The 72,089-nt window shown below is 44.5% G+C and overlaps 2 pseudogenes; both read right to left on the reverse strand.

The window, feature by feature from the left end:
- Positions 1 to 27,772: 27,772 nt before the first annotated feature.
- LOC129067893 (ubiquitin carboxyl-terminal hydrolase 28-like) lies at positions 27,773 to 28,613 on the reverse strand (annotated as a pseudogene).
- A 36,366-nt stretch (positions 28,614 to 64,979) lies between these two features.
- Positions 64,980 to 67,372, reverse strand: LOC129067895 (ral guanine nucleotide dissociation stimulator-like; annotated as a pseudogene).
- Positions 67,373 to 72,089: the final 4,717 nt, after the last annotated feature.

Below are 72,089 nucleotides of genomic sequence, written 5' to 3' on the forward strand. Positions count from 1 at the left end.
CCAGAACAGCAGCAGGCACCCAGGGCGAACCTTGCAGGCACAGGGTGTGCCGAGCCTCTCTCCTCCCCGGCCGCTATGCTCCGCGCGCCTCCCGAGGAGTGTCCACGCCCTTCGCCCGCACTGCGCGAACGGCGGCTGTCCGTCCGCCCGTCACCACCCCGAGCCTCACCCGGCCTTCGGGACGTGACCCTTCGTGGGAGGACCGCATCCTTCGCCCCGCGCTGGGGGCCGGAGGGACGGGCGAACCCAGGTCCCCGGGAGCCAGAGACGCCTGCCGGCGGCCACGGCGCATTCCCTTCGGAGCACGGCGGTCCGCCTGGCCGCGCGGACAGCCAGGGCGCCCCGTTCGGACGTGCTCTGGCGGCCGGCGTCGCTCGCGCCCTGTGTTTCCCGGGGCCCCTCAGCCCGCACTCCCCTACTCCGTACCCGGCCGGGGCCAGTCTCTCCATCGAAGGAGGAACACGCACGCGTGCTCTCCGAACGCTTGGCTCCGACGGGCCCACCGCGACCGCACGCGCCTCCTTTGCCCCGGCTCCCTCCAGACACGGACCCGGGAGGGGCCAGAGCCCGCACGTGCCCATCCAAGAGAGAACCCGGGCTCTGCCCCGAATTGGAGTTCCCCCGAGCCAACGCCCGCGAGGAGTCCGAGGAGCCCACGCCCGGCGAGGGAGGGACACGACTCCGCACGAAGCGGGCCTTGCGGGGACCGCTGTCAGGAGCTCCGGTGCTCGCCCCGCAGCCTCGGCACGGGGCTGCCGCCTGTCCTTCGGCCGGAGGGAACCTGCACACGTGTGCGGGAACGGTTCCGCCCGAGGACAGGAGCAGGCGTCATGCAGGACGTCCGCGGACAGGCGCCTGAGTGTATGCTCCGGCGCAGCGCTCGGAGGAAGCGAGGGCCCGTCCGCGAAGCGGGCGAGCCTCGGGCCCCGTGTGGCCCCGGCGCCCAGCAGCAGGACCGTGGAAAGGGGCGGCTTCGCCGGGCTCCTCGCAGCACGGCCTTGCGCCCTGCCTGCCTGAGCCGTCGCGTGGCAGGCTCTCCGGGCCACACTCGCGCACTCCGCCGACGTCGCCATCCCGTCGGAAATACAGGGAGGACCTCCCACCCTCGTTGCCAGGAACGCTCTGTCCCTGGCCGCAGATCTCAGGCCGCTGAGCACGGCACGGACCGGGTCCTCCGGGAGCTGTGACCTCCCCGCCGGAGAAGAGCACGGGACGTGGGCACCTTGCGGCCCTCCGGCGGTCCAATCGCGCCCGGGAAAGCGCCCCCTGGGCACCCTGACAGCCCCGCCAGGCCGCTGCGCGCACCGAGGAAGGCTGACGAAGGCTGGCTCTCAAAGAACTCGTCTGAAGGAGACGCTGGGGCCACGGCACCGGGTCAGCCCAGGGCGGGAGCGGGGTCCCGCCCTGAGGAAGCCCCCCTCACACAGCCGCGGGACACCTCTGCGTGCAGGAGGACAGTCCCGGGTGGGGAACGTGCCTGCGGAGGCGCCCTGCGCTCCCGGAACGGGGCAGCCCCGGTCTCCGGCTCTCCGCACGGCCCGGGCGGACACGTTTGGGGCCGGCGCTCAGGCTCCGTGTCCGGGAGGGAGACGCCGGCGAAGCAGAGCAGGCGGTGCAGCCCCGGTCCCTATCAGGGCGACCTCGTGCCAGGCGGCTTTGGGCAGCAAGGCCGCGCGCGGAAGGCGCTGCGAGGCCGCGCTCACCTCCTCGGCCCACGGAGGCAGCCTGGGCCGGGACGCGAGCGGCCACTCCCACACGTCTTCACGGGGCACGTCCTTCTCCGCCGACCACGTGCCTCCCGCCGACCGAGAGCCGAGGCGCCGGGACCCGCGTTGCCGGGTCGGGTTTCTGAGCGTGGTCGCGCGTGCCCACGGAGGAGTCCGCGCGCCGGCCTGAGACAGCACTACGGCCCGGAGAGGGCCGCGCCAACGTGCGGGAAGACACCGACCGGGTGGCCCTGGGAGGATGTGTTGCACGCGGGCTCGTCTTCCGTGGGCTCCCAGGGAGGCTCGTGCCCGCGCCCGTGCCCCGCACGGGGCGGGCGCCTGTGTTGGGAGAGCCGGGGCGGCCTCCGCGCGTTTGCGGACGCGTTCCCTTTCCAGGAGCCACACCCGGTTTCCGGGAGTGCTTTCCCGGGGAGCCGGCTCCCGGACTGTGCAGCCCGGCGCCGGCCGAGCCCGAGTCCGCGGCCCCGGGGACCCGCCGCCTCACCCCGCAAGGTCCCGTTCCGTCCCAGAACAGCAGCAGGCACCCAGGGCGAACCTTGCAGGCACAGGGTGTGCCGAGCCTCTCTCCTCCCCGGCCGCTATGCTCCGCGCGCCTCCCGAGGAGTGTCCACGCCCTTCGCCCGCACTGCGCGAACGGCGGCTGTCCGTCCGCCCGTCACCACCCCGAGCCTCACCCGGCCTTCGGGACGTGACCCTTCGTGGGAGGACCGCATCCTTCGCCCCGCGCTGGGGGCCGGAGGGACGGGCGAACCCAGGTCCCCGGGAGCCAGAGACGCCTGCCGGCGGCCACGGCGCATTCCCTTCGGAGCACGGCGGTCCGCCTGGCCGCGCGGACAGCCAGGGCGCCCCGTTCGGACGTGCTCTGGCGGCCGGCGTCGCTCGCGCCCTGTGTTTCCCGGGGCCCCTCAGCCCGCACTCCCCTACTCCGTACCCGGCCGGGGCCAGTCTCTCCATCGAAGGAGGAACACGCACGCGTGCTCTCCGAACGCTTGGCTCCGACGGGCCCACCGCGACCGCACGCGCCTCCTTTGCCCCGGCTCCCTCCAGACACGGACCCGGGAGGGGCCAGAGCCCGCACGTGCCCATCCAAGAGAGAACCCGGGCTCTGCCCCGAATTGGAGTTCCCCCGAGCCAACGCCCGCGAGGAGTCCGAGGAGCCCACGCCCGGCGAGGGAGGGACACGACTCCGCACGAAGCGGGCCTTGCGGGGACCGCTGTCAGGAGCTCCGGTGCTCGCCCCGCAGCCTCGGCACGGGGCTGCCGCCTGTCCTTCGGCCGGAGGGAACCTGCACACGTGTGCGGGAACGGTTCCGCCCGAGGACAGGAGCAGGCGTCATGCAGGACGTCCGCGGACAGGCGCCTGAGTGTATGCTCCGGCGCAGCGCTCGGAGGAAGCGAGGGCCCGTCCGCGAAGCGGGCGAGCCTCGGGCCCCGTGTGGCCCCGGCGCCCAGCAGCAGGACCGTGGAAAGGGGCGGCTTCGCCGGGCTCCTCGCAGCACGGCCTTGCGCCCTGCCTGCCTGAGCCGTCGCGTGGCAGGCTCTCCGGGCCACACTCGCGCACTCCGCCGACGTCGCCATCCCGTCGGAAATACAGGGAGGACCTCCCACCCTCGTTGCCAGGAACGCTCTGTCCCTGGCCGCAGATCTCAGGCCGCTGAGCACGGCACGGACCGGGTCCTCCGGGAGCTGTGACCTCCCCGCCGGAGAAGAGCACGGGACGTGGGCACCTTGCGGCCCTCCGGCGGTCCAATCGCGCCCGGGAAAGCGCCCCCTGGGCACCCTGACAGCCCCGCCAGGCCGCTGCGCGCACCGAGGAAGGCTGACGAAGGCTGGCTCTCAAAGAACTCGTCTGAAGGAGACGCTGGGGCCACGGCACCGGGTCAGCCCAGGGCGGGAGCGGGGTCCCGCCCTGAGGAAGCCCCCCTCACACAGCCGCGGGACACCTCTGCGTGCAGGAGGACAGTCCCGGGTGGGGAACGTGCCTGCGGAGGCGCCCTGCGCTCCCGGAACGGGGCAGCCCCGGTCTCCGGCTCTCCGCACGGCCCGGGCGGACACGTTTGGGGCCGGCGCTCAGGCTCCGTGTCCGGGAGGGAGACGCCGGCGAAGCAGAGCAGGCGGTGCAGCCCCGGTCCCTATCAGGGCGACCTCGTGCCAGGCGGCTTTGGGCAGCAAGGCCGCGCGCGGAAGGCGCTGCGAGGCCGCGCTCACCTCCTCGGCCCACGGAGGCAGCCTGGGCCGGGACGCGAGCGGCCACTCCCACACGTCTTCACGGGGCACGTCCTTCTCCGCCGACCACGTGCCTCCCGCCGACCGAGAGCCGAGGCGCCGGGACCCGCGTTGCCGGGTCGGGTTTCTGAGCGTGGTCGCGCGTGCCCACGGAGGAGTCCGCGCGCCGGCCTGAGACAGCACTACGGCCCGGAGAGGGCCGCGCCAACGTGCGGGAAGACACCGACCGGGTGGCCCTGGGAGGATGTGTTGCACGCGGGCTCGTCTTCCGTGGGCTCCCAGGGAGGCTGGTGCCCGCGCCCGTGCCCCGCACGGGGCGGGCGCCTGTGTTGGGAGAGCCGGGGCGGCCTCCGCGCGTTTGCGGACGCGTTCCCTTTCCAGGAGCCACACCCGGTTTCCGGGAGTGCTTTCCGGGGAGCCGGCTCCCGGACTGTGCAGCCCGGCGCCGGCCGAGCCCGAGTCCGCGGCCCCGGGGACCCGCCGCCTCACCCCGCAAGGTCCCGTTCCGTCCCAGAACAGCAGCAGGCACCCAGGGCGAACCTTGCAGGCACAGGGTGTGCCGAGCCTCTCTCCTCCCCGGCCGCTATGCTCCGCGCGCCTCCCGAGGAGTGTCCACGCCCTTCGCCCGCACTGCGCGAACGGCGGCTGTCCGTCCGCCCGTCACCACCCCGAGCCTCACCCGGCCTTCGGGACGTGACCCTTCGTGGGAGGACCGCATCCTTCGCCCCGCGCTGGGGGCCGGAGGGACGGGCGAACCCAGGTCCCCGGGAGCCAGAGACGCCTGCCGGCGGCCACGGCGCATTCCCTTCGGAGCACGGCGGTCCGTCTGGCCGCGCGGACAGCCAGGGCGCCCCGTTCGGACGTGCTCTGGCGGCCGGCGTCGCTCGGCGCCCTGTGTTTCCCGGGGCCCCTCAGCCCGCACTCCCCTACTCCGTACCCGGCCGGGGCCAGTCTCTCCATCGAAGGAGGAACACGCACGCGTGCTCTCCGAACGCTTGGCTCCGACGGGCCCACCGCGACCGCACGCGCCTCCTTTGCCCCGGCTCCCTCCAGACACGGACCCGGGAGGGGCCAGAGCCCGCACGTGCCCATCCAAGAGAGAACCCGGGCTCTGCCCCGAATTGGAGTTCCCCCGAGCCAACGCCCGCGAGGAGTCCGAGGAGCCCACGCCCGGCGAGGAGGGACACGACTCCGCACGAAGCGGGCCTTGCGGGGACCGCTGTCAGGAGCTCCGGTGCTCGCCCCGCAGCCTCGGCACGGGGCTGCCGCCTGTCCTTCGGCCGGAGGGAACCTGCACACGTGTGCGGGAACGGTTCCGCCCGAGGACAGGAGCAGGCGTCATGCAGGACGTCCGCGGACAGGCGCCTGAGTGTATGCTCCGGCGCAGCGCTCGGAGGAAGCGAGGGCCCGTCCGCGAAGCGGGCGAGCCTCGGGCCCCGTGTGGCCCCGGCGCCCAGCAGCAGGACCGTGGAAAGGGGCGGCTTCGCCGGGCTCCTCGCAGCACGGCCTTGCGCCCTGCCTGCCTGAGCCGTCGCGTGGCAGGCTCTCCGGGCCACACTCGCGCACTCCGCCGACGTCGCCATCCCGTCGGAAATACAGGGAGGACCTCCCACCCTCGTTGCCAGGAACGCTCTGTCCCTGGCCGCAGATCTCAGGCCGCTGAGCACGGCACGGACCGGGTCCTCCGGGAGCTGTGACCTCCCCGCCGGAGAAGAGCACGGGACGTGGGCACCTTGCGGCCCTCCGGCGGTCCAATCGCGCCCGGGAAAGCGCCCCCTGGGCACCCTGACAGCCCCGCCAGGCCGCTGCGCGCACCGAGGAAGGCTGACGAAGGCTGGCTCTCAAAGAACTCGTCTGAAGGAGACGCTGGGGCCACGGCACCGGGTCAGCCCAGGGCGGGAGCGGGGTCCCGCCCTGAGGAAGCCCCCCTCACACAGCCGCGGGACACCTCTGCGTGCAGGAGGACAGTCCCGGGTGGGGAACGTGCCTGCGGAGGCGCCCTGCGCTCCCGGAACGGGGCAGCCCCGGTCTCCGGCTCTCCGCACGGCCCGGGCGGACACGTTTGGGGCCGGCGCTCAGGCTCCGTGTCCGGGAGGGAGACGCCGGCGAAGCAGAGCAGGCGGTGCAGCCCCGGTCCCTATCAGGGCGACCTCGTGCCAGGCGGCTCTGGGCAGCAAGGCCGCGCGCGGAAGGCGCTGCGAGGCCGCGCTCACCTCCTCGGCCCACGGAGGCAGCCTGGGCCGGGACGCGAGCGGCCACTCCCACACGTCTTCACGGGGCACGTCCTTCTCCGCCGACCACGTGCCTCCCGCCGACCGAGAGCCGAGGCGCCGGGACCCGCGTTGCCGGGTCGGGTTTCTGAGCGTGGTCGCGCGTGCCCACGGAGGAGTCCGCGCGCCGGCCTGAGACAGCACTACGGCCCGGAGAGGGCCGCGCCAACGTGCGGGAAGACACCGACCGGGTGGCCCTGGGAGGATGTGTTGCACGCGGGCTCGTCTTCCGTGGGCTCCCAGGGAGGCTGGTGCCCGCGCCCGTGCCCCGCACGGGGCGGGCGCCTGTGTTGGGAGAGCCGGGGCGGCCTCCGCGCGTTTGCGGACGCGTTCCCTTTCCAGGAGCCACACCCGGTTTCCGGGAGTGCTTTCCCGGGGAGCCGGCTCCCGGACTGTGCAGCCCGGCGCCGGCCGAGCCCGAGTCCGCGGCCCCGGGGACCCGCCGCCTCACCCCGCAAGGTCCCGTTCCGTCCCAGAACAGCAGCAGGCACCCAGGGCGAACCTTGCAGGCACAGGGTGTGCCGAGCCTCTCTCCTCCCCGGCCGCTATGCTCCGCGCGCCTCCCGAGGAGTGTCCACGCCCTTCGCCCGCACTGCGCGAACGGCGGCTGTCCGTCCGCCCGTCACCACCCCGAGCCTCACCCGGCCTTCGGGACGTGACCCTTCGTGGGAGGACCGCATCCTTCGCCCCGCGCTGGGGGCCGGAGGGACGGGCGAACCCAGGTCCCCGGGAGCCAGAGACGCCTGCCGGCGGCCACGGCGCATTCCCTTCGGAGCACAGCGGTCCGTCTGGCCGCGCGGACAGCCAGGGCGCCCCGTTCGGACGTGCTCTGGCGGCCGGCGTCGCTCGCGCCCTGTGTTTCCCGGGGCCCCTCAGCCCGCACTCCCCTACTCCGTACCCGGCGGGGGCCAGTCTCTCCATCGAAGGAGGAACACGCACGCGTGCTCTCCGAACGCTTGGCTCCGACGGGCCCACCGCGACCGCACGCGCCTCCTTTGCCCCGGCTCCCTCCAGACACGGACCCGGGAGGGGCCAGAGCCCGCACGTGCCCATCCAAGAGAGAACCCGGGCTCTGCCCCGAATTGGAGTTCCCCCGAGCCAACGCCCGCGAGGAGTCCGAGGAGCCCACGCCCGGCGAGGAGGGACACGACTCCGCACGAAGCGGGCCTTGCGGGGACCGCTGTCAGGAGCTCCGGTGCTCGCCCCGCAGCCTCGGCACGGGGCTGCCGCCTGTCCTTCGGCCGGAGGGAACCTGCACACGTGTGCGGGAACGGTTCCGCCCGAGGACAGGAGCAGGCGTCATGCAGGACGTCCGCGGACAGGCGCCTGAGTGTATGCTCCGGCGCAGCGCTCGGAGGAAGCGAGGGCCCGTCCGCGAAGCGGGCGAGCCTCGGGCCCCGTGTGGCCCCGGCGCCCAGCAGCAGGACCGTGGAAAGGGGCGGCTTCGCCGGGCTCCTCGCAGCACGGCCTTGCGCCCTGCCTGCCTGAGCCGTCGCGTGGCAGGCTCTCCGGGCCACACTCGCGCACTCCGCCGACGTCGCCATCCCGTCGGAAATACAGGGAGGACCTCCCACCCTCGTTGCCAGGAACGCTCTGTCCCTGGCCGCAGATCTCAGGCCGCTGAGCACGGCACGGACCGGGTCCTCCGGGAGCTGTGAACTTGCCTTTGGTGATCTTCGTTGCGGCCCTCTGCTGGTCCTATCCCGCCCGAGAAAGCGCACCGTGTGAACACTGCCATCCCCGCTAGACCACTGTGTGCTCTGAGTAATGCTGACGAAGGGATTTTCTCAACGAACGCGTGGAAGAAGACGCTGGCGTCAAGGCAATGTCTTACTTGTTACCTTTTGCAGCAGCTTGGATGAAACTGGGTAACATTGTTCCAATTGAAATAAGCCTGGTCGTCACACAGAAATACCATGTGATCTCATCTGTTTTTGACCCCAATCAGCAAACAAGCATGCAAAATATAACCAGAGACTTTAAAATAAAGAAGAAATGGACCCTGACCAGATGGGCGGGAGGCAGGAGGTAAAGGGAAAAGGGAAGGGTTGTTAAGGAATATGTATAAAAGACCCATGGACATAGCCTAAGGTGGGTAGTATTGATTGTGGAAAGTAGGTGTTGGGGGAAGGAGAAGATGGTGGAGGGAAAGTAGAAACAGGTGTGCTTGAACAACAATTCAAAAAGTTTTTTAAAAGAATAAGAAATGAAAAGACTAGCACATTTCAGATTAATTTTTCTTTTGTTTTAGGCAGATAACTTTGTATTTATTCTACTAAAAATTACCAACCTATGGAAAAATATTGTGAACTATAAGATGACCTTACTATCCACTTTCAACAAATCTGAACATGTGCCTGAGTTGAGAAGCTTTTCCTTCCTTTTCTTTTTATACCAATGGAAATTTTCGGGTAAAAGGAAATTAAGGGAAGTATGTCTGTGGACAGAATTTCACAATTGGTCAAATTCTGTTCCCTGGTGCACCTACCCTCTCCCTCCCCACTGGAGTCAAATCAGTGCTGTGAAACACCAGAGTCCCCCAACAGTTTTGTTCATTCTCTTGTGTGTGTGCAGTTATCAAAAAATGCATCCTATTGTTATCCTTGCTCTAGGGCAGTTGAGACTCAGAGAGTAAATTCGCTCCTGGTTCAAGTGTAAGTGGCAAATCTGGGATTTGAATTCAGGTCTGCGAGACACCAGAGCCTGGGCACTGAAGATCATTTCTAAAAAAATGTTGAGTGACAGGTTATGTCCAGGTGTTGAAGCTAACAAGGAACAAAAGCTCTGGATAAAAGAAGATTTCAAGAGCAGCTGGGGACCTCAGTGCTCCATTATCACAAGCAAAGTGAGAGACTATTTCTCTCCCTGGCTTTCCTAAGAGGAGTTTGTTTGGGAATCCTTTTCTCCTCTTCCACCTTGGCAGGAAGTAAGATTGAGTTGACAACTTTCAGAAGATGCTGGGATCTGAGCAGGGTTGGGCCACCCTTGTGGATGTTTCCAAAACTGATGCTCTCATGTAAATTAAGTCATCACCAAGTGATTAAAATCCATGGAGTTGTGAATCTCAGATACTAGCTACAATGAGGGTATCTTTGAAAGTTGAACATTCAAAAGTGATCACAGGAATAATTTAGTATTTGCAGTGATGATTGAGGTTAAAAGGTAAGAACATACCTTTTGAGAGCTTGAAGCTAAAAACCAGTCTGAGGGTGCCAGCTGCCAGCTCCAATGACACAGAAGTAGTGAGATGAGCCAATCTGACACCGTGTACACTGGGACCCTGTGCCTGCCACCTCCAGCTGCAGCCCACCTCAGTCAGCCCTGCATGATTATCCGGGCACCAAAGATCTATATATAAATTGCATCAGTTGGGGGTGCAGACAAGAGACAGAAACCACACCAGTAATTTGCACAGGGAAACTGTAACATAAAAATATATTAACAAGTAACAAGGGATTCACTGCTAAGAAGGGCTAAACGAACTTTAAAGAACACCACAGGGCTAAAGGGCAGTTCCAAGGAAGGAGCAAACTACTGAGATTCAGACTTCAGGGAGAGCGTAGAACAGCTTTTCTGTGCCACTGCTGCTCTGCAGCCAGAGCCAAGGCTGGTGAGCAGAAATCCTCCCTCAGAGTGTTAGCAAAGCAGTGAAAGGTGAAAGCCCAGGGCGTCATACACACCACAAGCAGCCATGTCATAGACCCAGAGTGGGAACATACTCAAAACCAGGCAGAGAAGCCCTCCCTTCTACTATTGTCCTTCCGGAACTTTCTAGTGACAAATCTAACAAAAGAAAAAAATGTTCATAGAGTCTAGCTCCAGTATCACCAAGCAGGACAAAGAAATGTGGATTTGGAGTTGAGAAGCAATAAATGAACACTTAGTTGAAGCACTGTTTGTAATAACCCCAAACTGGAAGTTACCCACATGCTCATCTATAAAAAAATAAATAAATAAATAAAATCTAATAAAGATACACAAAGGAATGGTACAGTGCAATGAAAAATGAGTGAATCGAGCCACTGACAACCACATTGCTGAATCTTAGAAACATAAAGTTTAGTGGGAAAAGAAACTGCAGAGAAAAAAAGTATAGCAGCAGAGTAAGAAGAGGATATTTCACATACCTCTTCCCAGAACAAAGTGAGAAATGAAACTTAAGATAGAACTAGACAACCTGAAATAAACCGAACTGAAGACTACCGAATAAAGAAGGTTTTAACCAAGGATGGGAGGGTGGGGAAACCCCACAACCAGTAGGAAGGCTGAGGTTATTGAAGGGGCTGGCCCATTCACAAGGGCAGCCGTCACAGACGGCAACGTGGCTGTCGCAGCTTCCCCGAAAGGAAAGAAGCAGGGAACACAAACTGGACTCCCAAATACAGAGCACCAGTGCTGTAATCAGCAGACCGCACAGCACCCAGCAGTGAAAAGCACTGTTTGTCTCTGTTGGGGAGGGAGGAGACCTGCTGGAGATAAAACCACTATATTTTCCTTTCTTAATTCTTAAAGGGGCCAAAGCATAGTTAGGGCACTGCAGACTGCATTCTTGGAAGGAGAGTCTAGTGTGAGAGGCACTGGGGAGCTATGTGGGGGAGCGGCTGCAGGGCTTTCTGTGCTGGGATATACCTGGATTCTGCAGTAGCCATCTTGCTTGAGAAGAGCAAGCCCCTCCCCGGGGAAGAGCAATTACTTTGCCTGTGGAAGACTGCTCATTCCACCCTTTGTCTGCTGTCCTCCTCCCTCCACCCTGCATCTTTTTCTTTTCATTTTCATTTTAAAAGAAATTATACATCCCCATGTTTATAGCAGAGCTATTTATAATAGCCAAGATTGAAAACAACCTAAGTGCCCTTCTGTAGATGAGTAGATAAAAAAATGTGGTACATATACACAATGGAATGCTATGCAGCAGGAAGAAAGTAGGAACACCTACCTTTTGCAATAGCATGGATAGAACTAGAGAATATTATGCTAAGTGAAACAATCCAGTTGGTGAAAGATCAAATACCATATGATCTCACTTATAAGAGTAGTCTAATGCACAAAATAAACCAATGAACTAGGAGAACCAGGGATTTAGAACAACGGAATAGACTGACGGCTGTAAGAAGGGAGTAAGGAGGTGGGGGCTGATTTAAGGAAAGTGAAAGAATTAAAGAACATATATGAAGGACCCATGACATGGACAATGGTGAAGGGACAGATTATGGAAGTGGGGGCATGGGCTGAATAGAGGGTGGAGAAGTGGTAAAATGGGACAACTGTAATAGCATAAACAATATATAAAAAGAAGAAATTGCAAAAGACCGCATATTCATAAAGGTTAACAACAAGTAAAATAAGGGTGTGATAAACTGCCCTGTAGCCTTGAGTAGGATTGCATGTGCAGCTCATGATCATTACTTCACCTTCTGGCTTGATTGTCTGCTTTGTTTAGGGCTAGTATAAAAGGGATAGGAGCTTTGGAAGAGATGGGGAGTTGGGGCGCCGTCTTGGACGTGATCTTGTAGCCTGTGTGATTCCCTCCACATGGGCTCGTGGCCTGTGTGCGGCGTGAATACAGGCTTTGTGCCCTGTGTGATTTCCCCGGACTGGGCTTGTGACTGTGTGACTCTCCCAAATAAAGGCATGTCAAGCATCCCCAAGGCTCCACACATCTTCTTCCATCTACCTGAGCCCCGAGTGGACCTGTCCAGCCTAGAGAGCCTGCAACACAGGATTGATCTAACAATTCCACTTCTGGGTATGTACCCCAAAGAACTGAAAGCAGGGACTCAAACAGACATTTGTACTCATGTCCATAATAACATTATTCACAACAGCCAAAAGGTGAAAACAACACAAACGCCCAGCAACAAATGAATGCGTAAACAATGTGTGGTGTATATACACAATATACTTATTATTCAACCTTGAAAAGGAAGGAAACTCTAACACATACTACAACACTGGTGAACCTTGAAGACATATTGCTAAAGGAGATTAGCCAATCACAGAAAGACAAATCCTGTATGATTCCACTTAAATGAGGAACCTAGGCTAGTCAAATTTATAGAGATAGAAGAATATTAGGTTAGCCAAAAGTTTCATTCATTATTTTCCGTAAGATGCCTCTAGAAGCACTTAGTGGTCTTTACCTTCATTTGAAACAATTTTGTTAGATTGTATTGTGGCAGCTGTCACATCAAAGTGCATTTTAGAAACAGTATGGAATTTCTTCAAAAAACTGAAAATGAAACGGCCTTTTGACCCAGCAATTCTGCTGCTGGGATTATACCCCAAGAATCCTGACACACCAATTCAAAAGAACCTATGCACCTCAATGTTCATAGCAGTGCTATTTATGATAGCCAAGTGCTGGAAACAGCTTAATCAGTAAAGAGTGGATCAGTAAACAAGAGGATCAAAAAATTGTAGTACATTTACATAATGGAGTATTATGCAGAAGAGTATCATGCTAAGTGAAATATACCAGGTGGTAAAAGGCAAATACCATATGATCTTACCTATAAGTGGAACCTAATGAACAAAACAAACAAGTGAGCAAAATAGAACCAGAGATTTGGAAATAAAAAACAAACTGACAGTAACCAGAGTGGTAGGGAGAGAGGGGTACTAGGATAAAGATGGGTAAGGGTCAAGGAATGTGTATAAAGGACCCATGGAAAAAGACTACAGGGGTAAGGGGAGAGGATTGAATATGGGAAGTGGGGGGTGGGGAGGCAAAGGAGAGTAATGGGGCGGGGGATGGGGACAACTATAACTGAGCAACAATAAAAAATAAAATATATAAATTATATGTAAAAACAAACATCAAAATTAGTGAATTTTGTGTAGCCATTTTAATATGGAGGATGGAAAAAATATGCAACATTTTTTGGCATGTTTTATTATTTCTTTTTTAAAGACTTTATTTATATTTAGAGAGAGTGTATGGGAGAAAGAAAGAAAGAGAGGTGGAGAAAAAACACCAATGCTTTAGAGAAACATCAACGGGTTGCCTCTTGGTCCACAACCTAGGCATGTGCCCTGACTGGGAACTGAACCAGTGACCCTTTGGATCACAGGCTGGCACTCAGTCCACTTAGCCACACCAGCCAAGGCTGTTTTATTACTTCAAGAAAAGTAAAAACACAGTTGAAATGCAAATAAAAAATTTGTGCAGTGTATGGAGAAGGTACTGTGACTGATTGAACTTGTCAAAAGTGGTTTGCAAAGCTCAGTGGAGATTTCTCACTGGACCATGCTCCACAGTTGAATAGACCGGTCGAGGTTGATAGTGATCAAATCGAGACATTGAGAACAATCAACATTATACTACGTGAGAGAGAGCCGACATACTCAAAAGATCCAAATCAACAAAGTTATTGATGAAAATGAAAAACGTATCTTTTATTTTATAGAAAAAACTAAACGGACTTTTTGGCTAACACAATAGAATGAAAACAGAATGGCTGGGGAGAATGGAGAGTTAGTGTTTAATGAGCAGGGAGTTTCAGTTTGGAAGGATAAAAAAGTTCTGGAGATGGAGGTGATGATGGTTGCACAGCAATGTGTACATGCTTAATTACACAGAACTATGCACTTGATAATGGTTTAAAAATGGTAAATTTTATGTTATGCATATTTTACTACAATTTTTAAAAAAGAGCCATGTGCACCAACTTGAATGGTCTGTCTTGGTGAGTTCTATGTTACTGGGAAGGTGCACACAGTAAGCATCTTGTCAGGAACAGTCTTGCCAGGGGGTTGCCTTGGCTCTGGCTAAAAGCTCTGCTTGCAGGAACTCAGTGCCATAGTTCAGCTGCAGGCAAGGGCCTAAGAGCAGGCCTCCTCCTATCCAAAGGGCTCAGCCTCCACCCAGGAAAGGCCACGGAGCCTCCCTAATAGATTGCCCTGCACTCCATCACTGACACTCAGGGTTCCAGGGGAGGAGCTGCCTCAGGTAGCTGGAGGTCCACCCATTGGCATAGTCCCCTAGGAGTGAATTTATCTGCTTTGGGATTCAGGACCAAGCCCAGGTCCTCAGAATCACCACTCCACTTATTTTCATCCATTCCTGGCAGGACGGGCCCTCAGGGTCAGTCCCACTGGAGGGTACCTGGTCTCAGCCCCTGACCAGGATTCTGTCCCAGCCCAGTGCTGACCTTCAGGGTCCAGACTGAGCCAGCTGACCACACAGCTGCCTCCAACCCAGTCAATTTTCACTTCTTCCTCATAAAGGTCAGGGATCAACCAGGTGAACTTCAATGTCGTCTTAGTGATAGTATGAAAACTTAGAAATCTAAACTTTGAACTGCAACAGCTATCCATATGGGAAAAGAAAAACTAGAAGCAAACCCTGTCCAAACCTCCTGACAAGTTTAAAAGCTCAGTCCTAAACAAGAACAAACCCCGACATGCCCGCAGGCTACCTTTCTGCCCTAAATTCCCTGGGGAAAAAAGTGCTTTTATAAATAATTGAACTTTTTAAAAAATTATTTACTTATTTTTTATTGTTATTCTATTACAGTTGCCCTAATTTTCCCCACTTTGCCCTCCTCTGCCCGGCCCATCCCCCACTCCCACAATCAATCCCCACACTGTTGTCCATGTTCATAGGTCATTCATACATGTTCTTGGATTAGTCCCTTCCCCTTCTTTCCACCCTAATCCCCCTCCCACTGTCCCCCTCCCCTCTGGTCACTATCAGTCTGTTCCTTGTTTCCATGCCTCTGGTTCTATTTCGCTCCTTTGTTCTATTCATTAGGTTCCTCTTACAGGTGAGATCATGTGGTGTTTGTCTTTCACTGACTGGCTTATTTCACTTAGCATAATATTCTCCAGTTCCATCCATGCTGTCGCAAAAGGTAGGGCTTCCTTCTTTCTTTCTTCAGCGTAGTATTCCCGTGTGTAAATGTAGCACAGTTTTTTTATCCACTCATTTATTGATGGGCACTTGGGCTGTTTCCAGCACTTCGTTATTGTAAATAACGCCGCTATGAACATAGGCGTGCATAAGTTCTTTTGAATTGGTGGTTCAGGATTCTTAGGGTATATTCCTAGCAGTGGAATTGCTGGGTCAAAAGGTAGTTCCATTTTTAATTTTTTGAGGAAATTCCATACTGTTTTCCACAGTGGCCGCACCGTCTGCATTCCCATCGACGTCAGAGAACTTCCTTACCTGTCCTATTCTTCAAGACCCATTGTTGAAGCCACTTCTCTAAGAAGGCACTCCTGACTCCTCAGGCATGGTCAGGGGCCCGTCCTGCTTGTCCTCAAGGGCTTCTGCCTGTCTCAGCTCTCACTGTGGCTTTCTTTCCTACCAATTTCTAGGAACCGACACAGGGCCTGGCATGCAGCAGATCCAGCACGTGCCTATCGAAAAAATGAAGGCATGCATGTAAATGAATCTACTAAAAACACAATTTTTAGCTAAGAGCCTACATTTTGCTTGACTCATCATGACACCTAGTGGTGACTCATCTCTGTTATGGATCCAACAAAATCAGCATAACTCCATTTCCTTCTGTTCCAGCAAAGGCCTTCTGAATGTCAACTATGAGCCAGGGACCATGTGGGAGCAGGGGACACTTGGATGAGTTGATCAGTACCGATCCTTGAGGGGTTTCAGGCTGGAAGCAGGGGCTGCTGCTCACCGGCACAGTCAGTGTTAGCATTAACATCACATATGCCATGGTGGGCAGAAATAAGGGACATGTGGGCTTTAATGGTCATGAAATCAAAGTGAAGGGCGGCCCCTGAGGGAAGTGGAAACTCTATTCATGAGCTACCACAACAGTGTCCTGTCTATTATTCCCTTAAAGGAAACACGGGTTATAATTTTATTTTTGGCTTCAACCAACATTCCTGGAAAGTCAACAGCTAGAGTGGCTCTGGCTTCCTTATTCTTCCCCCTCTGTGCATAAAAGATGCTGGCGAGGCAGGTTCAGAGAGAGGGCCGAGCCCTGCTTGTTAGCCTTAGTTTTATCCAGCCTCTTTTCCCTCTACCCCTCCAACCACGGCTTTATAAAATGAATCCTAATTGGGTAACCCCGTAGGAAGCAAAAATACAGTTGGGCCTATTATACTATTACAGAATAAAACAAAATGATAATACTAAAATACCAGGAAAAAAAGCATAAGTGGATTTTTTTTTTTTTAAATTTGACCTAGGCAACTTCTATGTACAAGGTGTCATAAAGGAAAACATTGAAACATTTAACATTGTAATACTTCCATATGGCAAAAATAAAGAAAATCAAGAAAGAAATCATTTCAAAATAAACTCAGAAAAAATACCAGTAAACACATGACTAAACACCAGTACCTTTAATATGCAAAGAACAGTTACAAATTTCTAAAAAAAGGAATACCTCAATAAAATTGGTAAAGAACAGTTACTTTTTCAAAGTCATATGAATTGCAAATTATATAAAAATAAAACAAAATTGTTTGATCGATAACCAAGATTTATAATACCTAATGCGGTTAAAAGTGTTTGAGGGAGGGTAAACTGGTACATTTCCAGGGGGATATTTAGCAATTGAAATATAACAATAGTAAATGTATATATCCTTTACCTAGGAAACCCACTTCTAGGAATATACATCAAAGAACTAATTGGACAACTGCCTAAGGATGAATATACAACATGTTCATTAAAGCATGATGTATACATATAAACTTGAAATCATTTGGTTTTCAGTAATAATTTTTAGCTATGGGCCAAAATTTAACTTGGCTTATCATGATGGCTTGTGTTATTATTAAATAAATTATGGTGTACTGATCCTATGGAATACAATGAAATTGTCTATTATCATAAAAATAGGTCTTGAGCCTTACAAATGGCAACAAAAAACTTAGAACTATCTCTAAATCAGCAAAAGAATTGTGATTTGAAAGTATATTTATCAAAATGTTAACAGTGTTTTATCTTTGTATGGTTAGATTTAAGATAGTTTAATTTCTTTGCATATCTAAAAAATTTTTATATGGCAAAAATGTATTGTTTTAAAACCAGAAAAACATAAGTTATTTTCATTTTTTTTTAAAAAAAGCCCTGCCTTTCAAATGTGTCCTATCCAGCTCTTACACTGGACTGCTAGGACAGGAGATATATAGAAATATATAAGTATATGGATTAATAGACACGGAGCAGATAGATATATAGAAACATTGTCTTGTGAGAAGAATGGAAAAGCTATATTCTGAGATTCGAAGTGAACTGTATAGCTTATTTTCCTTTGGGTAGGACATGGTCCTACCTACCAAGTAGCCCTGGTAAGAAGGACACTAAGTACAACTTGTAAATACATACACTACAAAAATTCAAACATAAAAGCAGCCATCAGCTGAGGCTTTGGGTTTTCTGTGTCACAGGCTCTGGTAGAGCCTTCCTGCCTAGAACAGACTCTTCCCAAAGCTTGCATTTACAGTAAATGTCATTCAACTTTAATGACATTCATCTCATTGTCACTTTTTCCATAGCTCCTATTTTTAATCAGCACAATGGGAACATTTGTCTCCTGAGTCACTGATGAGCTTTCAGACCAGGGACCTGGCTTTTAAAATGGCAGTAGCCTTAATCCTGTCTCGATTTTTAAAATGGAATAACATTTAATTTAAATTAAAGCCGTGGAACACTAGCACCCTCAGTGGTATGCTTAAACAGCAGCTTAACACTGAATTCAGTAACAGGAGACATCAGTCCTGGTGCCGGAAGGCAGGACATGGAGAACGGGGTTCTGACCCTGGCTTTGTGGCTTTGCAAGTCACTTCAGAGTCCTGCGCCACAATCCCTATGAAAAGTGGCACTGATTCTTAGATTCTTTTCAGTCACGTCCTCCCAATGGGGGTGACGAGAGTCAACCCAGGGCTTGGCTCCTGTGGAAGTGTCCTGGGGTGGCAGTTTTGCCCACTCAAGCAGTGCATGTGGGACTCCCAAAGCAGGTGGGGCTGTTGAGATTCTCCTGTCCCATGAAATACCACTTTTTGATAATAGCCATCTGTAAACAATACTATAAATGGAATCAGTTTAACATGGACCTGGAGCTTCCTATGTCTCAAATTTTGGAAGGTTAAAACAGGAAAATCACCTTTGGACTGGGCCTAAGAAATTGTGTGCCCATAAATACTTGTATATGTTACATTTGCAAATCTAACAAGAATGCACTTATTATGTATTAAAGATATTATGGACAATTGACATCACTATGTTATGTTATCTGAATCAGTAGAAATGTCTTCTTTCTATTTATGGAATTGTTCCTCTTCCCTTTCTCATAAATACCCATTGCTTTGTCTTGTAATCATAAAATTATTTGGGCTTCCTTCTGAATTAATGATTCTCAAAGAGCTATTCTTCTTGATCTCAATAAATGCGAGTTTTCTCTGCCTTTGAAAGGTCTTAATAGGAAAGCACATCTTAACAGATGTAAGGAAAGCTATGTGGTTTTGATTTACATTTCCCTGAGGATGGGTCATGCTGAACAGTTTATCATACGCCTGTGACATTTGTAGGCCCACCTTGGAAAAGTGTTCATTCAGGTATTTTGCTCACTTTAGATTTGATCATTTGTTGTTTTGCTGTTGAGTTGTATGAGTTCCATACAAATTTTAGATATTAACCTTTCTAAGAAAGAAATATAAGGTCTAGTATCTCCAATGAATACAGATACAAAACGGCTACTTTTTGATTTTTTAATTGAGACATAATTGATATGCAACATTATATCAGCTCCAGGTATTAAATTTAATGGTTCAGTATTTGAATATATTGCGAAATGATCACCACAAAAAGACTACTTGCCTTGCATAGGCATACATAGTTAAAAATATTTTCTGGTGAGAACTTATAAAATTTATTGGTAGTTACTCTAAAGCATACAATACAGTATTATGAACTACAGTCATGATACAGCACATTACATCGCCAGGACAAATTTATAACAGAAACTTGAAACTTCGGACCCGAATCAAGCACTTCTCCCACTTAACAAACCAACTCTAGTAACCATGATTCAGCACACAATGTGAGAGTTACCATAGAGTATTTCTCTATCTATGACGAACTGTTTGACTTAGCATACACAGTAAAGGATGGGAACCTGTTTCTCCATCGAAGGAAAAACATGCACACATTTTCCTCGAAGACTAAGCACTAGGAAACAAGCTTATAACAAGCACGCCTTGTTTGGATGGGCGCCCTCACAAAACGGACCACAGAGGGTCCTGAGCCAGCACGTGCCCTTCCAAGCAAAAACCGGCCTTCGGGACGTGACCCTTCGTGGGAGGACCGCATCCTTCGCCCCGCGCTGGGGGCCGGAGGGACGGGCGAACCCAGGTCCCCGGGAGCCAGAGACGCCTGCCGGCGGCCACGGCGCATTCCCTTCGGAGCACAGCGGTCCGTCTGGCCGCGCGGACAGCCAGGGCGCCCCGTTCGGACGTGCTCTGGCGGCCGGCGTCGCTCGCGCCCTGTGTTTCCCGGGGCCCCTCAGCCCGCACTCCCCTACTCCGTACCCGGCCGGGGCCAGTCTCTCCATCGAAGGAGGAACACGCACGCGTGCTCTCCGAACGCTTGGCTCCGACGGGCCCACCGCGACCGCACGCGCCTCCTTTGCCCCGGCTCCCTCCAGACACGGACCCGGGAGGGGCCAGAGCCCGCACGTGCCCATCCAAGAGAGAACCCGGGCTCTGCCCCGAATTGGAGTTCCCCCGAGCCAACGCCCGCGAGGAGTCCGAGGAGCCCACGCCCGGCGAGGAGGGACACGACTCCGCACGAAGCGGGCCTTGCGGGGACCGCTGTCAGGAGCTCCGGTGCTCGCCCCGCAGCCTCGGCACGGGGCTGCCGCCTGTCCTTCGGCCGGAGGGAACCTGCACACGTGTGCGGGAACGGTTCCGCCCGAGGACAGGAGCAGGCGTCATGCAGGACGTCCGCGGACAGGCGCCTGAGTGTATGCTCCGGCGCAGCGCTCGGAGGAAGCGAGGGCCCGTCCGCGAAGCGGGCGAGCCTCGGGCCCCGTGTGGCCCCGGCGCCCAGCAGCAGGACCGTGGAAAGGGGCGGCTTCGCCGGGCTCCTCGCAGCACGGCCTTGCGCCCTGCCTGCCTGAGCCGTCGCGTGGCAGGCTCTCCGGGCCACACTCGCGCACTCCGCCGACGTCGCCATCCCGTCGGAAATACAGGGAGGACCTCCCACCCTCGTTGCCAGGAACGCTTTGTCCCTGGCCGCAGATCTCAGGCCGCTGAGCACGGCACGGACCGGGTCCTCCGGGAGCTGTGACCTCCCCGCCGGAGAAGAGCACGGGACGTGGGCACCTTGCGGCCCTCCGGCGGTCCAATCGCGCCCGGGAAAGCGCCCCCTGGGCACCCTGACAGCCCCGCCAGGCCGCTGCGCGCACCGAGGAAGGCTGACGAAGGCTGGTTCTCAAAGAACTCGTCTGAAGGAGACGCTGGGGCCAAGGCACCGGGTCAGCCCAGGGCGGGAGCGGGTTCCCGCCCTGAGGAAGCCCCCCTCACACAGCCGCGGGACACCTCTGCGTGCAGGAGGACAGTCTGCCAAAATTGCACTTTGATGCCTTATATCTTTCATTTCTTTAATTCTAATCTAATATAAAGTTTTAACCATTATAAACCTCAATCTCTTTTGAAAAATGAAATAAAACAAAAATCTAAAGCAAAGACAGAGTTCCAAATAAAAGGGGGGCTAGAACTAGCCTTAGAATCTTGTCTCACACCAATTGGCCACACTAACTGGTCATACAGACTTCTCTGAGGTCTTAATGCAATTAAGCCACAATGGAAGAGACATTCTCTTGTCCCCAAGTGCACCCACTGGTCTCCAGCATAGTAATAACCTCCACCTCAGCTGGACACTAACTGGCACTAATGGCAGAAATACCCACTGATAGAGACAGAGGATCCCCAGTTCACACAAAAGAGCAATGTTCCCCAAGTTTCCAAAAGATTATAAAGCAAGAAGCAAAAGAAAACCTAAAGCAAAGAATGACTGAACCCAAGTACTGAGGTTTCTTTCCTTTCAAAAAAACAAAATAAAAACCAACCAACCAAACAAAAAAAAACCCCCCCAAACACTTCACACCCTGATTTGGCCTCTACAACTTCACAAACCTTTTTTTTAAGCTCTCTATACACCTTAAAACTTTCTACACACTTTCTGAAACCTCAGAGACCTTCTTATTCACTCAGTAATAACCATAACTCACTTTCAATCATTGTCCTTTAACTGAAGGAAAGGACCACATTCAAACTCAGTATCTGGCAGCTAAAAGGTCCCAAATCTGCAAACACATAACACTGTATAAACTTATTCTACGTTTTCTTTTTGGCCACACTGATATTTAAATTTGTTTACAATTTGAAAATAATATAGAAACTACAAATAAATGAGAGACAACATGCTTCTATTTCTCAGGTTCAAAAGAGGAAGTGATGGAGGAGATAAGCAAGATGGGGGAGGAATGAACGGAAGTCACACTGATCTCCTCCCAGGACCAATCTGGAATAATAACTAAATTGTGGAGAAATCACCTGGAACAAACAACTGAACAATAGTGGGAGAGAAACCTCATAACCTTGGACAGACAGAAGAATCAGCTTCAGCACAACATGACTGCTAAAGAGTGTGGGGGAGACTTGAGAATGCTGGCTGGGCACCCATGGTCAGCAGCACCAAAGAGATATTAGAGCACCCAGTTGGGTCCCCCTGAGAAGAGTGGGGTCTGAACCATAAGCAGGGGTCCCCAGCCTACAGCAACAGAACTCAAAAAATACACAGATAAAAACCAGCTGCAAAAAGTGGCAGGGTTGCTCTCTGCAAGAAACAGGTGATTGGAGATGGAAAAAGCTGTTTAAAGGTTCAATGTATAAATTTTCATTTGCAGCTACTTACCCTGGGCTATGGCAAAAGCAGGGTTCAGAGTGGGCTAGACATCTGAGGACAGACTTGAGATGGGGGCTTTGAGGAGAGAACTAAGAGAGTAGCTGCAGGGATGCCAGTGCTGAGTCATCACCCATATGGCTACAACCATCCTGCTAAGGCAGACCACTCCCCTCTGAGCAGCAGCAGACTGAGGGGAAACAATAGCCCTAAACACAGGAGGATTTTCCCTCCCCTCTTGTGTTTAAGCCTGATTGCTGAGTGCAGAGACACTAGATTAACAACTAAAGGAGACAGATGCATGAAAAAGAAAAAGAAAAAAAGTCTCACACAAAATTAGAAGAGAATCAAAAAAACCCACAATTGAAAGGAAAGGGGGAATCCTCTGAAAGAGTGCTAAACAAAATAGAGGCAAGTAAACTATTGATACTGAGTTCAAAACAATGGTTATAAGGAAGCTCAATTAGCTCAGTAAGAATTACGAAAAACTACAGGGAACCTACAAGGAACTTACTGCAAACTATATTGGCATGAAAAAGGACATAAAAACTGTAAAGAAGAGCCAAGAGAAAATGAAGAATACAATTTCTGAATTGAAACATAGTAGAAGGAATCAACAGCAGGCTAGAAGAAGCAGAGGATTGAATTAGAAACTGGAGGAAAAGGTAGAAAAGAGCTCCCAGAAAGAGCAACACATGAAAATAGACAAAATGAATGAAGGGGGTTAAGGGAAATGCAGGAAAACATGAAACGTAATAATATCCATATAATAAAGATACAAGTAGAAGAAGAGGAACAAGAGGAAGAAAACCAGTTTGAAAAATAATGATAAAAGCCTTCCCTAACTTGAGAGAAGAAATAACACAAGCCCAGGAGGCACAGAGGGTCCCAAATAAAATGGAGCTAAAGAGACTCACTCTAAGATATATCATAATTAATTAAAATGGTAAATATCAAAGACAAAGAGAGAATCTTAAAGGTAGCAAGTGAGAAAGAGGAAGGAACACACAAGGGAGTCCTGAAAAAGCCAGCCGCTGACTTCTCAAAAGAAACACTTCAGGACAGAAGGGAATGGCAAGAAATATTCCAGGTAATGAAAAGCAAGACTGCAACCAAGACTACTTGACACAAAAAGGCTCTCAATTAAAATGGAAGGCAAAATAGTTTCCCAGACAAAAGAAGGCTAAAAGTATACACCACCAAACCAGCATTACAAGATATACTAAAGGGACTGCTTTAAGATGATGAAGAAAAAGTGTGAAAGAGATAGGAACACAGGTAAAAGGGGGAAAATGAATATCAATATTAGCCTTAAATGTGAATGGAATAAGTGCTCCAATCAAAACAGAGAGAGTAGCTGAATGGATAAGAAAACACAACCCACACATATGAGGCCTAGAAGAGAACCACCTTCAGAACAAAAGACCTACACAGACTGAAAGTAAAGGGTTGGAAATAAAAATCCAAGCAAATGGAGAGGAAAAAACCCTATGCCCCATTAATCATATCAGACAAAACAGACTTCAAAACAAAGGCTATTAAAAGAAACTGAGACAGACACTTTATAATATTAAAGGAAGAATCCATCAAGAAGACATAAACATTGTCAACCTATATGCACCCAACATAGGAGCACTCCAATATATAAGGAAAATCTTGGAGGACTTTAAGGAAGAGCTAGACAGCAACAGACCTATAGTAAGGGATTTTAACAACACACTGTCAACAATGGAGAGATCTTCCAAAGAAATATCAATACGGATACTGTAGAACTGAATGACACATGAGATCAAATGGACTTAACTAAAATACATAGAACCTTTCAAAGAAGCAAAATACACTTAGTTTTCAAATGTACGTGGAACATTTTCAAAGACAGGCCACATGAGAAGACACAAAACAAGCCTCTACAAATTCAAGAAAACTGATATCATGACAAGCATTTTCTCAAACTACAAGGGCTTGAAACTAAAACCCAGCCTCAAGAAAAACAACTCCAAAACATTCAAACTCATGAAGACAGAATAGCATGCTATTAAACAATGAATGGGTCAATAATGAGATCCAAGAAGAAAACAAAATGTGTCTAGAAACGAAGTGAACAGAGAACAGTTCAAAACCTATGGGACACAGTGAAGGCAGCTCTGAGAGAGAAGTTCTTCGGGACAAAGGCTTACCTAAAAAAGATAGAACGATTTCAAATTGACAACATAACCCTACAGCAACAAGAACAAGAGAAACAGCATCAAACAAAGCCCAGAACAAGTAGAAGGAAGGAAATAACCAAGTGAATAAGAACAGAATTAATTGAGATAGATGCCTATCAAGAAAAAAGGAGAGATCTAAATAAATTAAATCAGGAATGAATGAGGAGAAATTACAACTTATACCACAGAAATACATAATAAATTACTATGAACTATATGCCAAGACATTGGAAAACCTGCACAAAAATGTACAAATTCTTAGAAAAATAACCTTGCAGAACTGAATGAACAAACAGAAAGCCTAAACTGACTGATAACAGCTGGTGAAATTGAAGGAGTAATTAAAAAAAACAACACTGACACAAAAGCCCTGAATAGGATGATATCACAGGAGCATTCTACAGAACATTAAGGAAAGAGCTAGCTGATCTCTAGCCTTCTCAGGCTATTCCAAAAAATCCAAGAAGAGGGAACACTCCAAAGTTTTTTTTATGAAGCCAGCATCATCCTAATCCCCCAAACAGATAAAGACATAACATAACAACGAAAGAGAACTACAGGTCAATGTTGCTGATGAACATAGACACTAAAATCCTCAACGAAATATTGGCAGAGTTCATCCCGCAATACAATAAAAATATCATCCGCCATGATCAAGTGGGATTCATCCCTGGGATGCAAGGATGGTTCAATATTCACAAATCAATAAACTTGTCACATTAACAAAAGAAATGACAAAACTTATATGATCATATAAATAGATGTGGAAAAAGCACTTGAAAAGATACACCACCCATTTATGAAATAAAAAATACTCAGCAAAGTGGGAGTAAAGAGCACATACCTCAACATAATAAAGGCCATATATGAAAAACCTAGAGCCAACATCATACCCAAGTGGGCAAAAACTAACAGCTTTCTCACTGAGATCAGGAACGAGATAAGGATGTCCACTTTTACCATGTCTATTCTATAGTAGTGGAAATCCTAGCCGCAGTGATTAGACTACAAAAAGAAATAAAAGGCATCCAAATTGGAAAGGCAGAAGTAAAACTTCATTGTTTGCAGAGGACATGATAGTGTACATAGAAAACCCTACAGACTCCACCAAAAAACAAGTTGACCTAATAAGTATATTTGGCAAAACAGCAGGATACAAAGTCAACATTGAGGAATTGAAGGCATTTTTGTACATCAACATTGAAATATTAGAAACAAAAATCAGGGAAAAAAATGCCACTTGCTATAGCAACAAGAAAAATAAAGTACTTAGGAATAAACCTAACCAAGGAGATAAAAGACCTGTACCTAGAAAACTATACAAACTGAAGAAATTGAGAAAGACAATTGGAAGCATATACCTTGTACTTGGATTGGAAGAATTAATATCATCAAAATACTCATACTACCCAACGCAATTCATAGATTCAAAACAATCTCTATTAAAACACCAATGACGTATTTCACAGATATAGAACAAATATTTCAAAAATTTATATGGAACCATAAATTATGCTGAATAGCTTCAGAATTCTGAGAAAGAAGAAGAAAGTAGGAAAAATCACAATAACTGACATCAAGCTATACTACAAGGCCACTGTAATCAAAACACTCTTGTACTGGCCTAAGAACAGGCACAAAGATCAATGGAAGAGAACAGAGAGCCCAGAAATAAACCAATGTCTCTATGGTCAATTAGTATTCAACAAAGTGTTCAGAAACATAAAATAGAGTAAAAATAACCTCTTCAACAAATGGTGTTGGGAGAGCTGGACAGCTACATGCAAAAAAAAAATGAAAAATGACCACCAACTTACACCATACACAAAAGTAAACTCAAGATGAATAAAAGACTTAAGAGAAGTTGTGGCACCATAAAATTCCTAGAGGAGAACATAGGTATCTCTCTGATATCCCATGCAGTAATATTTTCATCAATATGTCCCCTAGAGCAAGGACACAAAAAACAAGTGGACTTCATCAAAATAAAATTTTCTGCACTGCTAAAGAAAACATCAGCAAGATGAAAAGGGAACCAACCATACGGGGAAATGTATTTGTAAGCGATACCTTGGACAAGGGTTTGATCTTCAAAATATACAGAAAACTCATACAACTCCTCTCCAGGAAGACAAACAATCCAACTAAAAAATGGGCCAAAGACCAGAAGAGGCACTTCTCCAAGGAGAACAGGAAGAGGGCCCAGAGACATGTGAAAGGATGCTCAGCATCACTAGCCATCAGAGAGATGCAAATTAAAACCACAGTGGGATACCATTTCATACTGGCCAGAATGGTCATCATAAACAAATCAACAAACAAGTTCTGGCAAGGTTGTTGAGAAAAGGGAACCCTAGTACACTGTGGGTGAGAATGCAGACTGGTGTAGCCACTTTGGGGAACAGTTTGGAATTTCCTCTAAAAGCTACAAATGGAACTGCCTTTTGACCCAGTGATTCCATGGCTGGGATTATACCCTAAGAATCCCAAAACACAAGTTCAAAAGAACCTATGCATCTCAATGTTCATAGCAGCACAATCGACAATATCCAAGTGCTGGAAGCAAACTAAGTGCTCATCAGTAAATGAGTGGATCAAAAAACTGGTACATTTACCCAATGGAATACTACGCATCAGGAAGAAATAAGGAGGAATTACCTTTTGAGACAGCATGGATGGAAATGGAGAGCATGATTCTAAGTGAAATAAGCCAGGTGGTGAAAGACAAATACCATATGATGCCACCTATAAGTGGAACCTGATCAACAAAACAAGTGAACAAAATAGACCAGAGATATGGAAATAAAGAACAAAGTGACAGTAACCAGAGGGGAGTGAGAAGGAGGATAACAGGGGAAAAAGAGGTAATAGGGTGATCACGGAACATGTATAAAGGAGCAATGGACAAAGCAAGTGGAGGAAGAATTGAAGTTGGAAGATGGAGGTGTTTGTGGTGGGAGAATGTGGTGGTGGGGAATTGGAGACAACTGTACTTGACAACAATAAAAAAAGAATTAATTTTCACATATGCCATTGATATTAACTAAATAACTACTATATTGTGTTTGCTTTCCTTGTTGTGAAAATATATGCATTGTGTCTTCATTTAGGAAGGATATTTTTGTTGGTTATAAAATAATTCCATTCCATTGTTTTCCCATTGTCTCCTGGCTTTTATAGTTTCTGTTGATAATTCAGCTGTAACTCTTATTGCTGCTTCACTGAAGAAAATGTACCATTATTTTCTGGTTGCTTTTATGTTTTCTTTCTAACTTTGGTCCTGTTATTTGACAATGAAGTATGGTTTCATTTGCATTAAAAAAGGAAATAGATGGATTGGAAATACTGCTAAGGGATTAACATAAATATACTAATACATAAAAACATACCTAAAAACTTTGAAACCCCCAACACTGCCTTTAACTTCTTGAAACACAGACTCTTTGGTCCCATTCCTTGCTAATAGAGCCTGGTGTATTTTTCGTGGAATGCCTCACTCCAGACTGCTTCCACACCACTCTTCCCACAGGCACCGTAGTGTTTGCAGAGGCTTGGGCAACCTGTTCCTTGACATTCACAGCATGTCCAGATGACAAACAGTGAACCCCATGAGAACAGGTTACTGAAGGCTTTTGTAATATTTAGAAATCCTGTGACGTTGAGTTGGTGGAAGATTCCATTTGAGGAATCTTACAAGACTGCTCTTCTTCTCACTCCTCTACTTCCTGTTCAGATCTCTAGAGTCTTCCTGAATGTAATGCTGAAGTTCAACAGATAAGTGTTCCAATTCTTCTAGCATCTGATCTTATTCACATGGGGCTGTCTCTGCATTGAAGTAAGGTGCCTTGTCATAAATGCACATCAGAGAGTAAGCACTAACATTTCTCAAGCTTCCATAGGACTCTCTTATAATTTCTTCCCGGAAGACTTGGTAACAGAGGTATTGCACTTGAGCCAGGCTTGTAACAGTTGATTATAGATATAATCTATATTTGATATAGATATATATAATATATACCTATATGATTATATATAATCTATATATGATTATAATTAAAGCTATATATGATTATAGATATATGATATAATGTAGTGTCCAGCATTTGCTTGTACTTCATGACTGAATGCAAGTGATAAGGCACCTAACAAAGGAGAAGATCACAGTACATCTGCTTAATAGTTTGGGTAGAGCTTGCAATACAATTCTTTAAATCTTGTTTCTTACTTTAACTCCTTTCTCACTTGAACTCCTCCACCTCTGAATACAGGTATTAACAAAGTTTATTTCTTCATCTATCATCCTATTCACCCTATCATCAGGACAAACACATATTAAAACTCTTGCACAGACATGATGTTTCTCTTTTCTGTATGACTTGCACAACTTTCAAATACATTCTGTGGCAGACTGTAGCTGAGGACAAGTCTTCAAAGTTAAGGCAATTGAAAGAGAGACTGATAATGACACTAAACCAGCATATATTGCCAAAATTTTTCATTGGGATTGGCATATTTTCTCCAGACTCCAGAGTGTTATTTTTGAGCATATAGTTTCTACAGAGGTCACCCTTTGCATTCTATTAAGATTTCTTTTAAAAATTCTTTATTAAATTTATTGTCACTCTTTTTTATTGTTGTTCAGTTACAGTTGTCCCAATTCTTTTCAATTACACACCCTTACCCTGTTCTTCCCCATTCTCACAGTCAATCCCCTCCATTGTCCATGCCCATGAGTCCTTTATTCATGTTCTTTTGCTTGTCCCTTCCTCTTCTTTCACCCTGTTACCTCATTCTCTCTCCCACCTGGTCACTGCCAGATTTGTTCCAAATCTCTGATTCTATTTTGCTCATTTTTTTTGTTTGTTGATTAGGATCCACTTACTGGTGAGATCATATGATATTTATCTTTCACTGCCTGGCTTATTTCACTTAGTATAAATGTCTTCAGTTCCATCCACGCTGCCATGAAGGATAGGAATTCTTTCTTTCTGATGTATAGTATTCCATTGTATAAATGTTCCACAGTTTTTTGATCCACTCAGTTACTGGTGGGTACTTAGGTTATTTCTAACACTTGTCTATTGCAAAGAATGCTGCTATGAACATTGGGGTGCATGGGTTCTTTTGAATTGGCATTTTGGGATTCTTAGGGTAAAAGCCCCGGAAGTGTGATCACTGGATCAAAGAGAGAGTTCTATCTTTATTTTGAGGAAATGCCATACTGCTTTCCACAATGGCAGTACCAGTCTGCACCCATAAACAGTGGACTAGTGTCCCCTTATCTCCACAACCTTGTCAGCACCTGTTTGTTGATTTCTTTATGAAGACCATTCTGACCAGAGTGAAGAGGTATCTCACTGTTTTAATTTGCATCTCTCTGATGGCTAGTGATGCTGAGCATCCTTTCCTACGTCTCTTGGCCCTCTGTATGATCACCTTGGAGTAGTAGCTGTCCAGGTCCTTTGCCCATTTTTCATTGAATTGTTTGTCTTCCTAGAGTGGAGTTGTGTGAGTTTTCTATATATTTTGGAGATTAAACCCTTGTCAGAGGTATCCTTGGCAAATATGTTTTCCCATATGGTTGGTACCATATGGGGAGTACAGCCTCCCACACAGAGTCCCCTTAGGTCACTGCACATAGAGGAAAATAAAATAAGTCACCCCAGACACTTCTTAGTCTGCCAGAAAAGGGGATGGCAATTCCCTCTAGTGGAGAATGCTCCAAGCCATTATCTTGAAGTGGCTTTTATTGAGAACAATATGCTCAAAGGTATACAGCATGAACGCAAAGCTCATCAATCAATGTTAAAAGGCTATGATTGAAGGAACACAGAGATTTGCCTCAGGTCAGGGTCTGGTAGATAAGGTGGCACTCATTCAACCCTGAAACCGGGGAAACTGATCACATTTTATGCTCAACCCCAAACATCAGTACTCATTAACTTGAGGACATATTTTAGCAAAGTAAGTTTCATAGGGTTTAATTCATTCCTTTTGCAGGCCTAATTGTTCCAAAACCACCCACTCCAGTTTAGGGTTGTATCTGCCTTTAGTATTGTTTCAAGCCTGTACCACGTGGGTGGAGCAGAGCAGCCAAGACATAAGGATACTTCTTTCAGATAGAATGAGGACTCTGGCCATGACAAAGCTGAAGGATGAGGGTCTTTTGCCCCTTCTCCATGTCCCTCAAGTCCTTCCTGATGGCCCTTATGTGACTGTGCCTGTCTTAGGTTGTCCCTGCCATTGAAGGGGTTACTCTTCATTGACTAACCAGCCATCCTACGAGGCCAAGCAGGGTGATGTAAGGGAGGCAGGGGCTGTGTCCCTGCCAGGGGGATAGATTTTGTCTCCTCAATGGCCTATTTTCCCAAGGCCTCCTGGCTCAGCTGCAGCTTTGGGGCCCTATCACCTGTCAGTGGGGCTACAGTTCCTGAAACCAGGAGGAATGGTTCCCAACATGTTCCCTTCTCATTTTGCTGATGTTTTCTTTAACCATACAGAAGCTTTTTTATTTGCTGAAGTCACATTTGTTTATTCTTTCCTTTATATTCTTTGTCTTAGGGGACATACGGGTGAAAATATTGCTGTGTGGGATATCTGAAATTTTTCTGCCTATGTTTTCCTCTGGGATTATTAAGGTGTCATGATTTATATTTAAGTCTATTATTCATCTTGAGTTTATTTTTGCGTATGGTGTAAGTTTGTGGCATGTACTGTCCAGCTCTCCTAACATAGTTTGTTGAAGAGGCAATTCTTACTCAAATTTATGTTTCTTCCCACTTTGTTCAGTATTAACTGACCATATTGACATGGTTTTATTTTTGGCTCTCTTTTCCATTTCATTGAGAATATATATATATATATATATTCTTATGCCAGTGCCAGACTCTTTCTATTAAGTGGCTTTGTAATATAATTTGATATCAGGTATTGTTACCCTCTTACTTTGCTCTTCTTTCTAAAAAATTTTGAGGACATTCAGGGTTGTTTATGTTTCCATATAAATTTTTGAAATATTTGTTCTATATCTGAGAACATGAGAGAGATGTCATTGGTGTTTTAATGCAGATTGCATTGAATCTAGAGATTGCTTTGGGTAGATTGGACATTTTAATGATGTTAATTCTTCACATCCATGAACATGGTATATTCTTCCATTTATTTGTGTCTTCCTTAAGTTTTTTTCTTCAGTGATATGTAGTTTACTGAGTACAGGTCTTTTAGCTCCTTGGTCAGGTTTATTCCTAGGTACTTTATATTTCTTGTTGCTGTAGCAAATGGGATTTTTTTCCCCCCCTGATTTCTGATTCTGATATTTGGTTGTTAGTGTACAAAAATACCTTCAGTTTCTGAATGTTGACTTTGTATCTAGCTGTTTTACCAAATTCACTTATTAAGTTGAGTAGTTTTCTGGTGGAGTCTATAGAGTTTTCTATGTATGCTACCATGACCTCTGCAAACAGTGACAGCTTTACTTCCTCCTTTCTAATTTGGTCGCTTTTCATTTCTTTTTCTTGTCTGATTGCTGTGGCTACAACTTCCAATATTATGTTGAATAGAAGTAATGAAAGCAGACACCCATGTTTTGTGCCTGATCTTAGTGGGAAAGCTGTCCTTTTTTGCCCTTTGATTTGGCTGTACATTTCTCATATATGGCCTTTATTATGTTGGCTTATGCTTTCACTTTTAGTCTGTATAGATCTTATGTTTCTGAGGTGGGTCTCTTGTTGACATCATATGTGTGTGTCACGTTTCTTATCCATTCAGCTACCCTGTGTCTTTTGATTGGAAGATATAATCCATTCATTTTGAAGGTTATTATTGATTGGTATTCATTCATTTTCCTCCCTTTTACGTGTGTGGCTCTTTATCACTCTTTTTCTTCATCTTCTTGAAGCAGTCCATTTAGCATATTTTGCGATGCAGGTTTGGTGGATGTGTATTTTTTCAGGCTTATTTTTTTCTGGGAAACTATTTATTTTGCTTTCCATTTTAAATCAGAGCCTTGCTGAGTATAATAGTCTTGGTTGCAGTCTTTTGCTTTTCATTACTTGGAATATTTCTTGACATTCCTTTTGACTTGCAGTGGTTCTGTTGAGAAGTCACCTGCTAGCCTTATCAGAGCTCTCTTGCATGTTACTTTGTGTTTCTCCCTTGCTGCCTTTAAGATTTTCTGTTTGTCTTTGATATTTGTCATTTTACTAATGATGTGTCTTGGAGTAGGTCTATTTGGGTTAATCTTCATTAGGATCCTCTGTACTTCCTGATCTTGCATTGCTTTCCTCATCTCCCAGTTAGGGAAATTTTCTGTCATTATCTTTTGAATCAAGGTTTTTATCCCTTTCTCCTTTACTTCTTCTGGTATTCCTATGATACAAATGTTGTTGCATTTCATGTTGTCCTGAAGTTACCTTTAGCTATCTGCATACTTTTTGAGGGTTTTTTTTCATGCTGTTGCTTTTCTGGGTATTTCTATGTTGTCTTTCAGCTCATTAACTCAGTGCTCTTCTTCATACAACCTGCTTGCAATTCCTTGTAGTTTAATTTTTATTTCAAATATTGTATTCTTCATTTCTTCCTGGTTCTTGTTTATAGCTTCTATTTGCTTTTTCATGCTGCTTTCATTTCCTCTTAGTTCCTTTTAGTTGTCTATGAGTTCCTTGAGCCTCCTTCTAACCATTTTTAAAATTCTATGTCTGATAGATTGCTTGCTTCTATTTCATTTATCTCTTTTACTGGGGATTCTTCCATTATTTTCAATTGGAGTTTTTTCGTTATTTCCCCATTTTATGTGACTCTCTTTGTTTGTGTCTGCATCTGGGTGCTCTGCTTTGCCTGATTGTCTTCATGATTTGTACTTCCGTGTAGGAGTTCTCTGGGCCTCAGTGGTACAGCCTTTTTGATTTCCTCATCTGGATGCTTTAGGGTTGCCCTTTTCCACCTGTGTAAGCTCTCTTGTTGCACTTGGGCTTTACTTGTTGGTGACTTCTTTGTTTGTGGGTTCCCCATCCAGTGCATCTACTGGTAGTCACTTCTCCCCCTCCAATGCACCTACTGGTAGTCACTACTCCCACTAAATGTATACACCCATTTCGAATTGTTCTCTGCATACTTTGGCCTCCAAACTTTATGTCAGCTAAGAATATTTTGGCTGTTCACTTTGCTTTTCAGAAGTTTGTTTTTCGGCTAAGTGTCCTAGTTAGGCACAGTAGCAAGTGGGCTTAGCCCTCCCCTACTTTACTGCCATCTTCTGTCTCTATTAAGATTTCTTACACTAGCCCGAACTTTGGGCACGTTCAGTGGGCTCAAAGCAATGGCAACCTGAAGATCTAATTTGTTCTCATGAATAAGGCCTATTACATTTGCTAATACTTTTTGTTGGAAGCACTCCCCTTTTCTTCAGGTGATTCTGTAGCAACAGTGTGTTTACTGGGCTCCTTAACTCTTTCATCAGTGAGAAGTCTGACTGCCAGAGTGATGTCTCTATTACTAGCCTTCAGACTTTCATGAAGGAAAGAAGTGTTCTGAATGCCTGTGATTTCTCTCAGCTGATTCAACAACATTTGGCAGCTCAAGCCATGGCAACTAGCTTTGCTGGCCATGCTATACTACTGGAGCTCTGCAGTCATGGTGGAGAACCACCAGGCCAGCTTTACAGGAGGCTGGGGAAGAGGTCTTCCTGCTATCAATCTTATATTCTCTGGGTTCAGGGAATTATTAAGACTTTCCTTTGTATTACTATCAGGGAAGGTTTTTGAGGCCACTTGCCTTCTCTGCACCATCAAGCTGTCTCTGTCCATGGTGAAATCTTATTATGGAATAAGATAAATGCTTTAACATAAGGGATCTCATGATGGCAACATACATTCAATTGCATGATGGTTTAAAGGGAACAATTTAGGGGCTATTTTTTTCCTTTACAGTCTAAAATATGCATAGACTATACACTGTTACAGTAAAACAACTGATTGCTCTAAAATCTAACCTAGTGGGTTCCCTCCAAGAGTGAAAGCTCCTTGATGGTCCAGATGTACAGACACATAAGTATGAACATGAGACTCCAGACAAACTGAGAACATATAATCACAACAAGCATTGACTATTTTTTCTGAACTAGTCCTCACAAATGAGTTTTCTGAGGTTAAAAGGTCCTCTCTTGCTATTGTTCAGTTGTTCGTTCCAGGTGATTTCTCTACAATTCAGTTGTAGTTCCAGGTTTGTCCTGGAAGGAGGTCAGTGTGACTTCCCCTCACTCCTCTGCTGTCTTAATTCTCCCTTCATTCTTTATTTACTTAAACAGAATGATGACCGGACCCCCTTCAGTTGTTTTGAATCTGAATCTACAGGGATGCAACCTCAACTTTAGTATTTTTTGGAAAAGCCTACAGGTGATTTCAGAGAACCATCAGGATTGACAACCACCCTAGGTTTTGGGGGGCCACTCTGTTCACATTCTTCATCCTAAGTAGGAGGATGGCATGCATTAGCCAAAGCTTATTTTTGTGGCAAGAGAGAGAAATCCAGGTTAGAGTAGCTGAAGCTTAAAGAAGGTTTTAGAGGGTGGTGCTAGTGCCTGGCTTTCCTTAATCCTGGGTTATCAGAGGGGTCTTTAGATCCTCTCTCCATCTCTCAGCTATGATTCTTCCCTTTTCCTTTATCCTCAGACTGACTCTTGCTCTAGAGAGTAGGCAGAGATGACTGCTCTTCAGCATCTTATATAGAAAAAGTCCAGAAACAAGAGCTCCACTGAAGAGGGCTCTCACTGGCCCCAGAGGGCCTTGTGCCTGCCTGACCCACATCTGTGTTGAAGGGGAAAGATACGTGGATTGGCCAGGCTCGTCAGGTTTCCCTCTCTGGGGTGGGCAAGGCAGAGCTACTTAAGCACAGGGACAGATCTACAAAGGAAAAGCAGCAGAGACTAAGGAGTGGTGGCATCTACTAGAGACTAGATGATAATGGTAATAGCCAATTTTTCTCTCAGCATTCTGTGTGCCTGTATCAGGCATGCTGAGATAAGCACCTAGTTTTACATGATATGTTCCTGATTACTTTCCTTTCCTAGATGTGGGGAGAAAGGCCTGCAGAGGTTATATGCTGGCTCAGCATTTGAAGCTAGTCATGGTGGAGCTGAGAATGGAACTCAGGACTGTCTGATGTGAGAATCTAGTGATGATAGAATCGCTCTCATCTTCTGGGACCATCATGACCCCATGGCTTCCCTCCTCTCCTGGTTTGCACTTGGTAATGGGGCTGACCACTACTTCTTTCCTATTCTTTTGATTTAAATGGTGCCCCTCCCTCATTTTAAAGCATCCAGAAGAGCAATTATTGTGTGATGACACCTTCTAAGAGTTCATGAAAGTGACATTTTTCCCACCTGCACCACAGCACACTCTGGCTGCTCTCCAGTAGATTCCCAGGTGCCGGCTGTGAGTCTGGGTCTTGATCTGGATGTGCTCACAGACTTGAAGGTCATGGAAGCTGTAGACACCTTGCTGCACATCCACAGATAAAATATTTATGGAAAAAACGTTATAGAAAGTTAAATTTTTTCATTACAAACCCCATTTCACATAAAAAGAGTCACTAGGAGAGCAAATAGTAAGAAAGTACGAGGGGCTACAGATTTAGGGATGATTCCCTTCTGCCTCAATTCTTGCTCTTCATAGTCATAACATTTAAAATTCTCTGAAGAAGAAGACAAGGTTTTCAAGAATATGCATGCACAGAGCGGCTGAGCTGCCTTGGTGGGCACCAAGGCCTTTTGTATTTCCGCATGACCTCACTCCAGGAACTTAATCTCCCCTCCACCATCCCTCCTTCTATCATTCTGAGGCAGCTGTATTATTTCTAAATTATATTATGTACTGTTACGATTTTGCCTTTCTTCTAAACAGGACTCACCTTTAATAGAAACATAAGCACCATTCTAAAATCCTTTTGCAAGGTTTCGTTATTTATACTCTAGAGTGTGTTTATCTATCCATGAATACATAAATCATGCACCATCAAGTAGGGTGAGAAAATGTATTTCCTTTGTTGTTACAGTAGTTTTAGCTAGAGGAACTGCGATGTGTCCCACAAGTATATTTCTACTTTCCTTTCCTTTCTGACATCCACAAGAAAATAAACACAAAACTGAAACTAGCCTTTCCTCTACAAGGATGCAGAACAGATATGTCACCTGTGCTGATGGCTCACCGGTATTCTCTCTGTAACTGACTCCCAGGCTGATGAACTCCAAACTGGATAACTGGGTTCTCCTTAGTACTGTTCATAAACAGTGTCAGAGAGAAGCAGTGTGCAGAAAGGGGTGTTGATGAATATAGAGGAAGAGAAAGGGGTTGTACAACCCAGAGCTGGAATGCAACAAAGACATTTCACCTCCTCAGACCTCTGGCTTTGGCTCCTAATTACCCCATTTCTGATACTCTTATCCAAAGTTTTCAGGCTACAATAAGCTCTTCCTTTTTTGCCCTCATACTGCACTTATAGTCAGTACACCACAGATAAATACTAAATTATTGTCTATTTTTTGAGAATTTTTCTTCTTTGCCCATCCAGATTTTACATGGCTTATGCTGCCTTTGCTTGGCTTTTCCCACTAGATGAGTATTCTAGGAACCCATCTGTAACAGTGTATCAGCAGACATTGTTGTGAGAGGCTACATTTGACTTCAGTGAATTTTTTTTCAAGACTCAGCATGTTTGCCCATTTCATCATGGGTGACTTTTGAGCACAATTCCCTACACCACATTGAGTGTACAGTGCCTTTTGACCCAAAATGGCATGACCTTTGTGCCCCACCTCTCCTTATTCACCTGATCTTGCCCCAAGTGACTTTTTTTTTGGTTTCTCTGTATGATAAAAGCCCTCAAATGGAAATGTTTTGCTGACACGGAAGAGGTAAAACAAAAAATTGCAGAAGCACTAAAAGACATCAAAATTGGTGAGTTAGAAACTGTTTTGAGCAAGGTATCTCAATAGGTGTATTGCATCAAATGCAGAGTACTTTGCAGATGTCTGAAGTTTAAACTTGTAAGAATAAATGCACTTTTTTAAATAAATAAATTCCTTTCTTTTGCATCTTCCCTCATGTGGCATTCAAAGTGGATATATTGTCAGCTAGTGGTGATCAGTTTTGGTTTTGGTATCTGTATAAACCTTCAAAGAGATAGAAAATGAAATGCTCTTGAATGAAAGAAAAATTACGAAAATAAGAACAGTGACAACAACAGAATAATATCAACACAGCAAATAAAGACCCTGCATGAAAAGGTTGAAATGAAATTAGCTGAAGGCAAACCTCCTGGTCTTATTTTCCCTTCCCTTCTTTCCCCAAATTTCTTACCATACAGGAAAAATTCACTGGAGAATCTGTTTAAAAGACTGGGTTTTTAAAAAATTTTTTAAATTTAAAATTTAAGCTGTGGGAATTTCTTTAAGATAGCTTTAAAAAATGGTGAATTTTCTAACAGGGATCTGCTTATTTCGATTCATACTGACTAAACTTTTCAAGCCAACCAATATTCTGTTTCCTAAGGCAATGTTCAATTTGTTATACTTTTATATCTTCTCTTAATTTGTGCCACATGTTATGTCTTTTAGATCCAAATTTTTGTTTTATATTTGGAACTGTAGGAAAGGCACTAACATTTATTTTGGACCTACCATTTGCCAGCATTTTACATAAGTCATCTTATTTATTTCAGGGGCCATATGAAGTAGATAGTATTGTTCTCATTTTATAGATGAGAAAGTTAAGGTTCAGAGAGATTAATAACTAGTAGCAACCAATACTGGGATTAATATCTTTATAGAAACGTTTTGGTCCCATGTGTCAGAAACTCAACTCAGAATGCCTTAGCAAGAAAATGGTTTATTGATTCTTACCACTGAATAATGCACAGTGGATTCAGGCACAGCAGAATCTGGATGTGCTGTGTCTAGGTCTTCATCTTGGGTTTGTTTCATGGGGAAATGGGTTACCCTTTATTTGCGGGGTCAAAATAGCTGCTAGTATTCCAAGTTTCCATCTTATGTTTTCAGCTCTCTCATCAGGAAGAGCACTTAGGTTAGGCCCAGAAATAAATCTCACTGGCCTGGCTTGGGTCCAAACTCAGCTGTGAACAAATCTGTGGTCATGTCTAAGTCAAGTTCTCACTATCTTGAGGTCAAGGAGGAGAGTGAGTGTCACATCTGAGTTACATGACCTGAATAGGAGAATGGGGGTTCGTTCTCCACAGAAGGGGAAATAGACGGTAGAAGAACAGAAACACATGGCAGTGGTGTTCAACCCAGCAGGCACAGCTGTCTCTCCCCGGGCCTCTCCTGATGGAAGTTTGCATAGTACCAGCCTGAACAGTCATTTGACCCAGGAGACAAGAAAGATTGGATTTTTAGCCAAACAATTCTTCTCTGCCCTAAACCCTTTGTTTTTCTAAATTATCAGGTAGCAAGAATGAAAAGCAGACCTGTTTCTCCCACTCTGTGAAGGCCTCATACCTCACATATGTACATGTATTTGTGCTAAACACCACAGCTCAGAACTCAGGGGGAGAAAAAAAGCATACAACAAATTGCTCCTCCCATGTCTCCTGCTGTGGTAGAACTGTGGCTCTTAAAGACTCCCCGTTCCAAGATCCTCCACAAAGCCCTCCACCTGAGGACCTGAGGCTCTGAGCTTAGGTCAAGCTCCTCCTCCAAAGAAGTGAATGAGGTAGCACACTGTCCACCAGATCTCACCATCAGCACTGAGCCCTCCTTCTTAGTCCCTCATTTACATATACTCTCGGTCACCCCCTTTTCACCCAGGCTATTCTAGTTGAAGCCCTAAGGCTCTGGAGCTGAATTAGGTGGTGAGTGCCCCAAATCCTTCACATCTCAATCAGAGTCAAGTTACTTAACTTCTCTGTGCCTCTGTCTGCCTCATCTATAAATAAATTAATGAAGGTAAAGTGCTTAGCATAGTGCCTGAAACATACTAGTGCTAAATAAGCATTAACATTTTTAATTGTTTCCTCATCTGGGTGATGGTAATCTCAGAGTAAATGCTTAAGAAATGTTTGCTTTTATCACTTAGAAATCAGAGAACATAGGCACCATTACTTGTGGGCAGCTTGACAATTCTGACTGGCTCTGAAATCAGTTTGGGGAGCTTTTAAAATGTGTCCACTTTAGGGTCTTAGCCAAAACTCCAGCCTTGGTTTCTCCTTTGGATCACCTGGAGGACCTGGAATAGCTATAGATGCCTTGGCCCTGCCTCAGAGACTCTGATGTAAAAGGTCCACAGTAGCACAGATATTGGGACAGACATGATTTCCTAGGGTGAAGGCTAGGTCCTTCACTCATTGATTTGTACCTGTGAAAAATACAGAGGCCTCACCAAGTTCTGAGTGTTGTGTAAATAAGATAAACTGAGCCTCTGCCCTGTGGGCTTCATAGTCTAGAGAGGGGTGGGAGGTGAAAACAGGAAGACCCATGGAGGTACATTGTTCATTTTGTATGAGTGCTATCTGCTCAGATGGAGAGTAGAGAAGGACCACAATTTTAGAGCAGGTTGTGTTTGATGTGGGAGTTTTAAGTACAAGGTCATTTATCTTTGCTTCTAACACAACAGCTGCCTTCCTGAGTTGTCCATGCACATCCCCTGGGCAGCTTTTACAAATGGAAGCTCAATCCCCACCACTAAACATTCTGGATCTGAGAAGAAAGCCTGAGCCTGAGAATTTAAACTTTCTCCTCCAGATACATCTTGTATAGAAGCTGAGTGGTGGAAGGACTGGAAGATGGCAGTGAAGCCTCTAAGGGCAAGTCCTTGTTATGGGTGAATGCTGGGGGCACGGTGGGCCTCAAGAGCCTCTAACCTTCTAGGAGACTTCCTGGAGGTCAGTGGTCTGGTGTGAAGTGCTGTGGGAGGAGGAGAGCACAGCTGGGGGCTGGGGCAGAGGAAGGAAGAAGGACTTCTTCATTTTGAACATATTTGTTAAGCAAGATTCACTGAAACTCTTGGGTGCAATAGGAAGAGAAGGATGAGAATTGGAAGATACATTTCTGTTCTGAGTTAGCCAGGTGCTGGAGATGCTGACCTAAGAATCCTGCACCAGATTACTTCACTCACCCACAAACTACCCAGGGATCCCCAAAGTGTCCTGGCCCTTTGAAACAGAAGGCTGGTCTTGAGGGTTGTGGTAGGTCCTGGATGAATAACTGACTACACAGGCTCAGTCTTGGGTCTTCCCAGGGCTAGGGAATAAACTCCAGGCTACCAGATGCCTTGTTCCTAAAGCACCTCTCTGAGCATGTAGGCTGTTCCCAAGGTAACTTTAGTCAAATCCTGACGGAAGCAGCATCACTACATGGTTGTGTATACATAAAATACAATTTTAAATAATTTTATTTGTGTGCCTCTGTTATCAAAAATTTCACTCACCTCTGGAGTATACATTGTTATTTTTTTAAAGGGAAAATTGTGAACATGCATCTTTATTAAAATAAATCCCCTTTTCTCTCTCTTTCTCTTTGCTTTGATGCCATCAAATTGATCCAGCTCAAAACTAAATATAAGAATGACTAACAATAATTTCCACAAAATCCTTAGAAATTGCTTGTAAGTGAGCAAACGGAAAATAGATTATCCAGCAACCATGTCAACCAGCATTTGAGACAAGGGCCTTAATCCAGCCATTGAACTGAAATGAAAAATAATGCTCTTTCCACCAGTGGCTGCACAGCCTAAACAAGAAGAAGGGAAAACAGGATGGCACCTGGAGTCAAAATTGGGTGGGGCTTTGATGATGACACTTTGTGGGCACAGAGTGAATTTTTAGAGATCAAGTAGTTTATGGACTGTGGCCCTGTTTATCAGAGAGTGAAGCCCTTCACACATTTCATATCCCTGAGGAGCCTGGGATATTAATTGTTGTCAGAAGTGGGCAAAGGATGAGTGATGGCATGATGCTTCAGAGATACTACTGAAGAAGCCTGGTCTAGAATATCAATAAAAATAGCACCGTGGACAGTAGAAAGTTTCCCTCATTAACTTGTGAGGAATGCTGTGACTGCTCATACCTGGCTGATGCTTCAACACCAACCTGGATGCCAAAAGAAAAGTGGTCCATCCCTTGGCCCTGTGACCCCGAGGACCCTCTTCCACATCACACAGAGAAGAGGTCTGGAGTTCAATGGGATGGGTCAGCCTAGAGTCTCTGCCTCATCTTTCAGACGTAGGACCAAGCCTATCTGTCACCTGTTTTCATACATGAGTTAGAAATGGTTTTCATATATATAAATGATTGAAAAAATCAAAAGAAGAATCAAAGGTGAGAATTACATAAGATTCAATTTCAGCATCCACAGGTAAAATTTCACTGGAATATAGCCATGTTCTTTCATTTACTTAGTGTTTGTGACTGTCCTCACCTTAAATGGCAGGATTGAGCAGCTGTGACAGAGATCAGATGTTCCACTAAATCAGATGGAATATTTGTTATTCAGCCAGTGGCAGAAATATTTGCTAATTTGGCTCTCGACCATGCTTAATGTGCCCGAGACCCAACATTTCTTGCCCACAGGGCCCCTGCCCTCTTCCGCATACAGTGCCTCTTCTTTGAGTTTTCTTCTTGAACATGGAGCAGTCTTCCTGAAGGTGGCCAAAGGGTGACAGTTTGCAAAGAGCAGAGATGGAGGTCACAAAGCACCAGCAGTACCAGGTCCCTCTGTGTGTAAAAACTGGGGGTGGGAAGGTAAAAGAGGCAGGCCGGGCTGAGGGCCTCAAGCTGGCCCTCTCTGGCTACAGTGTTTTGAGAGTACAAGAATTCAATATTAAAGCTTGTCCTTCTGGGTATTTCAGGAGAGAAAGACCAACAATTAATATATTAATTTGATTTGCAACTTTTAAGTGTTCGTAGCAGTAAGGCATGTCAGCTTCCAATTGTGCTCATGCCCTGGGGTTCAATGTTACTCATGCAGTATTGGGGGGGATGGCCTTTAGACCTCTTCCTTATGCTTTCACCAGTGGAGGTATTCTTCACCCAGAGCCACAGGGATTCCTCCCAAGCCCACCTGGCTTGATGGACTTTGCTCTCTAGTTACATAATTACATTTTACGTATTCAGTACTGACAAATGGATAAAACACAAGTGTGAAAATAAAAAAAGTTTGTTGTAGAAAAGATGCAAGAAAGGCGAGTCTCTAAAAAACAATTATATTGAGATAAACATTGCCATGACAATGTACATATTTGGGAGAACATCCAATTATTCAAAGGATTCTGCACTTTGCTTCTCCAATGCCTATGAATCTTTGCTCCATTTTTAGAGCAACTGGAGAGTATGCCTATTTATTACATCTGTGATTTATATAAGAGGACTTGAGGTTCTAATAAAAAAGACAAGGCACTGGATGAGGGCCTTAACTCTACATCAAAAGCCAGGCAAATCAGTGTGCATCTCTGGTTTTAATATGAACTAAGTTTAATATCTTCTTTAAAAATATATTTATTGATTTTAGAGAGAGAAGCATGGGGTGAGGGACCAACACCAATATGAGAGGAAAAACATCAATCGGTTACCTCCCTTACGCAACCTGATCAGGAATTGAAACTGCAGCTCAGGTGTGTGCTCTGACTGAGTATTGAACCTGCAGCCTTTTGGTATATGGGACAATGTTTCAATCAACTGAGCCACGCCAGCCAGAGCAAGCTTAATATTTTATTATTGTTTACAATTCCTCACTTAACAGTTTTCTTAACATGTCAGTTAACTCAGTATAAACAATTCCATAGGAGATGGATGCCATCTTGTACAGTCATATTAGACACAATACAGCATTGTAGAAGACACTGTACTGAAAGCTTTATAGACATTATTTCAGTTAATTCTCACAAAAGTCCAATGTAGCTATTACAGCTACAAATAATACAACTGAAACACAGAGAGGGTGAGTCACTTGCCCAAAGTCACACAGCTAGTGAGCTGAGACTGGAACTCAAGCCCATGTGACTTTAAGTTCTGTGCCATCCTCCCTCAATATGTGCAGAGTGGACAGATACATGAATTATAAGCCCACATTGCATCATAAGAAGGGAAACGCACAGCAACACCAAGCATGACGTCCTAAAACTCACTACAAAGTCACATTTCTTGCAGTGATGGTTCTGTCTTGATTCCCCAAGTCCCTACTCTAACACCCTCTTTCCCTATACTCAGAATATTTTTCTTCTACCTGGGCTATCTGTCCTCTTTGCTCTGTAGATTAATGTAACCTGATAAAAAACCTCTCTGGGTCTCTGTCCGATGCTCTTTCTGTGTAGCACATGAGTGGGGTGGGTTTGGCAGGATAACACATCATAATAACAATTCGTTCCTGATATGCAAATTGCCATGGATTGATGGGATGAATAAAATATTATATTGCATACAGACATCTGATACAGGATTGAGAAGAGGAACTTCCCTTTACCTACTCCTTAAACCTAATCACTAAGCCTTTAGTTTGTATTCCTCTGGAACACAAGGGTTAGAAGCAGTGACCCTACATAGTCAAAAGTTTTAGTACAATTTTGCACTCCTCAAAAACTGTTGACTGGAAGCCCTGCTGATAAAAACCAGTCGATTAACACATATTTTGTGTGTTGTGTGTTATATACTGTATTATTACAATAAAATAAGATAGAGAAAAGAAACTCTTTTAAGATAATCATAGGATAAAATACATTTACAGCACTGCACACATATATTTTCTAAAAGCCCACATATAAGTTGACCTATGCAGTTAAAACCCCTGTTATTCAAGGGTCAACTGTACATAACCTTATGTAAGTGGGATTGGCAACATTTGTTAGACGTAGTCACTCCCTCCCTCCTGAAGCATTTCTGCCCTTGGGACTGGGGCTCTACCTATTCAGGCTTTCCTGAACAAACAGCTGTGCACTAGGTTATCTCCAAACTCCACTTGTCAGGAGGGCGAGTAAAGAGTTGTTCATTGCCAGTCAGCTTGGCATTGTCCATTGACTCAGGGACTGAATAAGACATCTTGCAACTGATTTTTAATTCTGAATAGATTTCAGGTTAGGCTACAATGGGAGAAAATAGGGGAAGCTACCATTGTGTAATGGTTCATTCAGTCCACATATGTTAACAAATAATTTACTATACACCAAGCACTGTTCTAGGCACTGTGTGGAGGGTGGGAAGATACAACTGTAATTAAGACAAAAATTCTCACTTGCTGAACTAGTGGTAGAAACAGAATATAAGCATACTAACAATATATATTTAGAAGAGATAAGAGTTATGAAGAAAATAAAGCAATATTATATAACAAAGTGTTTTATTTTCATTTAAAATTTTTATTTTTTTCATAAGAGTAGTATATATTTAATGTGTACATGATAATTGAACATACATATACATAGTGAAATTATTACTATGGTCAAACTAATTAACATTTTTTCTCCACATTATAGTTATAGGTCTGTTTTTTTCTGTGATAAGAACATGTGAAACCTATACTCTTAGCAGATTTCCAGTATTTAATACAGTATTAACCATAGTCATCATGCTATATATCATATCTCTAGACTTACTCACCCTACATCACTATAGCTGTGTCCCCTTTGACCAACATCCCCCCATTTCCCTCACTTCCTTGCCCTTGCTAACGATATTTTACTCTCTTTTCCTATATAGTCAACTCTTTTAGATTTCACATATAAGTGAGATCAGGCAGTTTTTCTCTTTCTGCGCCTACCTATTTCATTTAGAATAAGATATTTCAGATTTATTCATGTTGCTGCAAACAGAAAGATCAATTTATATTTATATTAATGGGCTGGATGCACAGGCGTGAACAATGACGACTTCGCTGTACTAGTTAGAGGGGGCAGTAGATGCCTTCGAGTGAGCATGTGTACTGTGTGGCCATTATACTAAAAAAATGACTGAGCAAGTAAAGCAATGAATCTGCATCAAATTTTGCTTTAAGTGTGACTTTTTCTCTGAAGAAACTATTTAGATGATTCAGAAGGCCACAGCTATGGGAAACTGGCAATTGACAGCTTCATCACCACAATACACCTGTTTATGCATCATATCTCCTGCAGAGTTTCTTGGCAAAACATCAGTCACCCTGTTGATTCAGTAACCTTAGGCCCAGATTTGGCACCCTGCACTTCTGGCCTTTCCCAAAACTAAAATCACCTTTGAAAAGGAAGAGATTTCAGACAACATTGGGCATGTTCAGGGTGGTATGGCAGTAGACCAAAGGGAAGAGATTTCAGACTGACAATGACATTCAGGAAAATATGATGGGGCAGCTGATGGTGACTGAGAGAGCTGTGTGAGGCCCTAGGTGCCTACTTTGAAGAGGACTGAAGCATCATTGTCCTATGTGTAGTGTTTCTTGCATCTTCTTCAATGAATGACTATTTTGCATGGCTGGATAGTTCCTGGACAGAATATCTATTCTATATATCAAATGTTGCAATATCTTGGCTGTTGTGAATAATACTGCAGTGAACATGGGAGCACAATTATCTCTTTGAGGCACTGATTTTATTCCATTTGGGTATGTATTCAGAAGAGAGATTACTAGTTCATATGGTAGTTGAATTTGCAGGTTTTTGAGGAAACTCTGTGTTTTCCAAAATAGCTGTATCAATTTACATTCCCAACCACAATACCCAGGGATTTCTATACACCCTTGCTAACACTTGGTGTCTTATACTTTTTGATAATAGCCATCTGTAAACAATACTATAAATGGAATCAGTTTAACACGGACCTGGAGCTTCCTATGTCTCAAATTTTGGAAGGTTAAAACAGGAAAATCACCTTTGGACTGGGCCTAAGAAATTGTGTGTCCATAAATACTTGTATATGTTACATTTGCAAATCTAACAAGAATGCACTTATTATGTATTAAAGATATTATGGACAATTGACATCACTATGTTATGTTATCTGAATCAGTAGAAATGTCTTCTTTCTATTTATGGAATTGTTCCTCTTCCCTTTCTCATAAATACCCATTGCTTTGTCTTGTAATCATAAAATTATTTGGGCTTCCTTCTGAATTAATGATTCTCAAAGAGCTATTCTTCTTGATCTCAATAAATGCGAGTTTTCTCTGCCTTTGAAAGGTCTTAATAGGAAAGCACATCTTAACAGATGTAAGGAAAGCTATGTGGTTTTGATTTACATTTCCCTGAGGATGGGTCATGCTGAACAGTTTATCATACGCCTGTGACATTTGTAGGCCCACCTTGGAAAAGTGTTCATTCAGGTATTTTGCTCACTTTAGATTTGATCATTTGTTGTTTTGCTGTTGAGTTGTATGAGTTCCATACAAATTTTAGATATTAACCTTTCTAAGAAAGAAATATAAGGTCTAGTATCTCCAATGAATACAGATACAAAACGGCTACTTTTTGATTTTTTAATTGAGACATAATTGATATGCAACATTATATCAGCTCCAGGTATTAAATTTAATGGTTCAGTATTTGAATATATTGCGAAATGATCACCACAAAAAGACTACTTGCCTTGCATAGGCATACATAGTTAAAAATATTTTCTGGTGAGAACTTATAAAATTTATTGGTAGTTACTCTAAAGCATACAATACAGTATTATGAACTACAGTCATGATACAGCACATTACATCGCCAGGACAAATTTATAACAGAAACTTGAAACTTCGGACCCGAATCAAACACTTCTCCCTCTTAACAAACCACCTCTAGTAACCATGATTCAGCATACAATGTGAGAGTTACCATAGAGTATTTCTCTATCTATGTCGAACTGTTTGACTTAGCATACACAGTAAAGGATGGGAACCTGTTTCTCCATCGAAGGAAAAACATGCACACATTTTCCTCGAAAACTAAGCACTAGGAAACAAGCTTATACCATGCACGCCTTGTTTGGACGGGCGCCCTCACAACACGGACCATAGAGGGTCCTGAGCCTGCACGTGCCCTTCCAAGCAAGAACCCGGGCTCTGCCCTGAATTGGAGTTCCCCCGAGCCAACGACCGCGAGGAGTCCGAGGAGCGCACGCCCGGCGAGGAGGGACACGATTCCGCACGAAGCGGGCCTTGCGGGGACAGCTGTCAGGAGCTCCCAAGCTCAACCCGCAGCCTGTGCACAGGGCTGCCGCCTGTCCTTCGGCAGGAGAGAACCTGCACACGTGTGCGGGAACGGTTCCGCACTAGGACAGAGGCAGGCGTCATGCAGGACGTCCATGGACAGGCGCCTGAGTGTCTGGTACAGTGCAGCGTTCTGAGGAACCAAGGGCACATCCGCGAAGCGGTCAAGCCTCGGGCCCCGTAAGGCCCTGGCGCCCGTGATCAGGACCGTGAAAACCGGAGGCTTCGCAGGTTCCTCGCAGCACGGCATTGCGCCCTGCCTGCCTGAGCCATCGCGTGGCAGGCTCTCCAGGCCAAACACGCGCACTCCGCCAACGTCGCCATCCCCTCGGAAATACAGGGAAGACCTCCCATCCACGTTGCCAGGAACGCTTTGTTCCTGGCAGCAAATCGCAGGCCGCTGAGAACTGCATGGACGGGGTTCTCCGTGAGCTCTGACCTCCCCCCTGGTGAACAGCACAGGACGTGGGCACCGGAGGGCCCGCCTTGCGGCCCTCCGGTGGTCCAATCCCGACTGAGAACGCGCACCCTGGGAACCCTGACAGCCCCACCAGCCCACTGTGTGCACCGAGTAATGGTGACGAAGGGTTTTTCTCAAGGACACGTGGAAGGAGACGCTGGGGCCAAGGCACCGGGTCAGCCCAGGGCGGGAGCGGGGTTCCGCCCGGAGGAAGCACCCCTCACACAGCCTCGGGACACCTCTGCTTGCAGGAGAAGAACTTCCCCTATGGGGAACTTGCGTGCGGAGGCTCCCTGCGCTCTCGGAACGGGACAGTGCTGGTCTCCGGCTCTCCGCATGGCTCGAACGTACACGTCCCAGGTCGGCGTTCAGGCTCGGTGTCAGGGAGGGAAACGCCGGCCAAACACAGCAGGCGGCGCAGCCCCAGTCCCTATCAAGGCAACCTCGCTCAAGCGGCTTTGGGCAGCAAGCCCGCAGATGGCGTTTGGAGGCTACACTCACCTCTCATCTCTCCGAGGCAGCCAGTGCCGGAAGGCAAGCGGCAACTCCCACACGTCTTCACTGGGGTCGTCCTTCTCCCTGGAATTCGTACCTCCCTCAGAACGAGAGCGGAGATGTCAGGACACGCCTGGCTGGCTCGGGATTCTGAGCGGCGACGCACGTGCCCACCGAAGAGTCCGCGCGCAGGCCTGAGACAGCACTTTGGCCAGGAGAGGGCCGTCTTCGGTGGGTTCCCAAAGAGGCTTGTCTCCGCACCCGTTCGCCGCATGTGGCGGAAGCCTGTGTTGGAAGAGACGGAGCAGCCTCCCCACATTTGCGGATGCGTTCCCTTTCCAGGGGAAAAACCCAGTATCAGGGAATCCTCGCATGGGGAGCCAGCTCCTGAACTGTGCAGCTCAGCGCTGGACGATCCGAGTGCGCGTCCCCCGGGGACCCGCAGCTTCACGACCCAAGGTCCAGTTCCTTCCGAGAACACCAGCAGGCACCCAGGGTGAGCCTTGCAAGCACAGGGTGTTGTGATCGTCTCTCCCCCGGCCGCTATGCTCAGCGCGCCTTTCGAGGAGTTTCGATTCCCATCTCATACACTCCACATACGGCGGTTGCCCGTTCTCCCATCACAACCCCAACTCTCACACGTTCTTCGCGTCGTGTTCCTTCGTTGGAGGACTGTGTCCTGCTCACCACTTTTGGATGAGAAGTTACGGAGAACCCATGTCCACGGGAGCCAAGAGTCGACCACCGGCAGCCACGGCTCATTTCCTTCAGAGTACAAGTACTGCAAGATTAGTTTTTAGTAACATTTATTACAAAGCTTTTTTTTTTAATCAAACACATCTAAGTATTTCTTGGGTAAAATCGCATATTGAACGAATTGTGGGAGCCTGGTTTTAAATAGTTATCAGAGACGATTTCATTCAAGAAAACACTTGTGAAACATACATGCACTTCAAGGCCAGTTTCTGCTAAGATTATTTTGTACCACAGGAGGTGTTTTCATCAAACATTTTTATGGAGTTTCTTGGCAAAATTCATATACTCAGCACAGTGCACAAAACTTCTTTTAATAGGGGAACTAAACTGCCCTGAATGGAATTTGAGTGCACCCAGTGTCCCAGGTGCAAAGAGGAAGGAGGATGGTTGGGAGTTGCTCTTACTTGGTGCAGCTCATGGATTAATCAATGGGTTACACAATGATGTGGATTAAAGGCAGTGGGCTGGCACATATGGATAGTGAGTTATATGCATTGCTCTGAGGGCTTGGGATGGAAGCTGAGCATCTGTGAGTATTATAGCCCAGACTGAGCACCCATCTCAAGAACCTCAAGAAAGGGAAAAAAAGGAGTCCAGCCCCACCTCTGCGTGGAGCATCCAGGAAGACCAGCAGTACCTGCTTGGTGAGTTTAAAGTCAGCAGAAGGCTCTTTTGTTTGTTGTTGTTGTTGTTGTTGTTGTTTTGACCAGTGTAAGTCAACAAGACCTAGAGCTGTGAAAAGACTAAATATAGATCCAGAGAGATCAGAAGGCTAACACTAACAATTGAGACAATTTCACTTTAGTTATCCTTCAGAAGCTGCATTTTAATTTTTTTAAATTTTTTATTATATTCCTTAAAAATTCTCTCTTTCCATTTAGTTTTGTTTTCTTTGTTTTATTTCATTGTTTGACTTGTTTTCTTTGTTTTTCCTTTCATATAGCACTTATTTATTCTTCTTTTACTACATTCATATTCCAATAACACATTACTCTTGATCTTTTATTTTTATTCTTTTTATTCAGGTTATATATTTCTTATCATATTATTGATGTTCCAAATCCCACACAGCACTCTTCCCTGGACTTGGTCCATTTCACTATATTCCCGATCTTTTACTATTGTAGTTAACTTTGTTCTCTCGCATACTATACCAAGGTTCTATCCCTTACTCTCACTATATCTCACCGTCTAACCTCACATAAGCATTCTGCTTTCTGGAGTCAGCTCACATTCTCTTTCCCCTCTAATAAATGTCTTATCTCTTTTTCGCCCTTAAAATGTGGCTAGTTGGGTGAACTGTCACAGCTGTTGCAGTACTTCTCCAAAGGATTTCCTATCTGGTCTATACTTGTTGGTACTTTAAATCCCATAGAATACTCACCCACTTTCTAGATCCATTTCACCTTCACCCAGCCCTTGGGTGAAGTTCTTTTCCCAGTGGAGGAGAGAACTCACCAACAAAGAAGTCACTAACAAGTAGAGCCCAAGTACAATAAGAGAGCCCACAAAAAGAAAAGAAAGGCAACCCTAGAGCACCTAGCAAGGAGATCAAAGAGACCACACCTGAATCCCACAGAACTCCTACCACAGAAGTTCACTCTATGAATACAGATGGCAAAGCAGAGCATCAAGAATCATAGAAAAATAAAGTGTCAAATGAAATGGGATACAATGGAAGAGCCTGGAAGTCTCTGTAATGGAAAGTAATGGAAGTCTCCCTGCTTAAAGAGCTAAATGAAATGGAGGCAAGCAAACTATCAGATAATAGAATTCAAAAGACTGGTTATAAGGATACTCAAGGAACTCATTGAAAACTACAAGGAACTCAGTGGGAACTATAACAGTATGAAAAAGAAGATAGAAACTATAAACAAGAACCAGAAAGAAATGAAGAATACAATATCTGAAATTTAAAAAAGTACACTAGAAGAAATTACAAGCTGTCAGGTGAAGCAGAAGACTGAATTAGTGACCTGGAAGACAAGGTGAAAAGAAATGCCTAGGTAGAGAAACTGTACAAAAAATGACTCAAAATATATGAAGATAGCATAAAGGAACTGCAAGACAACATAAAATGCAACAACATTTGAATCACAGGAATACCATAAGGAAAAAACAAGGAGCAAGGGATAGAAAAACTGTTTGAAAAAAAATAATGACAGAAAAAACTTCACAAACTTCCAGAACTTGGAGAGGGAAATAACCATGCAAGTTCAGGAATCACAGAGGGTCCCCATAAGATAAACCCAAAGAGACCTACTCCAAGATCAATCCTAACATGCCAAATTTTAAAGATAAAGAGAGAATCTTAGAAGCAAAAGGGAGAAACAAGAAGTAACATACAAGGGAGCTCTGATAAGGCTAGTGGCTGATTTCTCAGCTGAATCACTACAAGCCAGAAATGAATGGCAAGAAATATTGCAAGTAATGAAAAGTAAAGGCCTCCAACGAAGACTACTCTACTCAACAAGGCTTTCAATTAAAATGGAAGACAAAGTGAGAAATTTCCAAGACAAAAGAAGTTTAAAAGGATACACCTCTACCAAAACAGCATTTCAAGACATGAAAAGGGGAATGATTTAAGAAGATAAAGGAAAGGAATGAGAAAGAGGAACACAGATACAAAGTAGAAAAATGACAATGAATAAGTACCTATCAATGATAACCTTAAATGTAAATGTATTAAATGTTCCAATCAAAAGACATAGGGGAGCTGAATGGGTAAGAAAACAGGATCCGCACATATGCTGCCTACAAGAGACCAGCCTCAGTACAAAAGACCTACACACACTGAAACTGAAAGGATGGAAAATATATTTCAAGCAAATAGGCAGAAAAAAAAGTTGGGGTATTAATACTTACACCAGAAAAAATAGACATCAAAGTAAAGGCCATAGAAAGAGACCAATATGGACACTTCATAATACTCAAGGAAAGACTCCAACAAGACATAAACATTGTAAACATATATGCACCCAACATAGGAACACCCAAATAAATAAGAAAAATGTTGGAGGACTTCAGGAAAGAGATAGACAGCAACAAATTTATTCTAGGGGATTTTAACACCTCACTGTCAACAATGGACAGATCTTCCAAACAAAATATCAGCAAGGATATTGCAGTATTGAACAACGCTCTAGATAAAATGGACCTAACTGATATATATATTATATATATATACACACACATATATATATTATATATATATATATAAAGCCTTTCATCCCAAAGAAGTAAAATATGCATTCTTTTCAAATGCACCTGGAACATTTTCAAAGATAGACCAAATAATTGGGCACTAAAGAAACCTCAACAAATTCAAAAAACTGAAATTACATCAAGCATTTTTTCACACTACAAGGATGTAAACTAGAAAGCAACCTCAACAAAAAAAACTCAAAAAAATTCAAATTAATGCAGATTGAATATCATGCTATTAAGTAATGATTGGGTTATTAATAAAATAAAGGAAAAAAATAAAAAGTTTTTGGAAAGAAAGGAAAATGCACACATAACAATCCAAAACCTCTAGGCACTCCTGAAAGGGAACTTCATAGCAATTCACGCATTACCTAAAAAAGATACAAAAATTTCAAAAAAACAAACTAACCCTATATCTAAGAGAACTGGAGGATCAACAAAAAACAAATCCCAGAGTGAGCAGAAGAAAGGATATAAACAAGATCAAAACAGAATTAAATGACATAGAGACTAAAAAACCATTCAAAAGATCAGTACATCAGCAGCTGCTTCTTTGAAAAGATAAATAAAATCAATAAGCATTCAACCAGGCCCATCAAGAAAAAAGACAGAGGACACAAGTAAATAAATTTAGAAATAAAAGAAGAGAAATTACAACTGATACCACATAAATAAAATATCATAAGGAATTATTCTGAATAACTATATGCCAAGTCATTTGAAAACCTAGGTAAAATAGACAAATATAGAAAAATATAATCTTCCAAAACTGAAACAAGAAGAAGCTGAAATGTTAAACAAAATAATAGCAGATACTAAAATTGAAGCAGTAGTCAGTAAACACCCAACACACAAACCCTGGGCCAGTTTCACAGTTCAATAGAACAAAACATTTAAGGATGAGATGACCCCTAACTTCCCAGATTATTCCAAAAAGTCCAAGAAGAGGTAAGAATTGCACATTCTTATTATGAGGCCAGATTCATCCTAAACCCAAAACTAGATAAAGACACAACAAAGAAAGAATACTACAGACCAATATTGCTGGTGAACATAGATGCTAAAATCCTCAAAAAGTATTGGCAAACTACATCCAGCAATACAGTACAAAGATCATACACCATGATCAACTGGGATTTATCCCAGAAATGCAAGTATGGTACAATATTCGGAAATCAATAAATGTAATATATCACATAAACAAAAGGAAAGACAAAAATCACATGATCACATCAATAGGTGCAGAAAAGGTATTAGATAAAGTACGGTACACATTTATGATAAAAACACTGAGCAAAGTGGAAGTAGAGAGAGAATACCTCAACATAATAAGGCCATATACGAGAAACATATAGCCAACAACTTAGTCAACAGGTAAAATACAAACACTTTCCTGTGGCGGGAATGCCAGACTCTGGATCTGAGGGTCCCCATCCAAGGGCCCAGCTGAGGTGGGAGGGCGGATTGTGATTCCTGCAGAGCCTATCCCGGGTTGTCATGGATAGAGGGAATAAACATGAGTCATGGCAAACACTTCTCTGTCTGCCAGGAGAGGGGACATGGCTCTTCCTTCTAGTGGAGAAGGTCTCAAGCCCCTGTGTTTGATGGCTTTTATTGAGAACCATATGCACAAGGGGTATACAGCAAAGCTCATCAATCAATCTCAAAAGACTATGTTTACAGAAAACAAATAGAGATCATATATAACAATAGAAGGAACACAAGAGATCTGCCTCTGGTCAGGGTCTGTGAATAATTTAAATTTCCTTCCCAGTATGAGCCAGTTATCATAGCTTTTGAGGGAAGAAGAAAGCATGCTTCAAGGAAATTACTTCTAGGCTTGATTTTCCCCCCCAAGAACCACCCGATACAGTTTAGGGCTGTACCTGCTTTTAGTATTGTTTCAAACCTGAGCCAGGTGGGTGGGGCAGAGTCACCAAGAGATAGGAGACTTCTTTCAGATAGAATGAAGACTCTGGCCATATCAAAGCCAGGAGTAAGGGTCTCTTGCTCTTTTTATGTGTCCTCCAAGTTCTTCCCTGATGCCTATGTGGCTGTGTCTGTCTTAGGTTGCCCTAAGGAGTCATATCCATCATTGACTAACCACCCATCCTCTGGCACCAAGCAGGGCGATGTTGAGGGAGGCAGGGGCTGCACCCCAACAGATGGACAGGTTTTGTCTCCTCAGTGGCCTATTTTTCCAAGGTCTCCTTGCTTACCTCCAGCCTTGGGTCCCTCCTGACTGTCAGTGGGGATACAGTTCCTGAAACCAGACAGGGCATTTCCCAACACTTTCCTGCTAAGATCAAGAACAAGACAAGGTGTCCACTTGCACCACCTCTGCTCAACATTGTATTGGAAGTTCTGGGCACAGTAATCAGACAAGAAAAAGAAACAGAAGTCATCCAGAATGGAAAGGAATAATCAAAACTGCTGTTCTTTGCAGATTACATGATAGTGTACATAAATCCTTACAGACCCCATGAAAACACTGCTCAACCTAATAAGTGACATTTTCAAAACAGCAGGGTACAAAGTCAATGTTCAGATCAAGGTCATATTTATATAACAGCAATAAAATATGAGAAAGAGAAATTAGGAAAAAATCCCATTTGCTATGACAACATGAAAAATAAAGTACCTAGGAATAAACCTAACCAGTGAGAAAAAAGACCTGTACTCAGAAAACTACACAATACTGAAGAAAGAAATTAAGGAAGACACAAATAAAATAAAGCATATACCGTGCTCATGGATTGGAAGAATTAATATCATCAAAATGTCCATACTACCCAAAGCAATTTAGAGATTCAACACAATCCCTGTTAAAATACCAATGACGTACTTCACAGACAGAACAGACATTTCAAAAATTTATATGGAACCATAAATGACCCCAAATAGCCACAGCAATTTTGAGAAAGAAAAACAAAGCTGAAGGGATCACATTACTGAACATAAAACTGTATTATAACTCCACTGTAATCAAAAGTCAGGTAGTAGCATAAGAACAGACACATAGATAAATGGAACAGAACAGAGGACCCAGAAATAAACCCATGTCTCTACATGGCAAATTAATATTCAACAAAGGGAGAAGTATAAAATGTAATCAGAAGTCAGAACACCATAAAAGTCCTACAGGAGAACATAGGCATGAATATCGGAGATAAGCCATGCAGCAACATTTTCAACAATGTCTCCTAGAGCAAGGGACACCAAGGAAAGAATAAACATATGGGACTTCAGCAAAATAAGAAGCTTCTGCATGGTTAAAGAAAACACTAGCAAAATAAAAAGGGAACCAACTGTATGGGAAAATATATTTGTCATTGACTCCTAGGGCAATTGTTTGATCTCCAAAATATATAAAGAACTCACGCAACTCCACTCAATGAAGACAAAACCTTCAATTAAAATTGTGGAAACTCCCTGAACCGGCTCTTCCCCAAGGAGGACATGCAGAGAGCCCAGAGACAAAGGAAAGGATGCTCAGAATCACAAGCCATTATAGAGATGAAATTAAAGCCACAATGAGATACCACTTCACACTGGTCAGGGTTGCCACCATAAACAAATTGACCAACAACAAGTGCTGGCGAGGTTATGGAGAACAAGGAACCCTAGTACACGGTTGATGGGAATGTGGATCTGTGCAGCCACTGTGGAAAACAGTTTGGAATTTTCTCAGAAAACTAGAAGTGGAACAGCCTTTTGATCCAGCAATTCCACTCCTAGGAAACACCAATTCAAAAGAACCTGTGCACTCCAACATTCATAGCAGCACAATTTACAACAGCCAAGCGCTAGAAGCAAACTAGGTGCCTGTAAGTAAAAGAGTGATGGTACATTTACATAATGGAATAGTATGCAGCAGAAAGAAAGAAAGAGCTCCTACTCTTCACAACATATGGATTGAACTGGAGGGCATTATGCTAAGTTAAATAGGCCAGGCAGTGAAAGACAAAATACTACATGATCTCACCTATTAGTGGAACCCTGTTAACAAAACAAACAAGGAATCAAAATATAACCAAAGACATTGAAATAAAGAGCAAATTGACTGTAACAGAGGGGAGGAGAAGCACAATAACAAGGTAAAAAAGTTGAAGGGTCTTCAAGAAACATTTATAAAGGACTCGTGGAGAAAGCCAGTGTGGGGAAAAATTAAGTTGGAAGATAGGTGTGTGGGAAGAGGTGGCTGGTGGGGTAAAGTTGAGTCACATGTGCTTGAACAACAATAAAAATAAACTGTCTAGAAAGAATCAGGGAAATATGTCTATGACAGTGAGTTTTCAGCTTCAAATCTGCTTTTATTTGAGTACTTACTGTTAAAGGTTATGGTCCTCCCAAACTGAATTCATATGAAGCAGGATTTTTGCAATCCCTCCTAGCAGAGAGAGAATCCATGAACTATGAAATTTTGCTCTAAAATGGATGAATAAAATTTACCTGAGTCATATACAACTCATATATCAAAGTCAGATAAAGATACTCTTGTCCAAGGTATCATTGACAAATATATTTTCCCATAGAGTTGGCTTCTTTTTCATTTTGCTAATGTTTTCTTTAGCCATGCAGATGCTTCTTATTTTGATGAAGTCCCATTTGTTTATTGTTTTGTTTGTGTCCCTTGCTCTATGGGACATATCAGTGAAAATACTGCTGTGTGGAATATCTGAGAGTTTCCTGTCTATGTTCTCCTCTAGGACTTTTGTGGTGTTGTGACTTTTATTTAACTCTTTTATCCATCCTGCATTGGTGGTCAAATTTCAATATTTTTAATGTCTCTGTCCAGCTCTCCTAACACTATCTGTTGAAGAGGCTATTTTTCTGTTATTATGCTTCTCTCTCCTTTGTAAAACATTAATTGACCATTGAGACATAGGGTTTTTCTGGGCTTTCTATTCTGTTCCATTGATATGTGTCTGTTCTCATGCCACTACCAGGCTGTTTTAATTACAGTGCCCTTGTAATATAGTTTGATGTTAGGTATTGTGATCCTCCTACTTTGTTCTTCTTTCTCAAAATTTCTGCAGCTATTCAAGGTCACTTATGGTTCCATGTAAAATTTTGAAATTTTTCTATACCTGTGAAATACATCATTGCTATTTTAACAGAGATTGCAATGAATCTATAAATTGCTTTGGGTAGTATGGATATTTTGATGATATTAATTTTTCCAATCCATGAACACAGTATATGCTTACGTTTATTTGTGTCTTCCTTAATTTCTTTCTTCAGTGTTGTGTGGTTTTCTGAGTACAGGTCTTTTACCTCCTTGGTTAAGTTTATTTCTAGGTACTTTATTTTTCTGGTTGTAATAGAAAACAGGATTTTTATTCCTGATTTCTGATTCTGATATTTCATTGCTGGTGTACAAAAATGCCTTTGATTTCTAAATGTTGACTTTGTCTCCTGCTGTTTTGCTAAATTCACTTATTACATTGAGTAGTTTCTTCATGGAGTTTATGGGGATTTCTGTGCACACTGTCATGTCATCTGCAAACAATGACAGTTTTAGTTCCTCCTTTTCAATTTAAATGTCTTTTTTTTTTTGCTTGTCTGATCACCATGGCTACGAATTTCATGACAATGTTGGATAGAAGTGCTGAAAGTGTACAACTTTGTCTTGTTCCTGAACTTAGTGGGAAAGCTTTTAGCTTTTGTCCATTGAGTATGATATTGGCTGTAGGTTTTTCATATATTGACTTTATCATTTGAGGTATGCCCCCTTTACTCGCACTTTGCTGAGTGTTTTTATCATAAATGGGTGTTGTACCATATCAAATGCTTTTGCTGCATCTATTGATATGATTATGTGGTTTTTGTCTTTACTTTGGTTTATGTGATGTATGACATTTTTTGTTTTGCGAATATTGAACCATCCTTGCATCTGTGGGATGAATCACATGCGTTTGCGGTGGATGATCCTTTTAAGGTATTGCTGGATTTGGTTTGCCAATATTTTGTTGAGGATTTCAGTCTCTATGTTCATCAATGATATTTTACTATAGTTTTCTTTCTTTGTTGTGCCTTTATCTGGCTTTGGATTATGCCGGCCTCATAAAAAGCATTTGGGAGTCTTCCTTGTTCTTGGACTTTTTGAAATAGTCTCAGAAGGACAGGTGTTAGCTCTTTCTTAAATGTTTTATAAAATTCTCTTGTGCAACTCTCCAGGCCAGGGATTTTGTGTGCCAGGAGTTTCTTGATTACTGCTTCAGTTTTACTAGGTGTTATTGGTCTGTTCAGGCTTTTCAGTTCTTGATTCAGTGTTGGAAGTTTACATTTTTCTAGAAACTTCTCCATTTCATCCAGGTTTTAAAATTTCTTGGCATATAATTGTTCATAGTAATTTCTTAAAATCCTTTGTATTTCTGTGGTATGAGTTGTTATTTTTCCTCTTTCATTTCTGGTATTTTTTATTTGGGTCCTCTCCCTTTTTTTCTTGATGAGTCTGCTTAAAGGCTTGTCACCTATCTTTATCTTCTCCAAGAACCACCTCCAGGATTTATTGATCCTTTGAATTGTTCTTTTATCACTATGTCATTAATTCTGCTCTGATTTGATTATTTCCTTCCTTCTAGTCACTCTGGGCTTTGTTCGTGTTGTTTTTCCAGTTCTAGAAAATGTAGGGCTAGGCCATTTGTTTGAAATGTTTCTGTCTTTTTTAGGTAGTCCTGTATTGCTGTGAACTTCTTTCTCAGGACTGCCTTCTCTGTGTTCCATAGGTTTTGGACTGCTATGTGTTCATTTTAAATTGTTTCCAGAAACTTCTTGATTTCTCCTTTGATCTCATTATTGGCCCATTCATTGTTTATCAGCATGCTATTCAGTCTCTGTGAGTTTGAATTTTTTGAGATTTTTCCCTTGGCATTGGTCTCTAGTTTCAAGCCCTTGTGGTTTGAGAAAATGCTTGTTATGATTTCAATCTTCTTGAACTTGTTGAGCCATGTTTGGTATCCTGTCATGTGATCTGTCTTTGAAAGTATTCCATGTGCAATTGAAAAGAATGTATATTTTGCTTCTTTGGAAAGAAAGGTTTTATATATGTCCATTAAATTCATTTGATCTAATGTGTTCTTCAGTTCCACAACATCGTTGTTGATATTTTGTTTAGAAATTCTATCCATTGTTGACAGTGGGGGGTTAAAATCCCCTACTATCAGTGTGTTGCTGTCTGTATCTTTCCTGAAGTCCTCCAAAATTTCCCTTATATATTAGGGTTCTCCAATGTTGGGTGCATATATGTTTAAAATGTTTATGTTTTCTTGATGGGTTCTTCCCTTGAGTATTATGAAGTGTACTTCTGGAACTCTTTTTATGACCTTTGTTTTGAAATATATTTTGTCTAAGCATTGCAATACCTGCTTTTATTTCCCTTTCCTTTTGCTTTGACTATTTTCCCATCCCGTTACTTTCAGTCTGTGTATGCTCTTGTTCTGAGGTGGGTCTCCTGTAGGCTGCATGTGTGTACGTCATGTTCTCTTATCCATTCAGCTGCCCTATGTCTTTTGATTGGAGCACTTAATCCACTTACATTTAAAGTTATTATTGATAGGTACTCATTCATTTTTTTCCCCCTTTGTACCTGTGTTCCTCTCTTTCTCATTTTTTCTTCATCTTCTTAAAGCAGTCACCTTAGTATATCTGGCAGTGCTGGTTTCATGCAGGTGTATTCTTCTAGCCTTCTTTTGTATGGGAAACACTTTATTTTGCCTTTCATTTTAATAGCGAGCTTTTCTAGGTAGAGCAGTCTTGGTTGCAGGCCTTTGCTTTTCATTATTTGGAATATTTCTTGCCGTTCACTCCTGGCGAGTAGTGTTCCTGGGAGAAGTCAGCTGATAGCCATATTAGGGCTCCCTTGTTTGTGACCTGTTTTTTCCTTCCTATCTTTAGGATTCTCTCTCTTGCTATTTGCCATTTTATTGATGATGTTTCCTGGAGTAAGCCTCATTGGGTTGATCTTGAATGGGACCCTATGTGCTTCCTGGACTTGTGTAACTTTTTCCCTTCTCCAGTTTGGGAAGCTTTCCATCACTTTTTCAAACAGGTTCTCTATCCCTTGCTCCTCTTCTTTCCTTCTGATATCCCTGTTATATGGATATTACTACGTTTCAGGTTGTCTTGCATTTCCCTCAATGCCTGTTCATTCTTTTTGAGTCTTTTTTCCTTTTCTTGCTTTTTCTGGGAGCTTTTTTCTGCCTTATCCTCCCATTTGCTGATTTATTTCTCTGCTTCATCTAGCCTGCATTTCATTCCTTCTACTGTGTTTGTCAATTCAGAAATTGTATTCTTCATTTCCTCTTGTCTCTTATTGATAGTTTCTATGTCCCTTTTCATGCTGATATAGTTTGCAGTAAGTTCCTTGTAGTTTCCGTTAGTTTTTGGTAATTCTCTCTGAGCTCACAGAGCTCACTGAGCTCTCTCAGACCCATTATTTTAAACTTAATATCTGATAGTTGACTTGTCTTTATTTAATTTAATTCTCTTTCTGGGGATTCCTCCTTTCTCTTTTATTGGGGGGTGGGGTGTTTCTTTGTCTTCCCATTATTTGTGAGACTCTTCTTTTTTGCTTCTTCTTTGTAAATTGATCTGTTTGACTTCCTGACTTTGTGGTGAACTTATATGGTACAAGACCTGTGAGATTCAATTGTATATTCTCCTTGATCTCTTGAACTTGATGCTTTTTGGATGCTTTTTATGACATTTATATTGGCTCTGGAAGTAAATGGACTTTGATTGTTTTTCAGTCATTTTTTGATGGGTCCTACCCTCCAGCTCTTTGAGGTTCACTCTACAAAAACAGGTCTTGTGTATTTTTGTGCAGTTGCTGCTAGAACAAATCCACAAAGCCCAGGAGACAAACCCAGCTATGCAAAAATAACTCTCCCCTGCCATCCCACTCTCAACAGCAAACGAACTACTATTAATAAGCTGTAAACAGATTAAGGCCAGTATAAGGAAGGAGGGAAATAACTATTAGTATAAAATCTAATGACTTAATATGCACAAAATTGATGGACCCTAAATGGATGTTAAAAAGCTATGTAGTAAAGAAAATATTGCAAATCATGGAGAATGCCACAGTGGATTTTGTCTTGGTTGCCTCTAGCATTTCCTGCTGTTTTTTTTTCTTTCCAGATCTGACTCTGGTGATGTCAAATGAACCTGTCTGACCTTAAGAAGGTTGTTCAAGACTTCCAGGAATCTACTGTTTTGGCTATCTCCTTCAGTTGTTAATCTCGTCACTCTGTACTCAGCAGTCATGCTTAAACACCACAGGGCCAGGGCAGAGTCCCTCCTGGGGGCAGGGCTATTGTTTCTGCTTACACTGCTGCCACTCAGAAGTGTGATATGCCTGAGTAAAATGCTGCTGCCATATGGGGGATGACTCAGCACTGGGACCATGCCAGCCATTCCCTCAGTTTTCTCCCCAAAGTCTCTCCTCAGGTGTCTCTAGCCCACTCATCCCCCACTTTTTTTTTGGAGCCTGGGGTAAGTGGCTGTAAGTAAAAATTAATGCATTGGCCCTTTCAACAGCTCTTTGCATCTCCACCTGTCTTTGGCAGAGAGCAACCCTTTCATTTTTCACAGCTGGCTGTTTTCTGTGTACTTTTTGGGTTGTGGTGCTATAGGCTGGGTTTATAACCCACTTACGGTTTATATCTCACTCTTGTCAATGGGACCCAACTGGCCATTTAAATATCCCTCTGGTGCTGCTGCCTGTGGGCACCCAGGCAGCCTTCTTGAGTCTCCACCACACTCCTTACCAGTCAGGTTGTGCTAAAGCTGATTTTTCTGTCTGGCCAAGGTTATAAGGCTTCTCTCTCACTATTGTTCAGTTGTTTATTCTGGGTGATTTCTCCACAATTTAGTTGTAATTCCAGGCTAGTCCTGGGAGGGGGTCAGTGTGACTACCATTCACTCCTCCACCATCTTGTCCTTCCCCTTTGCTCATTTTTTAATTGGATTGTTTTTCTTCCTGGAGTGGAGTAATGTGAGTTCTTTTTTCGGGGGGGGGGGCTTGAATTTGTATTAACTGTGTGACACGACATAAAGTGCCTAGAAGAAGCAAATACAAGTACTTTCCAGAGGAACACATTATATACATGTTTAAAATAATACAAGATTGGAAGAGATAGAAGCTTACAAACTCACTAAACACAAGAGAGAATGGAGAACCATGAGAAAAAGTGAGGAGAAACAACAATGCACATTAATAAACTGTAGATAATGAACCAACTGAGCACAAAATATAAAATCAGTATGCTTTACATGTTTACAGCAGTAAATAGTTTATCATCATACTATTGAAAGTATGATGATAAACTATTGAAACTGATCATATATTTTTGAAAAAGGACCAAACATAACTCTTAGAAATGTGAAATATAACAATTTTTATTAAAAAGTCAATGGGTGGAATAGGAAGAAGACTGAACACAGCTAAAGAGGTATATGAGCAATAGATACAAGAAATTAAAGAGGATCAGCACATAGAAACACAAATGTGAAATATGGAAAACAGACATGGAAAATAGAATGAAAAAGAACTGCAAACATAAAAGGAGATCCTGGGGGAGAAAACAGAAAGATTGGTGGAAAGATATTAGAAATGGCAATAAATGAGAATTTTCCAGCAGAGATCAAAGATACCAGTTAGGAAACTTGAGCAGAATAAATAGAAAGATATTCAAACTTAGACATCAAAATAAACTTGCAGGGTGCTAAAGAAAACTTGAAAAGTTGAGCAGCCAGAGAGAAAAAACAAATTACCTAGGACAGAACTATAATTAATCTGACAGCAGACTTCTCAAAAGCAGCTTCTTCAGTTTTCCATTGCTGCCATAACAAATTACCATAAACTAATGGCTAACTACTCCACACAAACCTTTATTTTCTTACAGTTCTGGGGGTTCTCAATCCCAAATGAGTGTTATGGAACTACAATCAAGATGTTAGCTCAGCTGGCTCTCTCTGGAGACCTCAGGGGAGAATATCCTCCCTGCCCCTTTACAGTTTCAATACCTGCCAGCTTGTGGCTGCATCACTCCAGCCTCTGCTCATGTCAGCACATATCCCACTACTGACTTTCATCCTCCTGCCTATCTCTTACAAGTCCCTTGTGATTACTTTGGACTCATTAGCATAATCCAGAATAATGTCCTCATCTCAAGATCTTTAAATATTTAGCAGATCAAACCCTTGTTCAATGTATCATTGGCAAATATATTTTCCCATATGGTTGATTCCCTTTTCATTTTGTTGCTATTTCCTTTACACATGCAGAAGCTATTTATTTTGATGAAGTCCCATTTGTTTATTCTTTCCTTTATATTCCTTTCTCTAACAGATATATCAGTGAAAATATTGCTGTGTGGGATATCTGAGATTTTTCTGCCTATGTCCCCCTCTAGGATTTTAATGATGTCATGATTATATTTAAGTCTTTGCATCAAAGTAAACAATAAACAAAAAACTACCTATGTAATGGGAGAAAATATATGCAAAACATATGTCTGATTAGGAGTGATCTCCAGAATATATAAAGAACTACAAATTATTTTTGCATTTCTTTTTTGACTAATGATGTTGAGCATCTTCCTATATACTTGTTGGCTATTGGTATATAGTCTTTGGATAGCTGTATATTCAAGTCCTTTGCCCATTTTTAAATCAAGTTCTTTTTTATTATTTGTTGTTGAGTTGTATACATATATACACACACACACATATATACATATATGTGTGTGTGTGTATATATGTTGAGTATATGTACACACACTGAACATATGTGGAGTTGTATGTGTATATATATATATATACACACACACACAAAACTCAACATCTATATATATACACAACTTAACATCTAGACCTATGTCTATATCTATATCTATATATCATCTATATCTAATCAATAGAGGTCATGCCAGAAATCTCTGGGCGGAAAGTGTGGTCCATAAAGAGGGTCTTTCTCTTTCCCTCCAGAATGAGGTTTAGGGCACGGGTTGACCCAGACTATTTCACTCATATTTAGCTTTGATGATGGAAACTTTGATGCAACATGAGGAATATTAGAGTGGTTGGAGGAGGAACTGAGACCTCCTTTAAGGTCATGACTGGTGCCCATGGCCATGAGGAGAAAACTGCAGTGGTCAGACCCAGTAGATAACTGGTTGCCCTAGAGTCCCATGGGCACCAGAAGCAATGATCCACACATGAGAAGTCATGAGGGATGTGTAGATAGGGTGATGCTCAGTGGCATGCAAAGCTCTATAACCCCTGGCAGAGGTTTTTGACAAAATCAGTTATTCTGGTTCCAGAGAGCAGAAAGCACATAAGGAAGTGAGTGGTCCACAGGAAGCCAAGTTAGCCTGTTGACAAGCAAGTATTAATCCCAGCAGCAGGAGATGTTCAAGATGAAACACAAATCTGGGCATAGTCTGAGTTGGCAGACTGGGAAGAAGATATCTGTCTGGCCACTGTTGTTTGTAAGTACTTAGTTTCTATGCGACACAATCCTGGAAAAGGTGGTCCTGTGACTGGGTCAGCATAAGATACCAGTTAGAAGGTGCCCTTGGAAAGTTTCATGTAAGTGGTAGAGTGGGAGTTGAGCTGGTTTCATGCCTGTCCTTTTCCCTATTGAGGAAGGTCTGTTTCTTTAGGACAAAGTCATATTTGGCAATAGAGTTCATGGCATAGAACATATTGGTGTTGCCAGGGATCTTCAGCTCTTGATCCTCTGAAATAACCTACCCCAGCTTATAGTGCTTTGGCTCTTCCTTGTCCAGGTTATGTTTGTCCATGGACTTGTAGATTGCAGCTGGAACCTTATCTTTGCAGGTCACCAGGATGCTCTAGTACATGTTGTCACTGTCAATATCTGGGCTGATGTGGTTGATGCAGCAGTTGCTCACATGCTGACTGTAGAATGGCACAGAAGAGCTTCGGTTGCTAACCCCTAAGGGTGAGCACTTGTGGGTAAGGGTACTGGTTACAGGCATGGTGGAGGCTGAGGAGGAAGAGGTGCTTCTGAAGGCCACGCTGATGCCAGAGGTCTCTGGAGGACACTGGATGGTTGACTGCCAGAACTTATTCTCCTGGATTTTGGGAGACTGTTGGACTAAGTTCATGTTGATATTCTCTGTGTTGGAGCTGGAGAAGCCAGCCAAGTGGAAGATGAGTGTGTCAGTGATGTCCCAGCTGCTGAGGTAGGGGCCACACCTGAGCCGGTCACAGGATTTGGAGTGTGAGCTGCTGCTGGTACTCAGCTCCGTGCTGGAGGTCTGGCAGTCTCTCCAGCACTTAATGAAGGCCTTATTTTTGGATGTCAGGTGGTTACTAGCTAATTCCAAGGTGGAGAGGAGAGGCTCCAGCTCATGCCACAGGTTGTAGCTCTCCATGGTCCAGAACTAGGCACCAAACTGCTTCTCGGACTCAATGCAAGCAAATTGGGGCAGCTTATCTGGGTGATCACTTCGCATTTCTCCCTCCTCCTCTTAAAGCTGACCAGTCTCCCATACAGCTAGTTCTTCATTTCAGTATCCAGCACCACCATATCTGTGAGGAATGTGACCAGGTAGGGAGTGGTGCCCTGGATGACACCTGTATTGTTTGGCTGTTTCTGTGCTCCCTTGGGTTTCATCTCCAGGGTGGCAAACTTGAGTTCCCCTCCTTGATGAGAAGCTCTCTTCTAAGTGAGTAGTTCTCATCTGAGAACATCTCTGGCAGCTTCTTCAAGATATGGAAGCTGTCCCTGGAAACTTCTTCCCATATCTTTTTCAATTGGTGAATGGAGTTGTTGTCAAGAGAAGAGAGGATGGTATAAACTGAGGAGAAGTTCTTGAGGACTAAGCGTTCCCCAGCCATCTCAAGACTAGTGTTTCACTGCCCTGGTCCAGCCACAGATGTCACATGTTTGTCCCCAAGGCAGGTGGTGATGATGCAGTTGGCCACACTGTTGAATTAGGTGATGGTGGAAACCAGGTGCTCCTTGCCTTTCTGTCCACTGGGACCAAATGGAGTCCAGGCAGTGGTAGACTGCCATGTTCTTGAACAGCTCTGTATCCATCAGTACAACTTTCTCTGCCATCAGATAGGAAGCAAATGCCAAGAAGTGAGGCTTCTCCTCAGTCAACCCTTTATCTGCAGCCACAGGTGAAGGCCAAGAAGGCCCTGGTGCTGGATCTGGCTCTACTTCTAGAGTTTACAACATAGCTGACTCCAGGCCTGGAGTTGGTGTTGGAGCTAGTACTGGTATTGGGCTGGGCACTAGGACTGGGAGCTAGATCAGGTGCTAAACTGGGCACTAGGGCTTGTGCTGGAGATAGGTCTAGCTCTGAAGTTGGTTTTAGAGCTGGTACAGGAACTAGAGCTGGTGATAGAGTTCCCAGCTCTGCCTGAACGAGTTATGCTTGCTCCAGCTGAGCCAGGAGGTGGGCAAACACTCCAGGTAAGAACAAGGCATGCTGAGCTGTACATAGAGAAAGTTTCAGGACTGACAGAAGTACTCTGAATACTGGTATAGCCAGGTGTTCAGGATGGAGGAGATGGCATTTTTTTCAGTTGGTCCTGAGGTCCACCATCCTTGTGAGAATAAGGAGAGATGCATCCTATCTAGATGAGGCCATGAGGGCTTCACATCTACCATATCTTCTGGAAAGTTGATTCAGGATTTTCTGAGTGGTGGTGAAGGTTCCATAGGTGCACAGGAGGAGGGTGGTATAACAGGTCACTGCCCTAGAAGGCAGGAACCAGCTTCTCCAGCATACCTGCCTTCACAATCCTTATTTTGCAGGTCTCATAAAGGTTCAGGGATGACTTTTTACTCTCAAGTCAGTGCTGTCCCTTGTTGTCACCCATAGTGTACTTGCACTTTGTGCAGAGAGATGGAATAGACTACTGGGTTGACAAGCTCCATGCCATCGAGGCATGTCAGGTAGGAGTGCAGCTGCCTGAAGCTGGTAGCACCACTGGACATCTGTTGCTGTTGCTCATATCCAGGTTTATATGCTATAGCATAGCCAGAGCCAGAATACAGTGGCTGGGCACTGCCCACAGGCCTGGCAACCTCTACCCACAAGCACTACACCATGGATCCACTTGCAGAGGTGCAGGCAAGGTCAGCTAGGCCTGGATTGGTGCCATGGGAGTCCTTCACAGCTGGGTGCTGCCTGTGGTTATCGTTAATGTATAAAAATGAAACTGGAGGAGAGAAGATGACAGTGATGTAGGTGAGAGCTGAGCACACTTGCCTGTGCACCCAACTGGGACACTTACCCGATTTCCAAAAAACAAAGTGAACAGCCAACAGAATCTTAGCTGATATGAAGTTTGAAAGCCAAAGTGTACAGAGGAGGCTTCAAAGTGAACATTAGGGAGGTTTTATAGGCTGATGGGGAAGGGTTCCTCGGCCTAGTGCCAGAGACTGTGACTGCATAAAGTTGATGGGTGGAAGAGGCGTGGGTATGCAATGAGTGCACAGACAACCTGTGGTGTACCCAGGCTGGGGCAGCAGTCACCAGCCAGGACAGTACCAGAAAACTTGGGTGATATTGTTGGCCCCTGGGGCTGAAAGAGGAAGTGGGCCATGACTGACTGGGACCCAGGTAGACTCAGGACTTGGCAAGAGAGTGGGACTTTGTTAAAAGCCAGGAAGTTGCTCAGAGCAGCAGCAGCACCCAAAGAGACTTTCTAAAGTGGGAACTGAGGCCTACTGTGCAGGGACGTTGCGTGCACAGTGGCCAGGCCAACAAAGAAGGAGGACTGTGGCCTTTTCAATTCTTATCAATTCTCCAAACCTACACCAGCAAAAAGAACCCCTCTACAACATCAGCAATCTCAACTGCAATTGTACTAAGATTCATAAAGGCAAAGAGAGATTGCAGACACTATGAGGTATGTCAAAGAGAATATAAGATGACTAAAAGAGGGGGAATGTTATTGAGTGGTAAGAGGAAGAAGAATTGATAAGAGTTGGGATAGAAATGAGACAAAAAAGGAGAGAGAACAAAATTTACAATGTAAGTAAAGCACATTAGAACAATGGAAACAATAGAGTAAGAAGAGGGAAAAGTATACTATGAGGTTTGAAGTTAAATTGAAAATGTACTGCACCAAAGAGAGCAAAACTGTAGAAAAAACACAGCATAGCCAATAGCAATGACAGGTGAATGAAGTTTAATAAAGGTGGAATGGGAATAAAAATATTGTAGAAAAGCAAAAGGTGAATATGAGATATCTACAGTAAAGAAAAATGATTCAAGAGGTTGGGCAGAGCAAACTAATAAGAGTATGGAGTAAAGCTCAGGTTGAAAGGGTGGAAAAATAGGAAAAAAAAGGGAAAGAAAACAATGAAATAAAATTCCTCACTCAGCTGATCAGGGACGGGGGAAGGTGAAATGGAGTAAAACAGCAGGATAGCATTCAATGGGATTTAAAGTAGAAACATGTAGTGAACAAATAGGAATTATTTTGGAGAAGTATGGCAATAACCATGGTATTTCAGCCAACTCTTCCTAAAAAGTGGAAAAGAAATAAGACTCTTATAAGAGGGGAAAAAGAATGCGAGCTGACTTAAAAAGTAAGAGCACTTATACAAAGTTACCTGGAGCAGAAATAGTAAGAGTAAGGGATAGGAATACGGCATAGTGTGAGAGAAAATAAACTTTACAACAGTGATAAAGCTCAGGAAGATGACAAAATGGATTAAGGCCAGGAAAGGGTGTTGTTTGGGATTTGGAAGAACAATAATATGAAAAAATATGTAATCTGCATAGAAAGAATAAAAAGGAAAATAACAAGAGTAGTGAGTTATTTGGAATATGAGCGAAGTGAAAGAAATACTAAAATGCTGTATGAAAGGAAAAATAGAAGATAAAAAACACAGAAGTTCTGCTGAAGTACAAGATGAAATTTGTCTCAGCTGTTGGTGTTTGCCTTCTGACTTCTTCCTGGATCTGTCTCTGGTTTTTCTCTCAGCTCCAGGTCCTGGGAGGGTCATCCAACATCTGGTAACACCTCTTGTGTCTCCTTGCTCTGCCTCTACAGGGAGCTTCTGATGCAATCAAGAGGGTGGTATCTGTGTCTCACCTGGGAGGCACTGTTCAGTCTTCGAGGAAAATTGTGGGCCCACTCCTCATCCCTATACCTTCTGTCTTAGCTGTCCCAGTTTATTTCCAATAATGTACAATTTCTGCTTAAATAGCTGCCTGCTTCACAGGGGCAGGGGACAGTCTGTGTAAGAGTGTCAGCTCTCCCCTGCATGGTGTAGCCTGCAGCTCTATGTGTGAGCCATTTCTGGGCAGTGCCCCAAATCCCCCTTGAGGTAACTTTTCTTAGCTTCCTGTCTTGATGGCTTCAGTGAAATAGGGCCCTAGGAACCAGTGTACCTTGTCTCTCTGTGGAGAGTTCAAAATGGGCCCTTCTTGGTGTTAGTCTTGGGGAAAACAAACAAACAAAAAAAGCCCTTTGCTGGTTGCTGAGCTTTCCCATCATCTTGGCTCCTGCAGAGGGTAGGCTGCTGGGCTCAATTTTCTCTTTCTGATGCTTCCGCCAATGAAAAGGGCTCGGTCTATCCTACAATAATGACATGTGCAGTCTCCAGCCCACTGCACTCAGAACATTTTGTGACCTGCACTCTCAATTTTGCAGTGTTGTGCCAGGCTGGCACTGAGAAACCATCTTATTTTGCACCCCTCTGATCAATCTGCAAGGTGCACTGAGTGGGAGCAAATTGTGCCCCAAATCCTCCCTCCTTGTTAGTCAGGCAGCTGCATGTGCAAGGTCCCTGGCAAGCATGTCTCAGTTCCTCTTTTGAGAAAGGTCTCTGTGAGTGCCGTATGAGCAATAGACATCAATAGATGCTTTTCCAAGGAGACATACTGATGGCCCATAGACTTATGAAAAATGTTCAACATCACTAGCCATCAGAGAGATGCAAATTAAAATTACAATGGGACATCACCTCACACCTGTCATAACTGCTATCATTAATACATCAACAAACAACAAATACTGGTGAGTATGTGAAGAAAAGAGAACCCTAGTACCCAGCTGGTGGGAATGCAGACTGGTGCAGCCACTGTGGAAAACATTATGGAATTTCCTAAAAAAATTAAAAATGGAACTACATTTTGACCCAGCAACTCTGCTGCTGGGATTAAGTCTAAGAATCCCGAATCACCAACTCAAAGAAATTATGCACCCCTATGTTTATACCAGTGTTATTTTAAAAAGCCAGGTGTTGGAAACAGCCCATGCCCCAAACTGTGGTATATTTACACAATGGGACACTAAGCAGCAGAAAGAAAGGGAGAACTCCTACATTTTGTGACAGCATGGATGGAACTGGAGAATATTATGCTAAGTGATATAAGCCAGTCAGTGAAAGACAGATACCATATGACCACACTTATAACTGGAATCTAATGAACAAAATAAACTAATGAGAAAACATGGAAACATAGAACTAATTGCTTTAAGAGGATATAGAGGGAATGGTTGAAGGAAAAGAAAGAGACTAGTCAAAGAACATGTATGAGATCTAACTAGAAGGTATCCAGTCATGTAATATGAAAAATAGAGACATTTATTGAAGAAGGTAGAAGAAACACTGTACATACACAATTATGTCTCAGTTCCCTTCCAAAGTAGGCACCTTGGTACCTCACACAACTACCTCAATTGCGATCAGCTGCCCTGTCATAGTTCCTGAATCCCATCAACAGTCTTAAATCTCATCCTTTTCAAAGGTTATTTTAGTTTTTAGAGAAGCCAGAAGTTGCAGGATGCCAAATCTGGGAAGTAGGGTGGCTGAGTCACATGGGTGATTTGATGTTTTGTAAAAGAACTCTGCATGAGATGTGATGTATGAGTGGGTACACTGTCATGATGAAGCTGCCAGTCACCAGTTGCCCATAGCTGCATACTTCTGAATCACCCAAATAGTTTCCACAGAATAATGTTCAAGCTTAATGCAAAATTTAATGCAGATTCATTGCTCTACTCAATCATTTTGAACACAACACACACAGTACACATGCTCACTCTGTGGTGTCTACTGCCCCCAGTGATTAGTACAGTGAAGTCATCATTGTTCATACATGCACATTCCAGTCCACTCTCCTTTACTGCCATGTTACATCAATGCCATGCAAACCATTCTTGTTATTTTAACAATAGCTGGATTTTTTTCAGGCAGACCTCATAGACATGACCCATGGACATGGACAACAGAGAGATTGACTTTGGAGAAACAGTGGGCAGAAGACAGATAAAACGGGAAAAATTGGGTCACCTGTCACATAATAAACAAAAAAAAAAGGAAAAGAAATAGTACAAGAAATTAAAATGCTATTTGAAAAAATAATGATGTAAAAATTCCTTAACCTGACAAAGGAAAAAGACACACAATGTCAGGAAGCACAGAGAGCCCCACACAAGCAGAGTCCAAAGTGGCCTTCACCAAATAAATAATATAATTAAAATGTCTAATGTTAATGACAAAGAAATAATCTTAAAAGTGGGAAAAGAAAAGCAGTTAGTTATTTACAATGAAGCTCCCATAAGACTGTCAGCTGATTTCTCAACAGAAACTTTGCAGGCCAGAATTTATTGACATAAATATTCTAAGCAATGATAAACAAGATTTGTACAACTAACATGATTCTCCCAAGCAAGGCTACTGTTTAAAATTG

Source organism: Pteronotus mesoamericanus, unplaced genomic scaffold (genome assembly GCF_021234165.1).
Source record: "Pteronotus mesoamericanus isolate MK-2021 breed Mesoamerican mustached bat unplaced genomic scaffold, CSHL_Meso_final contig_20, whole genome shotgun sequence".
In the NCBI taxonomy this organism is placed as follows: Eukaryota; Metazoa; Chordata; class Mammalia; order Chiroptera; family Mormoopidae; genus Pteronotus; species Pteronotus mesoamericanus.